Source organism: Triticum urartu, chromosome 4 (assembly GCF_003073215.2).
Source record: "Triticum urartu cultivar G1812 chromosome 4, Tu2.1, whole genome shotgun sequence".
Lineage (NCBI taxonomy): Eukaryota > Viridiplantae > Streptophyta > Magnoliopsida > Poales > Poaceae > Triticum > Triticum urartu.
This window is the reverse complement of record NC_053025.1, coordinates 11,274,517-11,346,004: the sequence shown is the minus strand read 5'-3', so window position 1 is coordinate 11,346,004 and position 71,488 is coordinate 11,274,517. Positions and strand designations below refer to the sequence as shown.

At 45.1% G+C, this 71,488-nt stretch overlaps 5 protein-coding genes across 6 annotated transcripts; all 5 read right to left on the bottom strand.

The window, feature by feature from the left end:
- Positions 1-9,224: 9,224 nt before the first annotated feature.
- Positions 9,225-15,603, bottom strand: LOC125554504 (ankyrin-1-like). Its single transcript, XM_048718043.1, has 10 exons — positions 15,441-15,603; positions 14,741-14,875; positions 14,342-14,481; positions 14,086-14,196; positions 13,850-13,975; positions 12,547-12,648; positions 11,965-12,066; positions 11,206-11,376; positions 11,057-11,125; positions 9,225-9,230 (listed from the first exon to the last, which is right to left on the bottom strand). The coding sequence occupies exons 1-10, from the start codon at positions 15,595-15,597 to the stop codon at positions 9,225-9,227; spliced, it is 1,119 nt and encodes a 372-aa protein (XP_048574000.1). The 5' UTR covers positions 15,598-15,603.
- Positions 15,604-18,076: 2,473 nt separating this feature from the next.
- LOC125553403 (poly [ADP-ribose] polymerase tankyrase-1-like) lies at positions 18,077-24,681 on the bottom strand. The gene is made up of 12 exons (XM_048717189.1): positions 23,907-24,681; positions 23,692-23,763; positions 23,226-23,387; positions 22,564-22,698; positions 22,127-22,266; positions 21,866-21,976; positions 21,628-21,753; positions 20,224-20,325; positions 19,205-19,306; positions 18,842-19,012; positions 18,679-18,758; positions 18,077-18,332 (listed from the first exon to the last, which is right to left on the bottom strand). The coding sequence occupies exons 1-12, from the start codon at positions 24,343-24,345 to the stop codon at positions 18,272-18,274; spliced, it is 1,701 nt and encodes a 566-aa protein (XP_048573146.1). The 5' UTR covers positions 24,346-24,681; the 3' UTR covers positions 18,077-18,271.
- Positions 24,682-30,083: 5,402 nt separating this feature from the next.
- On the bottom strand, positions 30,084-35,927 carry LOC125550248 (phosphomethylpyrimidine synthase, chloroplastic-like). Of its 2 annotated transcripts, none has more exons than XM_048713201.1 (6): positions 35,683-35,927; positions 34,248-34,552; positions 34,010-34,137; positions 32,353-33,179; positions 30,937-31,612; positions 30,084-30,325 (listed from the first exon to the last, which is right to left on the bottom strand). In XM_048713201.1, exons 2-5 carry the CDS (start codon positions 34,547-34,549, stop codon positions 30,938-30,940), a joined length of 1,932 nt encoding a protein of 643 aa, XP_048569158.1. In that variant the 5' UTR covers positions 34,550-34,552; positions 35,683-35,927; the 3' UTR covers positions 30,084-30,325; position 30,937. The 2 variants fall into 2 exon arrangements, with proteins under 2 accessions (XP_048569158.1, XP_048569157.1); XM_048713200.1 differs by having other exon boundaries at positions 30,084-30,306.
- A 7,819-nt stretch (positions 35,928-43,746) lies between these two features.
- Positions 43,747-45,039, bottom strand: LOC125550247 (probable galacturonosyltransferase-like 1). Its single transcript, XM_048713199.1, has one exon. The coding sequence runs from the start codon at positions 45,006-45,008 to the stop codon at positions 43,938-43,940; it is 1,071 nt and encodes a 356-aa protein (XP_048569156.1). The 5' UTR covers positions 45,009-45,039; the 3' UTR covers positions 43,747-43,937.
- Positions 45,040-57,907: 12,868 nt separating this feature from the next.
- On the bottom strand, positions 57,908-60,323 carry LOC125550246 (E3 ubiquitin-protein ligase RNF5-like). The gene is made up of 2 exons (XM_048713198.1): positions 60,068-60,323; positions 57,908-58,997 (listed from the first exon to the last, which is right to left on the bottom strand). The coding sequence occupies exon 2, from the start codon at positions 58,971-58,973 to the stop codon at positions 58,260-58,262; it is 714 nt and encodes a 237-aa protein (XP_048569155.1). The 5' UTR covers positions 58,974-58,997; positions 60,068-60,323; the 3' UTR covers positions 57,908-58,259.
- Positions 60,324-71,488: the final 11,165 nt, after the last annotated feature.

The following is a 71,488-nucleotide window of genomic DNA, read 5'->3' as shown; positions in this document are numbered from 1 at the left end:
CATAAAGATTGATATATTGGAAGCCTATGTTTGGATATCGTAAGAGTTCCGGGTGAAATTAGGATTTTACCGGAGTACTGGGAGGTTACCCGGAACCCCCGGGAAGCTAAATGGGCCATGATGGGCCTTAGTGGAAAAGATAAGAGGCGGCCCTACATGGGCCGCGCGCCCCTCCCCTCCCTTGGTCCGAATTGGACAAGGAGAGGGGGCCGGCCCCTCTCTCTCTTTTCCACCCTCCACAAGTCCTATTCCAACTAGGATTGGGGGGGGGATCCTACTCCCAGAGGGAGTAGGACTCTCCTGGCACGCCCTATGTGGCCGGCCAGCCTCCCCTCCTTGATCCTTTATATACTGAGGCAGAGGCACCCTAGAACACACAAGTTGATCCACATGATCTTATTCTTAGCCGTGTGCGGCGCCCCCAGCCACCATAATCCTCGATAATACTGTAGCGGAGTTTAGGCGAAGCCCTGCTGCTGTAGTGCATCAAGATCGTCACCACGCCGTCGTGCTGACGGAACTCTTCCCCGACACTTTGCTGGATCGGAGTCCGGGGATCGTCATCGAGCTGAACGTGTGCTAGAACTCGGAGGTGCCGTAGTTTCAGTGCTTGATCGGTCGGATCGTGAAGACGTACGACTACATCAACCAAACGCTTCCGTTGTCGATCTACTAGGTATGTAGATCACACTCCCCCCCCTCGTTCCTATGCATCACATGATCTTGCGTGTGCGTAGGAATTTTTTTGAAATTACTACGTTCCCCAACAGTGGCATCCGAGCCTAGGTTTTATATGTTGATGTTATATGCACGAGTAGAACACAAGTGAGTTGTGGGCGATATAAGTCATACTGCCTACCAGCATGTCATACTTTGGTTCGGCGGTATTGTTGGATGAAGCGGCCCAGACCGACATTACGCGTACGCTTACGCGAGACCGGTTCTCCCGACGTGCTTTGCACAGAGGTGGCTTGTGGGTGACAGTTTCTCCAAATTTAGTTGAACCAAGTGTGGCTACTCCCGGTCCTTGCGAAGGTTAAAACGGAGTCAAATTGACAAACTATCGTTGTGGTTTTGATGCGTAGGTGAGATTGGTTCTTACTTAAGCCCGTAGCACCCACGTAAAACTTGCAACAACAAAGTAGAGGACGTCTAACTTGTTTTTGCAAGGCATGTTGTGATGTGATATGGTCAAGACATGATGCCGAATTTTATTGTATGAGATGATCATGTTTTGTAACCGAGTTATCGGCAACCGGCAGGAGCCATATGGTTGTCGCTTTATTGTATGCAATGCAATCGCGATGTAATGCTTTACTTTATCACTAAACGGTAGCGATAGTCATAGAAGCACAAGCTTGGCGAGACGACAACGATGCTACGATGGAGATCAAGGTGTCACGCCGGTGACGATGGTGATCACGACGGTGCTTCGGAGATGGAGATCACAAGCACAAGATGATGATGGCCATATCATATCACTTATATTGATTGCATGTGATGTTTATCTTTTATGCATCTTATCTTGCTTTGATTGACGGTAGCATTATAAGATGATCTCTCACTAAATTATCAAGAAGTGTTCTCCCTGAGTATGCACCGTTGCGAAAGTTCTTCGTGCTGAGACACCACGTGATGATCGGGTGTGATAGGCTCTACGTTCAAATACAACGGGTGCAAAAAAGTTGCACACGCGGAATACTCAGGTTATACTTGACGAGCCAAGCATATACAGATATGGCCTCGGAACACGGAGACCGAAAGGTCGAGCGTGAATCATATAGTAGATATGATCAACATAATGATGTTCACCAATGAAACTACTCCATCTCACGTGATGATCGGACATGGTTTAGTTGATTTGGATCACGTGATCACTTAGAGGATTAGAGAGATGTCTATCTAAGTGGGAGTTCTTAAGTAATATGATTAATTGAACTTAAATTTATCATGAACTTAGTCCCTGATAGTATCCTGCTTGTTTATGATGATTGTAGATAGATGGCTCGTGCTGTTGTTCCGTTGAATTTTAATGCGTTCCTTGAGAAAGCAAAGTTGAAAGATGATGGTAGCAATTACACGGACTGGGTCCGTAACTTGAGGATTATCCTCATTGTTGCACAGAAGAATTACGTCCTGGAAGCACCGCTTGGTGCCAGGCCTGCTGCTGGAGCAACACCAAAAGTTATGAATGTCTGGCAGAGCAAAGCTGATGACTACTCGATAGTTCAGTGTGCCATGCTTTACGACTTAGAATCGGGACTTCAACGACGTTTTGAACGTCATGGAGCATATGAGATGTTCCAAGAGTTGAAGTTAATATTTCAAGAAAATGCCCGGATTGAGAGATATGAAGTCTTCAATAAGTTCTATAGCTGCAAGATGGAGGAGAACAGTTCTGTCAGTGAGCATATACTCAAAATGTCTGGGTATAATAATCACTTGATTCAATTGGGAGTTAATCTTCCAGATGATTGCATCATTGACAGAATTCTCCAATCACTGCCACCAAGCTACAAGAGCTTCGTGATGAACTATAATATGCAAGGGATGAACAAGACTATTCCTGAGCTCTTCGCGATGCTAAAAGCTGCGGAGGTAGAAATCAAGGAGCATCAAGTGTTGATGGTCAACAAGACCACTAGTTTCAAGAAAAAGGGCAAAGGGAAGAAGAAGGGGAACTTCAAAAAGAACAGCAAGCAAGTTGCTACTCAAGAGAAGAAACCCAAACCTGGACCTAAGCCTGAAACTGAGTGCTTCTATTGCAAGCAGACTGGTCACTGGAAGCGGAACTGCCCCAAGTATTTGGTGGATAAGAAGGATGGCGAGGTGAACAAAGGTATATGTGATATACATGTTATTGATGTGTACCTTACCAATGCTCGCAGTAGCACCTGGGTATTTGATACTGGTTCTGTTGCTAATATTTGCAACTCGAAACAGGGACTACGGATTAAGCGAAGATTGGCTAAGGACGAGGTGACGATGCGCGTGGGAAACGGTTCCAAAGTCGATGTGATCGTGGTCGGCACGCTACCTCTACATCTACCTTCGGGATTAGTATTAGACCTAAATAATTGTTATTTGGTGCCAGCGTTAAGCATGAACATTATATCTGGATCTTGTTTAATGCGAGACGGTTATTCATTTAAATCAGAGAATAATGGTTGTTCTATTTATATGAGTAATATCTTTTATGGTCATGCACCCTTGAAGAGTGGTCTATTCTTATTGAATCTCGAGAGTAGTGATACACATATTCATAATGTTGAAGCCAAAAGATGCAGAGTTGATAATGATAGTGCAACTTATTTGTGGCACTGCCGTTTAGGTCATATCGGTGTAAAGCGCATGAAGAAACTCCATACTGATGGGCTTTTGGAACCACTTGATTATGAATCGCTTGGTACTTGCGAACCGTGCCTCATGGGCAAGATGACTAAAACACCGTTCTCCGGTACTATGGAGAGAGCAACAGATTTGTTGGAAATCATACATACAGATGTATGTGGTCCGATGAATATTGAAGCTCGTGGCGGATATCGTTATTTTCTCACCTTCACAGATGATTTAAGCAGATACGGGTATATCTACTTAATGAAACATAAGTCTGAAACATTTGAAAAGTTCAAAGAATTTCAGAGTGAAGTGGAAAATCATCGTAACAAGAAAATAAAGTTTCTACGATCTGATCGTGGAGGAGAATATTTGAGTTACGAGTTTGGTGTACATTTGAAAAATTGTGGAATAGTTTCGCAACTCAACGCCACCCGGAACACCACAACGTAATGGTGTGCCCGAACGTCGTAATCGTACTTTACTAGATATGGTGCGATCTATGATGTCTCTTACTGATTTACCGCTATCGTTTTGGGGATACGCTCTAGAGACGGCCGCATTCACGTTAAATAGGGCACAATCAAAATCCGTTGAGACGACGCCTTATGAACTGTGGTTTGGCAAGAAACCAAAGTTGTCGTTTCTGAAAGTTTGGGGCTGCGATGCTTATGTGAAAAAGCTTCAACCTGATAAGCTCGAACCCAAATTGGAGAAATGTGTCTTCATAGATATCCAAAGGAAACTATTGGATACACCTTCTATCACAAATCCGAAGGCAAGACTTTTGTTGTTAAATTCGGAAACTTTCTGGAGAAGGAGTTTCTCTCGAAAGAAGTGAGTGGGAGGAAAGTAGAACTTGACAGGTAACTGTACCTGCTCCCTTATTGGAAAGTAGTAGCATCACAGAAAACTGTTTCAGTGACACCTACACCAGTTTAGTGAGGAAGCTAATGATGATGATCATGAAACTTCAGATCAAGATACTACTGAACCTCGTAGATCAACCAGAGTGAGATCCGCGCCAGAGTGGTACGGTAATCCTGTTCTGGAAGTCATGCTACTAGATCATGATGAACCTACGAACTATGAAGAAGCGATGGTGAGCCCAGATTCCGCAAAATGGCTTGAAGCCATGAAATCTGAGATGGGATCCATGTATGAGAACAAAGTATGGACTTTGGTTGACTTGCCCAATGATCGGCAAGCAATTGAGAATAAATGGATCTTCAAGAAGAAGACTGACGCTGACGTAATATTACTGTCTACAAAGCTCGACTTGTCGCAAAAGGTTTTCAGCAAGTTCAAGGGGATTGACTACGATGAGACCTTCTCACCCGTAGCGATGCTTAAGTCTGTCCGAATCATGTTAGCAATTGCCGCATTTTATGATTATGAAATTTGGCAGATGGATGTCAAAACTGCATTCCTGAATGGATTTCTGGAAGAAGAGTTGTATATGATGCAACCAGAAGGTTTTGTCGATCCAAAGGGAGCTAACAAAGTGTGCAAGCTCCAGCGATCCATTTATGGACTGGTGCAAGCCTCTCGGAGTTGGAATAAACGCTTTGATAGTGTGATCAAAGCATTTGGTTTTATACAGACTTTTGGAGAAGCCTGTATTTACAAGAAAGTGAGTGGGAGCTCTGTAGCATTTCTGATATTATATGTGGATGACATATTTAATTGGAAATGATATAGAATTTCTGGATAGCATAAAGGGATACTTGAATAAGAGTTTTTCAATGAAAGACCTCGGTGAAGCTGCTTACATATTAGGCATAAAGATCTATAGAGATAGATCAAGACGCTTAATTGGACTTTCACAAAGCACATACCTTGACAAGATTTTGAAGAAGTTCAAAATGGATCAAGCAAAGAAAGGGTTCTTGCCTGTGTTACAAGGTGTGAAGTTGAGTCAGACTCAATGCCCGACCACTTCAGAAGATAGAGAGAAAATGAAAGATGTTCCCTATGCTTCAGCCATAGGCTCTATCATGTATGCAATGCTGTGTACCAGACCTGATGTGTGCCTTGCTATAAGTCTAGCAGGGAGGTACCAAAGTGATCCAGGAGTGGATCACTGGACAGCGGGCAAGAACATCCTGAAATACCTGAAAAGGACTAAGGATATGTTTCTCATATATGGAGGTGACAAAGAGCTCATCGTAAAAGGTTACATTGATGCAAGCTTTGACACTGATCCGGACGATTCTAAATCGCAAACCGGATACGTGTTTACATTAAATGGTGGAGCTGTCAGTTGGTGCAGTTCTAAACAAAGCATTGTAACGGGATCTACATGTGAAGCGGAGTACATAGCTGCTTCGGAAGCAGCAAATGAAGGAGTCTGGATGAAGGAGTTCATATCCGATCTAGGTGTCATACCTAGTGCATCAGGTCCAATGAAAATCTTTTGTGACAATACTGGTGCAATTGCCTTGGCAAAGGAATCCAGATTTCACAAGAGAACCAAGCACATCAAAAGACGCTTCAATTCCATCCGGGATCTAGTCCAGGTGGGAGACATAGAGATTTGCAAGATACATACGGATCTGAATGTTGCAGACCTGTTGACTAAGCCTCTTCCACGAGCAAAACATGATCAGCACCAAGGCTCCATGGGTGTTAGAATCATTATAGTGTAATCTAGATTATTGACTCTAGTGCAAGTGGGAGACTGAAGGAAATATGCCCTAGAGGCAATAATAAAGTTATTATTTATTTCCTTATATCATGATAAATGTTTATTATTCATGCTAGAATTGTATTAACCGGAAACATAATACATGTGTGAATACATAGACAAACAGAGTGTCACTAGTATGCCTCTACTTGACTAGCTCGTTAATCAAAGATGGTTATGTTTCCTAGCCATAAACAAAGAGTTGTTATTTGATTAACGGGATCACATCATTAGATGAATGATCTGATTGACATGACCCATTCCATTAGCTTAGCACCCGATCGTTTAGTATGTTGCTATTGCTTTCTTCATGACTTATACATGTTCCTATGACTATGAGATTATGCAACTCCCGTTTGCCGGAGGAACACTTTGTGTGCTACCAAACGTCACAACGTAAATGGGTGATTATAAAGGTGCTCTACAGGTGTCTCCAAAGGTACATGTTGGGTTGGCGTTTTCGAGATTAGGATTTGTCACTCCGATTGTCGGAGAGGTATCTCTGGGCCCTCTCGGTAATACACATCACATAAGCCTTGCAAGCATTGCAACTAATGAGTTAGTTGTGAGATGATGTATTACGGAACGAGTAAAGAGACTTGCCGGTAACGAGATTGAACTAGGTATGGGATACCGACGATCGAATCTCGGGCAAGTAACATACCGATGACAAAGGGAACAACGTATGTTGTTATGCGGTCTGACCGATAAAGATCTTCGTAGAATATGTAGAAGCCAATATGAGCATCCAGGTTCCGCTATTGGTTATTGACCGGAGACGTGTCTCGGTCATGTCTACATTGTTCTCGAACCCGTAGGGTCCGCACACTTAAGGTTTTGATGATAGTTATATTATGAGTTTTGATGTACCGAAGTTAGTTCGGAGTCCCGGATGTGATCACGGACATGACGAGGAGTCTCAAAATGGTCGAGACATAAAGATTGATATATGAAGCCTATGTTTGGATATCGGAAGTGTTCCGGGTGAAATCGGGATTTTACCGGAGTACCGGGAAGGTTACCGGAACCCCCCGGGAGCTAAATGGGCCATGATGGGCCTTAGTGGAAAAGAGAAGAGGCAGCCCTACATGGGCTGCGCGCCTCCCCTTCCCCTAGTCCTATTAGGACTAGGAGAGGTGGCCGGCCCCCTCTCTCTCTTTTCCCCCTCCGCGAATCCTATTCCAACTAGGATTGGGGGGGGGGAATCCTACTCACAGAGGGAGTAGGACTCTCCTGGCGCGCCACACCTTGGCCGGCCAGCCTCCCCCCTTCTAGTCCTTTATATACTGAGGCAGAGGCACCCTAGAACACACAAGTTGATCCACGTGATCTATTCCTTAGCCGTGTGCGGTGCCCCCAGCCACCATAGTCCTCGATAATACTGTAGCAGAGTTTAGGCGAAGCCCTGCTGCTGTAGTACATCAAGATCGTCACCACGCCGTCGTGCTGACGGAACTCTTCCCCGACACTTTGCTGGATCGGAGTCCGGGGATCGTCATCGAGCTGAACGTGTGCTCGAACTCGGAGGTGTCGTAGTTTCGGTGCTTGATCGGTTGGATCGTGAAGAGGTACGACTACTTCCTCTACGTTGTGTCATCGCTTCCGCAGTCGGTCTGCGTGGGTACGTAGACAGCACTCTCCCCTCTCGTTGCTATGCATCACATGATCTTGCGTGTGCGTAGGAATTTTTTTGAAATTACTACGAAACCCTTCAAGAGCATCTCCAGTCGCGCCCCCAATAGGCCTCCCCAGGCCACTTTTTCGGCGCCGACGCCGAAAAAACGGCCCAGTCGCGCCCCCAGGACGCCGAAAATCGCCGGTTCGGCCCTTTTTCCGCCCGGCGGTCACATGCCGCACCCGGCACACTGGGGAGCAGTTGGGGGCTCCGACGCAAGGGAAAAGCGTGGCTGGCCCACACCGTCAGGGGAAAAGTCAAGGTTTTATTCCCCGACTCGCCTCCCACCCCCCGCGCCCTCGGCCACCAGTAGCTATATCCCGGCGCCGCCCACCGCCCTACACCGCTAGATAGCCATTCCCCGCCGGAAAAATAGCAGCGCTTCGCCGTGGCAGCCCCTCCAACAGCAGCTGGGCGTTTTCGGCCGCGGAGGCGCGGTTTAGCGGCGGGTACACGCTCACCGAGCGCAAGGTGTTTGGCGATTTGCCTGCCTCGGCGATGGACTCGGATGACGAGGAAGCGCTCGCCGCGCTGCTGGAGGAGGAAGCCGAGGCCGACGTCCAGGAAGAAGAGCATCTCATGGTGCTCGCCGCCCTCGCCCAGCTGCTGGCGAGCAATGAAAAGCCGCGGCGAGGTGGCTCGACGCCTGGGCGGGTGAAAGCAAAGAACCGGCATCGTCTCGAAGGCTACTCCATGCTCTACTCTGATTACTTCGCCGATGCTCCACTTCACGGCGAGAAAACATTTCGGCGCCGTTATCGGATGAGCCGAAAGCTCTTCCTCAGGATTGTGAATTCCATCCGGTAGTTCGATAACTACTTCAAGTGCAAGATGGATTGCACCGGCGCTCTTGGATTCACCTCCATCCAGAAGTGCACGACAGCTATGAGGATGCTTGCATATGGAGCTCCCGGTGATTCACTCGACGACTATGGGCGCATGGCCGAGTCCACCAGCATAGAGTGTTTCTACAAGTTATGTCGGGCAATGGTGACAGTGTTTGGACCACAATACTTGAGAACACCCAATGCGGAATACACTGCTCGAATCCTAGCACAGAATGCAGCAAGAGGATTTCCTGGGATGCTTGAAAGCATCGACTGCATGCATTGGAAATGGAAGAATTGCCCATTTTCTTGGCAGGGGATGTACAAAGGCGCCAAAGGCGGTTGCAGTGTGATGCTTGAGGCGGTGGCCACACAGGACCTCTGGATTTGGCACTCCTTTGGTATGCCAGGAACTCACAATGACATCAACGTGCTGCAGTGCTCTCTTATCTTTTGCCAAGCTTGTTGAAGGTCATTCTCCTCCGGTGAACTTCGAGATCAATGGGCGGCACTACAACAAGGGGTACTATCTAGCTGATGGCATCTATCCGAGATGGTCGACATTTGTGAAGACGATCTCAAACCCTGTGCCAGGAGGCAAGAACGCCTGGTTTGCGAAGGTTCAGGAGGCTTGCAGGAAGGATGTCGAGCGGGCATTTGGTGTGCTCCAATCTCGATTTGCTGTTGTTCGGTACCCCGCTCAGACCTGCACGAAAGATCAAATATGGAAGATTATGACTTGCTGTGTCATCTTGCACAACATGATCATCGAGAGCGAGCAAGAAGACCCAGTGTTTGACACTGAACCATACTACAGGCAGGGTCCTCTAACCGAAGTTGATCACTAGCTACCGGCAACCTGGACTGCCTATCTCAGTATGCGTCAGGAGATCCGAGACCCACATGTGCATCATCAACTGCAGCAAGATCTGATAGAGCATCTATGGAGGGTCAAGGGCGACGCCGGGTGCGACGTGTGATGAAATATGAGTTTTTATTTGTTGAACTATATAATTTGTATTAAACTATTTGTTGTTGTACTATTTTGTTGAAGTATTTGATATTTTTGTGATGAAATATGCGATAATTTTTTTTATGTGCATAATTGAACGCCGAACAACGGCGAACCACGTCGAATATGGGCCTATTGTCGCCCATATGGGCCCTTTATTCGCCGAAATGGGGCTGAAAAATGGGCCAATTTCGGCGCCTGGGGGCGACGACTGGGCGCGAAAACGCCCCCAGCGTCGATTGCATCGCCGGCTTGCCCCAGGGGGGCGTTTTTTATGCGTCCTAGGGGGCCGAACGGCTGAAGATGCTTTTAGTTGACATGACTATTGGCATATACATACGCTTAGTAGGCGCGACAATGCAGTCTAGTTAGACACATTGATATTTAATTGACAGGAAGACTAGTTCGTCGAAACATCCCCATGCGGGATCTATTTTCAAAGAGCACGTCGCGAGGATTACAACTGTGAAAACGGATCTTAATTCTGACGCGCGATTTAAAAATTATGACTTTTTAAAAATTTGAAAACTCAAATTAAATGTGTTCATATCTGTTCACATGTATACTTTTATAGTACTTTTCTAGTATGTGGTACTTTTTCTAATTAGAATTGTTTTATCAATTGAAAGGGACTAATTATTACCTTTTCGGATTAGGGACCAACATTGTTTATTTTAGACCGCCGTTCGGGACGATTAGCGAGCAGCTAGCCGCTCGCTAGATCGGTCTATCAAAATTTTGCAGGATCCGCTACAGCTGCTCTGCTCTTCGAAGCCCTGAGAGGAGGACCAATACAGCCTGATCGGGAAACCAATGAAAACATCCAAACGGCATGTCTGCAGCATCAAACAGGCGGTAAAAAGGAAAGCGAGCTGCCAACCAACAGACTTGCCGAGCAGCATTTGGTAAAAGTTTCAGGCATCGATGATAACTGCTTGGTTCCAGCAAAAGAGCATTCTGGATCGTGACATGCAAACCACCACTAACACACAAAGTACACTATTCTACCACCTTTTTACAGGTATATACACACAGAACGAACGAACATTCCGAAAAGAACTACTACCGTGGAAGCAGCACTGGCACTCCTGAAGAGCTAATCCAGTACGCGGAGACCCGGCTCGGACTGTTCCTTCCTCATCGCCCCAACCGCCCCCCTGAAAATGCCAACCAACAGGGACCGATTAGAAATGCCGGTCGTTTAAACGCGATGAAATGGGACTAGAAATGCTCCATCCGGTTTCGTTTCATAGTCCTCCTTTTGTTTGAACAGAAAGCTATAAACTATGTTTTTGTTGCCGCAATAGGAAATATGTGCTACAGTATAATATGTACTATACCAAACAGCGAGCAAGGTAACATCAACTTTCATAACGTGAAATCGTCATACAAGCACCAAGGTTCGTAGAAACACGGTCCATAACATTGCTACTGCTTAAAGGCAATTTAATTAAGCAATCGTTGAAGAACAGCTACAGAAGGAATGCAATGCAGGATTGTAATATATACCTATGCGCTACCTGCATCTCCTCGTTTTCAGGCTTCAGTTTCATTCCAGCCGAGAACGCAGCAGAGGCCTGTTTGTACTCCTAATGATGAAATTGTGGATCAAAGATTTTCTACAGAGCCGGAGGTGATGTATAAAGCAGCAAAAAGATTATAGTCTTACCAGAAGAGACATGAGGGCGGCTCCTTTCCGGTAGTAACCTTTAGGAAACTTAGGGTTCAGACTTATGCAAGCATTGGCATCAACCAAAGCGGCATGTGCTTCACCACACTTCAGATGGCACAGGCTCCTGTTCGAATACAACACCGCGTCAGCCGGATCCAGCTTGATTGCCTGCACCAAACCAAATGTTAAAAGACCACGAAGCGCAGCCTGTTTATTCCTGAATGAAACAAGAACCTAGTACGATAAGTGAAGCTAAACTAGCGTGTGATCGGAAACCTAAGTGGCACGGTTACAGTTTTAGAACTGAACCTAGTTCAGAAATCAAACGGAAACAGCTCACTAAACCAGTTAAAAGCGTCAGATAGAATGTGTTGCACAAAAGAAAGAGATTTTATCAGTTATAAATGTTATCCAAATTTATTTGAAGAAATAATGATTTACGCACTTACGAAAAATAAAAATTAAGTCAAAACAGATAAATCAACCATGACTGTTTCCCTTTGGTGGAGTATGAAATCCAATTCGGAGAATTTCAGTTATTTTCTGTTTGCGGGAAAAATCACTCCCAACTTCTGATTCCTAAATCCTAATTAAGCTGTAACCTAGCTGTGTGAAACTAGTCAGTACATGGCGCAGACATGTAAGTTAGGAAGGATGTTTAAAAATCAGTTCCCAGCTAATGTCAATTAGTTAATGATACATTAGCAATACAGAAATAGAAGTGTCTTCCGATGGTTTTTCAGTAACAGCACTTACCTCGGTATAGAATTTTGATGCCGCGGCATAGTCCTTGCCCTCAACTGCTTTTGCACCTTGTGATTTCAGCCGAGCCTTCCTATCTTTGTCACTTGACTTGTCCTACATTATTAAGAGAACTTGTACCAACATTAAATAAAAAAAATAAGGTGCCACAGGCTGTAAAATGTCGGAATAACGGATGTCTTATTCCCCAAACTAGTACAAAAAAACATGGTTTTCTTCAAATAGCAGGATACATGCATAGATATGCTCAAGGTGAAATATTGTAAAAAATTAATAACCTTCTTAAAAAGGGATAGAAATATTAGTCAAAAGACACAAATCAACAGTAGCTTGCGTTTGCTGGTATATTAACTCCTGACCCTACACAGCTATACCTGTCAATTATAGCAGCACAAAACATTCTTACATGTGGGAATAAGTAACCGGTAGAGTGTGAACACATACATTCGTAGGATGCCAAGTGTTATATTCTTAAGACTGCCACTTAGTGATGTCTTAGCAAATATGAAAATAACAGTGCTCTCCAACAGCTTGTTCAGTAAGAGGGCCATCGAAAATGAATGCACGACAATATACCTCGGAATAGAATTTTGATGCAGCGACATAGTTCTTCCCTTCAGCAGCTTTTGCACCGCTTGATTTCAGTGAAGCTTTGCTATCATTGTCACCTTTCTTAACCTAAATAATTAAACAAAACTTATGTTAAGATATGTTAAAAATTACAGATGCTGCAAAACTGTACTAAGGCAGGATAACCTGTCTTATTTCTTCTAGTAATAAGAATAGCTGATGACATATTAACTGTACAGAACTGAAGATGGCATTCTAACACAATGATATGGATTACTTTCATACATCACCCAACTATTAATATGCAGAGTAAGTTTCCCAGTTCTCAATGAAATGATTCCAAATATCCCCCGTTTACTACACTGTATACCTCTGATGGATCCATCAAATCTCCTATCTAGCTCCATCCTATAATCTTCACCCAAAAATGGATGGATCTAGGGAACTATCTATGTAGCTTTCAGACTATTATTCTTGAAAGCAGATCAAAGTGCTCTATCTATTCATCAAAGAGATGAGTAGAGTTTGATTATTGCATCATCTTCTTGCATGGACTTGCCAGAGGCACCTGATACCAGTTTATACCGACAAAAAGAAACACTGCATAAATGTCCCCATTTGTTTTCCATCACTTCAATATCCATGTGTGTGAGAGAGAGGGTTGCTTGGTTTCCCAAGCAGGCCAGGGTACGGAGGATACAAAAAAGGAAAATACAAGGGCTGTGAGTTAAAAAATGACGGGACAAGATTTTTGCAAAAACACGAAGATACATAATTGATGCAATCTCCTCTATAACATGATGTCATGAAAGGCAACCAGTGGGAGACAAAGCAAACAGTTCTTTGGCTTGTGACATGTCTGGATCCAAAATTTCTCATGGAACTAGTAAAAACGTAACATCATTGGGCGCCTACAAACACTGAGCTAAACATGAACTGCCGATATTGAAAAGTGAAATCATGAATGATACAAGGTCTCAGCAATAGGATCGTTCCGTCCAGATGACCTTTATGGTGGAATTAGTCAGCACCTAGTTTTTGGACAGGACGACTGGAGCTTCTAATCTGATTTTCACTCCATGATTTTGTCTCAACGTCACTGAACCTCACATATTGAATGCGGCGAGATGTACTAAAGGAGCAGTAAACAAAAATTATGGTTTGCATGCACTCGAGTTCCAAGAGACATCACATAATATTCATCACCCGGGACAGGTTTATCCAACAAGTGTCAGAGACAACAACAATGATGTTAAGAGCATCAAGTATCAAGGTTTAAGAACTAACATAAATTAGAAAAATAATTCACCTGCTTAGCTGGAACATTGATATTTGCGCCAACCTCCAACAAGTATTTAACGCATGTGGTTAAGCCATTGTTAGTTGCTACCGCCAATGGAGTTTCAGGAGTTGTACAATTGACGTCCGCACCAGCCTGTGGGTGAACAGATATAACATAAAACACATGGAGAATACAAAGGCATCTTCCACCATAAGATTCCCTCAAGCAATCATAATGTGCAGAATGTGAACAGCACACCATACCTTGACAAGAAGTTTCATGCACTCTAAGCAAGTGGATTCATTCATTCTTTCAGGAGTAACATAGAGTGCTGTGGTCAGGGGTGTACCAAGGTCCCATGAGACTTTGTTCGGCTGCAATTTTAGTTTGAAAAACAAAAGGGACCTCCCAGGTTCCACATATGTTGAAGAAATATGATTCTAGGGATTGTATATGCATAAAAACTTGAGCTATGAAGAAAAAATAGCTCAAATGGAAGAACATCAATTTACTAATTACATCTGCATGGTGCTCCAGCAAAATCTTCATAGCACTGAACTTCCCATGAGCTGCAGCGGCAACTAGAGGCGTCCCATGAGGAGAAGGTGCATCAACATTAGCTCCTTTCGATAGCAGCAGTCGTGCAATTTCATCACAGCCTAGCAAGAAAGGAGGCATCCACACAGTTTGAATAGTTATATACTATCAGTATAGACAACACGCTGGCAAAAAGAATTTCAATTGCGGGGCAAATTCATTTTGGGATATTTATTTAAAAAAATCATGTGGTGGAACCATCACTTGCGTATTATCACTCAGATGGTCAACCTCATAACCAGATCGGGCAGCAATTCAACAGAGAAATATGAAATCATATGCAACCATTTTTTACAGTGCAGAATGTGAAGAAATAGACACCTGTTGCTACTGCTTCATGCAGAGGAGTCGTGCCGTTGGAGGAATCTTTTATGTTGGGATCAGCACCTTTTTCAAGAAAATACCTTGTGGCATTCACTTCCCCATGCCCCACCGCAAAAGACAAAGGCGTCGCACCTGCCAACAAAGCATTACAATCAAGCAATTTAGTCAAACATTGACACCCTGCCATACCGTAATAACAAACGGTTGGGCCTAAGAAATCTACTGCCGTCTTCTTCACTTGCTCAGCATATGAAGGGATGCATATCACAAGCAATACTGAAGACTGAAATCTCAGAGATACGCACATTTGCAGGTGCACATAAACAAGTGGTGGTATAATTAATACTGCATAACAAAACATCATTCACAAGCATGTTTTTACTTTTTAGAAGGAAATTTTATAATCACCAGGTTTCACTAGCACAAGCTTATATTACGCGACAAAAATATGTTAAAACGAAGTAATAATCGGAATGGTAAGAATTTAATTGACTGGCCCGCATATGTGAGACGAAACAAATGAGGAAAGGAAATTCCTACAGATGGAATGCCAATAATTCACGTTATGTCTATGAATTGCGTTGTACCGTATGAAGTAGTATTTGCTTAGCTTGCTTCCCAGTCAGAAACAAGAACTCAACTGAAACACAGAAGCATTTGATTCAGTAGTAGTATTTGGGAGAGGCGCCGGCCGTACCAGAGCCAGGATTAGCAGCCTCGGAGTCGACATCAAATCGAAGCTCCTCCACCAAGTACTTGCAGATCCCCACATCACCCTTGGATGCTGCGGCATGCAATGCCCCAACGTCCCTGAGCCTCACGGAGGCAAGCGACTCCCTGTCATCCTCGCCCATGCCATCTACCACGGCTTCAAGACGATCGACCCAGATTTCAAAAGAACCACGTTAATTACGGCTAAGGTAAACCCTAATCCAGAACAATGCCATCACGGAGGAGGGTCTTACCCTTGAGGCGGTCGAGGTCGCCGTCCTCGCACGCGAAGAGGAACTGCTCCTGCGGCGGCCACCGCCAGCCGGTGCTACCCAGATCGCGCGCGCGACGAGCGGGAGGCCAGGAAGGAACACGTCAGGGGCCATGGTAGACCGAATGAAACTCGCCCGAAATGGTGAGGCGAGACAGAGCGGAGGGGGTCGCGTGCGCGCGCACGTGCCCACGTCGGTGACGGTGGCCTGGAGGCCGAGGCGGGCGGCGGCGTCGGCGAGGGCGCGAGCCGCCGCGGCTCTCTGGACGTCGCTCGCGCTCGCGCATCCTCCTCCGGCGCCGCTAGGGATCCTCCCGTTCTCCATGGCGGGAGAGAGCTCGAGAAGGCCCTGGAAGCGGGCGGGCAGATGGTCGGGCTTAGCGGTGGGGCGGTGGCTTCTATGGGAAGGAAAGGAGGCCTCTGTGTGGGAGAGAGAAGGCTGCGACGGATGGATGGGATGCGACGGGACGGGGTGCGGAGGCGCCAGTGGGAGGGCCGTTGACTGCGGATGACGACGGAGAATCCGGGGAGGCGTGACGATCTCCATAGTGGCATGTGTTGGTGCACTGGGTGAGCCGAGTGATGTCGAGCTGCTTCTGCTGCAGCTATCACTTCAACGCAGTGGGGTTGGGGTGCATCGAGTGTGTGCCCAAAATAAGTGTAGCAGAGACAGCTTGTGTGTGTATAGCCGGACTTGATAAATCTAAAACTAAGAGCATCTCCAGCCGTTCGGCCCCAGGGTGCTAAAAAATAACGGTCTGGGGATGAATCGGCGCTAATTCGGTCCCTGAGACGACCTAGCTTCCAGTCACGCCCTCAGGACGCGAAAAATTCGAACTTAGTCGTTCCAACGGAAGATGTTCGGAAACATAGGAACAATAATTGCTGCATGTGTGGTATGCAAGATTCATGGCGTCACAATCTCATCGAGTGCACGATGGCAAGATGTGCGTGGTCTCTGGTTGATCCAGTGCTATTGGAACATATGATAGCCACTTCGGAACCACTCGCATGAAATTGGTTGTTCTCCATGATGAAGCTTCTGCCGCATGAGGAGCTAACTCGTATGACGGTAACGTTGTGGATAATCTGGACGGCAAGAAAACTCATCCATGAGGGTATACATCAAAGCCCCCTTTCCACTCACCTTGTTGTGACGAGTTCTATTTCACAACTTGATCAAGTTATCCCTTTGCTGACGCCAAACATTGGCCCTGCAAATCAGGGGGAGAAGAGATGGAGGCCATATCCTGTTGGATGTGTTAAGATGAATGTTGACGCGGGAGTATTTGTGAACCATAATATTGGGGTGGCTGCAGCAATTTGCTGTGACAGAGATGGCACATATTTAGGCCCAGTTCTTTTCCAAAATCTAGAGATTCTTTCATAATCCACCCCCTACACAACTTCTCTCAGAATCTTTAAGTCCCATTTTTTTTACAATTCTATCTAGTTAGGATCTAATTAGATAGGATTGTAGAACAAATGGGGCTAAAAAATTCTGGAAAAAACTGGATAGGGGTCGAATTCTGGGAGAATCCTCAGATTCTGACAAAAACTGGGCTTTAGAGTCATCAGTCCTGGTCACTCATGGATCGGTGGATCCTACTTCACTAAGACGATTGCATGCTCTATCGTCGGCTGAAGACTTGGGATGCGCCATCTTCATATTGCATCAAATTGCAAGTGGTGAAAAATATCAATTGTGTGGCTAGAGGATCTTATGGTGTCGTCGTCAAGGAGATTAAGGAGATGGAGAAATCTTTTATTTCATGCTCTTTTGTTCATGAATTTCAAGCTTCTAATTTTGAAGCTCATAAGTTGTATAGGCTAGGTGTTTCCCTTCCACAGAGTAGACATTTGTGGTTAGGTCCTCCTCATGATCCATATGTAATACCTGTAAACATTACCTCGGTTTAATAAAGCCTAGCTGATTTTGCTCCCCCAAAAAATACAATTATAGCAGTACCGAAAGAAAATGTAGCACCAGAATTCTACCTTGTTAGCTGTGTTTGCCTTCAACCGTTTTAGCCTTCATAAATATTAACAAATGTCAGTTTTGCTAAAGCACATCTAGATGTGCCATAAGTATTGCACATCTAAGTCATATGTCATTGATCTTACATTGAGATTCGTGTGAATATTTTCTTTCTCTTTTTTCCTTTTCTCTTTATGCTTGATTCACTCATTTAGATGTGCAATAACTAGAGCCCATCTAGATGTGCCCTAGACACACCCAACAAATGTCCTTATGGCAATCGAAATTCTGCAGGATCCGCTAGAGTTGCTCTTACAAGCCCTGAGCGGAGGACCAATGAAAACATCCAAACTGCATCAAACACGCAGAAAAAAGAAGACATGCCGACTGCCGAGCGGCATTTGGTAACAGTTTCATGTGCTGATAAGAGCTCCCAGCATCCAAAGAGCGTTTTGGATCGTAACATGCAAAACCACTACACAAGTACGTTCTACCTTTTTACAGGTATATATACACAGAACGAACATTCAAAAAAGACTACTGTGGAAGCAGAAGCACTCCTGAAGAACTAATCCAGTGCGTAGAGACTCGGCTCAGACTGTTCCTTCCTCATTGCCTCAACTGCCTCCCTGAAATTGCCAACAGGAAACAAGTAGAAATCTCAATCATTACACACGACACGATGCCAATGGGATTATAAATGCTCCAGGTTGTTCCATCTTCACACAACCATTTCGTAGTCCCTTTGTTTGAAAATCAGACGGGAATGCTATTTTTTGTCGCAAAAGGAATGATATGCCACAGTACAGCATGCACAAACATACGGCCAGCAACGTAACACTTTCATAAAATGTGAAACCATCATACGAGCACCAAGGTTCATAAAACATGGTCCATAATATCACTACTGTTTAAAGGTAATTTAATTAATCAACCGTTGAAGAATAGCTATAGAAGGAATGAACTGGATTGTACCTATGCGCCTCCTGCATCTCCTTGTTGTTAGGCTCCAGTTTCATTCCAGCCGAGAACGCATCAGAGGCCTCTTTGTACTCCTAATAATGAAATCATCGTTCAAAGATTTTCTACAGGGCCGGAGGTGATGTATAAAGCAGCAAAAAAAAACATTTATTCTTACCAGAAGAGACATAAGGGCGGCTCCTTTCCGGTAGTAACCTTTATGCCACTTAGGGTCCAGACTTATGCAAGCATTGGCATCAATCAAAGCGTCATGTGCTTCACCACACTTCAGATAGCAAAGGCTCCTGTTCGAATACAACACCGCGTCAGCCGGATCCAGCTTGATTGCCTGCACCAAACCAAATGTTAAAAGACCACGAAGCACAACCTGTTTATTGCGGGGTAAAACAAGAACCATGATCTGCTCCATTTGTGTTAACTAGTTAATGATACAGTATTACATTAGCAATACAGAAATAAAAGTGTTTTCCAATGGGTTTTCAGTAACAGCGTTTTTGAATATAACTGCCTCAAAATATACCTCTGTGTAAAATTTTGATGCGGCGGCATAGTCCTTGCCCTCAACTGCTTTTGCACCTAGTGATTTCAGCCGAGCCTTCCTATCTTTGTCACTTGACTTGCCCTACATTATTAAGAGAACTTGTACCAAGATTAAATAGAAAAGTAAGATGCCACAGGCTGTAAAATGCCGGAATAACGGATGTCTTATTTCCCGAACTAGTTCAAAAAACATGGTTTTCTTCAAACAGCAGGATACATGCCAAGATATACTCGAATCCAAATGAATGGGCAGAGCTTTCACTATAAATGTAAACCTTGGATGGGAATTGTACCGTCCTTTCGTAAGGCCTTGCCTACTTCAGCAAAAAACATGCAAAATAGCCTTTCTATAGCACTGACCCTCCCCCCCCCCCCCCCCCCCCCCCACACACACACACACACAAAAAAAAACTCGAATGTCATTTTTTTATCACAAAAAAGGTACACAGCTATAACATGTTCTTCACACAAAAATTTAGATCTCCTCGTTTTTTTTCTATTTTTTTCAATTTACTTTCACCTGGGTGCATGTGAGCTAGCGAGCCAACCCAGCTCAATTTTATAACTTCAGAATGATCAAAGTTAATAGCTGAAACCCGGCCGAAAATAGGATAGAAGTAGTCAAGTGAACCAGTTAAAATAAATACATTCCTTTATTAGTAATGAAATATTGTTAAAAATTAATGATATACACTTAAAAAGTGGTTATAAAAATTAGTCAAAACACAAGACACAAATCAACAGTAACTTGGATTTGCTGGTATATTAACTCCCGACCCTATGCAGCTATACAGGTCAATTATTTAGAAGCACAACAAGGCGTTCTTAGATGTGGGAATCAGTAACCAGTAGTGGGAACATGTACATTCATAGGATGCCAAGTGCTATATTCTCATCTAATGTCCATGACTGTGATGTATTAGCAATATAAAATAACAGTTCTCTCCCAACAGCTTGTTCAGTAAGAGGGCCATTGAAAATGATTGCACAACAATATACCTCAGAACACAATCTTGATGCAGCAACATAGTTCTTCCCCCTAACAGCTTTTGCACCGCTTGATTTCAGTGGAGCTTTGCTATCACTGTCACTTTTCTTAACCTAAATCATTAAACAAAACTTATATTAAGATGCTGCAAAACTGTACCAAGGCAGAATAACCTGTCTTATTTCTCCTATTAATAGAAACAGCTGATGACATATTAACTGTACAGAACTAAGATGACATTCTAACACAAGGATACGAATTACTTCTGTACATTACCCACTCTTAATATGCAGAGTAAATTTCCCAGTTCTCGATGAAATGATTCCAAATGTCCCCCATTTATCAGAAAGGTGTGGCTACTCTGATGGATGGATCAAATCTCATATCTAGCTTTCCATCCTATAGTTATGTCCCAAAAATGGAAGGATCTAGGAAACTATCTATCTAGCTTTCTGACTATTATTTTTGAAAGCGGATCAAAGTGCTCTATCTATTCATCAAAGAGATGAGTAGAGTTTGATTATTGCGTCTTCTTGTATAGACTTGTCCCAACCATCCAAATTCTGGCAACCAGAGACACCTGATAGGCTGATACCAGTTTATACTTTATACCAAAAGAAAAACGAACACATAAATTAATGTCCCCATTTGTCACTCCTACATCGGAAACTCCCAGCTGACAGTTTCTTGTTTGCAATAACCCTTCACTATTGTTTTCCATCACTTCAATGTCCATATGTGTGTGTGAGAGGGGTTTCCCAAGCAGGTCAGTGTATGGAGGATACAAAAAAGGAAAATACAGGGGCTGTGAGTGCAAAAAAATGACACGAGAAGATTTTTGCAAAAATCAAAGATATATAATTTATGCAATCTCCTCTATAACATAATGTCATGACAGACAACTAGTGTGAGCAAAAGCAAACAGTTCTTGGGCTTGTGATATGTCTGGATCCAAAATTTCGCATGGAACTAGTAAAAACGTAACATCATTGGGCGCCTACAATTCTAACACTAAGCTAAACATGAAATTGCAAATATTAAAAAGTGAAGTCATGAATGATACAATGGAACAGCAACAGATCTAAGCAATAGGATCATTACGTCCAGATGACCTCCGTGCTGGAAATCGTGAGCACCTACTTTTTGGATAGGACTACTGGGGCTTCTAAACTGATTTTCTCTCCATGATTTTGTCTCAACGTCACTGAACCTCACATATTGAATACTACGATATGCACTGAAGGAGCAGTAAACAAGAAATATGATTTGAGTGCACTCCAAGATTTCCATGAGACATCACATAATATTCATCACCAGGACAAGTTTATGCAACAAGTGCCAGAGATAACAACAATGGTGTTAGAGCATCAAGTATCAAGGTTTAAGAACAAACATACATTAGAAAAATAATTCACCTGGTTAGCTGGAACATTGATATTGGCGCCAACCTCCAACAAGTATTTAAAGCATGTGGTTAAACCATTGTTAGTTGCTATTGCCAATGGAGTTTCAGGAATTGTACAATTGACATCCGCGCCAGCCTGTGGGTGAACAGATATAACATAAAACACGTGGAGATATGAAAAAGTATCTTCCGACATGAGATTCCATCAAGCAACCAAAATGTGCAGAATGTGAATTGCACACACACACCTTGACAAGAAGTTTCACGCACGCTAAGCAAGTGGACTCATTCATTCTGTCAGGAGTAGCATAGAGTGCTGTGGTCAGGGGTGTACCAAAGTCCCATGAGACTTTGTTCGGCTGCAATTTTATTTTGAAAAAATACAAGTCACTTCCCAGGTCCCATATATGTTGAACAAATAGGATTCTAGGGATTGTATACGCATCAAAACTTGAGCTATGCAGAAAAAGAAGTAAGCTCAAGTGGAAGAACATCAATTTACTAATTACATCTGCATGGTGCTCCAGCAAAATCTTCATAGCATTGAACTTCCCATGGGCTGCAGCGGCAACTAGAGGTGTCCCATGAGGAGAAGGTGCCTCAACATTAGCTCCTTTCGATAGCAGCAGTCGTGTAATTTCATCACAGCCTAGCAAGAAAGGAGGCGTCCACACCGTTTAAATAGTTATATCCTATCAGTATTCACAACATGTTGACAAGAAGGTTTTCAATTGCTGGACAAATTCATTTTGGGACTTTTTTTCTAAAGAAGTCATGTAGTGGAACCATCACTTCCGTATTATCACTCCCGGGCTGCATCCCAATCATAAACACAAAGTTGGGACGGTCAACCTCATAACACAATCGGACAGCAACTCAACAGAGAAATATGACATCATATATATGCAACAAACTTTTACAGAGCAGAATGTGAAGAAATAGACACCTGTTGCTACTGCTTCATGCAGAGGAGTCGTGCCGGTGGAGGAACTTTTTGTGTTGGGATTAGCACCTTTTTCAAGAAAATACCTTGCAGCAGTCATTTCCCCATGCGCCACCGCGAAAGACAAGGGTGTCGAACCTGCCAAGAGAATTACAATCAAGCAATTTTAGTCAAATAGCAACTGGTTGGGCCTAAGAAATCTACTGCCATTGTCTGCACTTCCTCAGCATCATATCACAAGCAATACTGAAGACTGAAATCTCACAGACACACACATTTGCAGGTGCATATAAACAAAATGGTATAATTAATACTGCATTCACAAGCATGTTTAGAAGGAAATCTTATAGTCATCAGGTCTCGCTATCATAATCTAATATTATGCAACAAAAATATATGAAGCGAAGTAATAAACTGAACAGTAAGATTTTTTTTTCTTCTGAATTTTGAACAGTAAGAATTTAATTAACTGGCCCTAGCACGAGCAGATGGACGGAGCATGAGAGATGAACAAATAAGGAAATTCCTAATGCCAATAATTCACATTCCATCTACGAATTGCATCGTATGGTATTAAGTAGCAGTAGCTTGGTTCCCAGAAACAAGAACTGGAAAGAAACATTGGAGCATTTGATTTAGTATTTCAGAGAGGCGTGCGTACGTACCAGAGCTAGCATCCGAGTCGACATCAAATCCAAGCTGCTCCACCAGGTACCTGCAGATGGCCATATCACCCGCGCCTGCTGCGGAATGCAACGCCCCACAGCCCTCGACCCTCACAGAGGCAAGCGACTCCCTGTCATCCTTGTCCATGCCATTTACCAAGGCTTCAGGGCGACCCAGATTTCAACAGAACCACGTTAACTAAGGCACATCCTCATACATGATCCAATTTCCGACAAGAATGTTGCATGAAACAAGATCAAGACGCTCAGTAAACGGATGGTGAAATGTACAGAAAACAACCCCCACAAGAGGAAAATCAATCAACTAAAGCGAGCAGACCATCACATAGCACATAGCAGCACCATCAACTATTCAACTTACATATCATATACTGCAACTGTAAGTAGCAACCAACCACGGCTAAAACCCTATCCAGAACAACGCCATCACGGAGGAGGATCGTACCCTTGGCCCGGCGCAGGTCGCCTTGCGAGCACGCGAGGAGGAACTGCATCTGCGGCGACCAGCCGCCGGTACCTGGGCGCGCGACGAGCAGGAAATTAAACCAGGAACGCACGCCGCCGTCAGGGAGATGGAGGATCGCGGAGCGGATGTCGCCCGAAATGGCGGCGCGAAACGGGACAGAGAGAGGGGGGTCGGTCGCGGCGCGCGGCACGTACCGACGTCGGTGACCTCGAACCCGTGGAGGGCGGCGGCTTCGGCGAGGGCGAGCGCCGCCGCGGCTCGCTGGACGTCGCTCGCGCTCGCCGCCGGCGCGGGCCCCCTCGCCCCTCCCCCTGCGCCGCGGCGGCTCTTCCCCATGGCGAGAGGCGGGAGCGAGCTCGAGAAGGGTCTGGAAGCGGGCGGAGGGTCGGGTTTAGGGGTGGGCGGTGGTGGCTTCGGTGGGAAGGAGCGGAAGAAGGGCGAGGGAAATGGGAGAGAGAAGCCCGCGACGCGGTGGATCGGTCGACGCGTGTCTCCACGGACGGTGGGGATGTGATGGGACGGGGTGCGGCACGTTTGGCCGTGCGGAATGAGGGGGTCGTGCGCGCCGTTGACTGCGGCCGACCTTTCTCCATCCATAGGAAAGGTGATGATACGGACCACCAAGCGTGCCATCACTGTACGTTAAGTCAACATCAACGCGCATTTGGGTCCACCACGTACGAAACGTTAAGCGGCGACTGAAGGGCGATCGCGAGGCGATCTCCCAGACGGCGCTAGGGTTAGGGTTTTGGTAACGGGGGTGGTGAGTTTACGGTGGTGCCTGGGGCGGCGACTGCGTCTCCCTCGGCGCGGACTGGTGTAGCCTTCCTCCTTCAAGGTGCGAGCCATGGCGGAGAAGGCGAAGGGGCGCCTTGCGGCGAGCCCGACGACAAAGGCAAACCCGGCGGCGACAGCGACCCCGGGCAAAGCTACGAGCGGGGGCTCTTCTAACTCCCCGATCACATGTAAAACGCCGGATCCGACCGCGAGCCTCTCAGCTAGGATGGGAGGGATGGTGTTGTTGGACAAGGAGGCGGAGGGTTTCGTCTTTGAGGAACCAGATCAGATCTTGCCCAAGAACATGAAGTGGTCTGCGGGGGGGAAGGCGTTCTCTCCGCGACCGCTTAACAGGACTGTGCTAGAGAAAACGATGCAGAGGGCTTGGGGTCTTCACCACGAGGCTCGGTTCTGGGACATGGGCGACAACGTCTTCGTCGTGCACTTTGGTAGTGAAGGGGATTGGAGGCATGCAATGAATAATGGCCCTTGGCAATATGATTTCAATGTCCTGGCCTTGAAGGAGTATGAGAGCAATGTCAGGCCATCGGAGATGGTCTTTGATCGGATAGATGTGTGGGTAAAAGTTGTTGATCTACCACCGGGCAAGAGGACAGAGGCGTTCGGCAAGGCTTTGGGCAATTGGCTAGGGGAAGTCGTGAAGGTGGATGTTGACAAGGACGGCATGGCTCGAGGAAACCAGCTGCGTGTCAGAGCACGGATCATGCTTCTGGAGCCTCTCGTGCGTGGCTTCCTCCTCAAAAAGTCTCAAGAGGACAAAGTGGGTACTTGGTACGATTTTCACTATGAAAAAATCCCCCACTTCTGCTTTGAGTGCGGGCGCATGAAAACGGGTGTTGTGTGCCTCTGGTTGACAAAGCAGCGCAATGGGGGGGCTGGTTAAGAGCATCACCGGGGAGGAGCACTGGCTCCAAGGTGGAGGCTAAAGGAGGAAAAAACAATAATGCCAGTACTAGCAATTTTATGAGTTCACAATCTGATGGCAACAATAGGGAGCAGGACAGCCATGCTCGCGCTCGTAATGTTCCAGTGAAGCGCAGTCTGAATGCGCAATTTGATCATCCCGGGGATGCCCGCACTGGTGGGCAGAACCGGCGAGAGAAGGGGGAAGTTATCTCCCCAAATAAGGAGAAGTTTAGGGGCGGCTGGCCAGAAGAGAGGGATCTGAGACATGAGATCGAGAGAAAGAAGGAAAGGGACCTCAGGGAACAACTCAAGGCACAACAATGGCAAAGGGAGTATGAGCGCAAGCAATATGAGGAGAGGAGCTATCGGGAGAGGGGGTCCTCGAGCAGAGGTGGCGAGAACAGACAGGGATACCATGTTGCGTACCCACACGAAAGGAAGACATTTTACATCTTTATGCCAATATTTTACATCTTTATATAAGTTTGAAAACATTTTATATTATTTTTGAGACTAACATATTGATCTAGCGCCCCGTGTTAGTTCCTGAGTGTTGCATTTTTTTTGTTTCGCAGAATATCCATATTAAGCGAAGTCCAAGCACGATAAAAATTTATGGATATTTATTTTGGAATATATGTGATTTGGGGGAAGTAGAATCAACGCAAGACGATGCCCAAGGTGGCCAAAAGCCAAAAGGATGCGGCCAGGGGGTATGGGCACGCTGTGGTGGCTTGTGAGCACCTCGTAAGTCGGTTGACCTCCTTCTTTTGCCGCAAGAAAGATAATATCAGGAAAAAACCATGTTAAAATTCCAGCCCCATCGGAGTTACAGATCTCCAGGAATTTAAGAAACGGTGAAGCGTCAGAAAACGAGAACGCGAAACAGAGAGAGATCCAATCTCGGAGGGCTCCTGCCCTCCGGGAGCCATGGAGGCCATGGACCGGAGGGGAAACTCTCCTCCCATCTAGGAGGGAGACTGGAGAAGAATAAGGAGGAGGGGGGCTCTCTTCCCCTCTCTCCCGGTGGTGCCGGAACGTCGCCGAGGCAATGTCGTGGCGGCGACGCCAGGAACCCTAGTCGCCCTCGGAGGACGACGCGAGGGCATGTTTCTTTTCACTCACTTTGCTTCGTTATATTTTTTTTCATATCTCAATTGTGTTAATATGTATGTCTATCAAACATGCAAGCTGGTATTTCTTTAGAAGTAAAATTCATTTTCAGTAGAAGCAAATTTTGATTGCGGAGTGCTTCCGTTTATTCTAGTATGCCCTAAGACTGCAGCATGGCCAAACATGCTTCATTATTTCTTGCATTTTTATTTCTAATGGTCATTCTTCCTTTGCTTCATACACATGATTCTTTCGTATAAATGGTTTATTGCACACAACAATATACATGCTTCCTTTACCCGCCATATTTCTATAGTCCTCGTTGTTTATATTGATATATATACTCCATGTGCTATCTGCGCTTCTTTTATTTTTCTTATGTGTTGCACATAGTCTCTGTGACAAGAGAGTGCCACAAAAGCTAAAAGGCAAATTCTACAGGACGGCGGTTCGACCCGCAATGTTGTATGGCGCTGAGTGTTGGCCGACTAAAAGGCGACATGTTCAACAGTTAGGTGTGGCGGAGATGCGTATGTTGAGATGGATGTGTGGCCACACGAGGAAGGATCGAGTTCGGAATGATGATATACGAGATAGAGTTGGGGTAGCACCAATTGAAGAGAAGCTTGTCCAACATCGTCTGAGATGGTTTGGGCATATTCAGCGCAGGCCTCCAGAAGCTCCGGTGCATAGTGGACGGCTAAAGCGTGTGGAGAATGTCAAGAGAGGGCGGGGTAGACCGAATTTGACATGGGAGGAGTCCGTTAAGAGAGACCTGAAGGATTGGAGTATCACCAAAGAGCTAGCTATGGAGAGGGGTGCGTGGAAGCTTGCTATCCATGTGCCAAAGCCATGAGTTGGTTGCGAGATCTTATGGGTTTCACCTCTAGCCTACCCCAACTTGTTTGGGACTAAAGGCTTTGGTGTTGTTGTTGTTGTTGTTGTTGTTATGTGTTGCACATAGTCTTGCGTTGTCATTATTTCAATATTTTCCACATAATGTCATCATTTCTCACATGTTTCCATGGTTTTCCAGTTGTATTCTGCCTCCGTTCTTGAGTACGAGCTTCCTCCATTTATCATGTATCCAATGTACTGACAATAATATGGTGGATATTGTCCACGTATTCATTATATGCAATTATGCTTCACTGTTTATTTACATGTGTGCCAATGGTGGTGGAATTTTGCAGCAAGCACTACCGATGTGTGATTCTTATTGTATACATATTTCCCTAAACCACACATGCCTCAACCACCGTGAGCATAATTTCTTCTAATGAACTTTTATTTTACTAACATTTTGCCAATACATTTCCATTGCAAGTGTGTGCTTCTCTGTTTCCATTTGTTTTGTTTATAGGCATTTTTCTGCACCCGACTTTAGCCATAATCACCCCATTTGGTATCATTGGGCGGAAGAGAAAGTTGCCTCGTTGTAGATATATATTTCCTTAAATAAAAGAGCTGAGAATTGTTGTTCATAGCAAGTGTTTCTTTTTTTTTGTGATGCATACCAAGTGGATTTGTTCCAATTCTTCGTGGTGATTGTTGCGCTCCCACGCCTGTTTTTTCACAAGTAATATGTTCAATCACACCAGAAATTGATGCTTCTAATGGACTTACAGTTGTTACTATTATGCGAACATTTTGTTTCAGAAAAAAAATGTTTATTATCATGCGAACAGTGTGTTCCAAGACATTAGAAAATTGTGCTTCAAGTACCCTCGGTCTTTTCACTAAGCTTGTAATAACACTTATGGCTCTGTGTTTAGTTAGGCTTGTCACACTGCGGCAAGCTAGCCAAATTATGCGAAAAAGGAAAGGTATCACCAGTCTTTGTTCAGGCATGTTTGGTTTGTGTGGTTTGACACGAGTTGCGCCATACTTCTATTAGCCCCATGGCCCATAAGTAAAATACACATCTTCCTCTTACAAAACAAAAATACTTTGGAGTTATGCAGCTATAAAATATTTTGGGCCAAGCATGAAGTTCTAAAATATGTTCCTGAATTCACATTTGAAGTTTGTCAAGGGGAAAACATTAATATACAAAGCAACACAAGGTAGATAATTTGGTGAAGCAACATTGCATTGTTCCATGCATCCAAAATAAATAGGAAGGGCACATATCAATATAGATTAAACAAGTACAAGTTAACACCTGAACTTGTGAAGAATCCCTTTGTATGGAACTTCAAAGGTGAAAAACAACAGTGAAAACTAGAGCTGCGTATCAGAAAAAAAATGTGCATAGCGCAGCCCTGTAGAATTCAAGACCTACACCCTACCAGCACAATCACATCGGAGGGCAGACCCGAAATCCACTATCAACTCAGAAAGACCCCAGCCACCAGCACCACCTTTGTGACGTGTTTTACCCACAATTCTCTCAACAATTGGCGTCAGTCATGGTATTTTGGTTGGGTCATGTAATTCACAGCCAAGAAGTGGAGTGGCAAGCAATAAATCGACTAAGAAATATGTGTCTCACACATCAGAAGGTAAAACTAAAATCATGTTCTTAGCCAATACAATGGCATCCAAGGATAAATATATGGGCCTTTATGGTTGATAATAGATACATCACAAACTTATGCGTGCTATTCACCATGCTTGCACAGCTGACAGGTGTGCGCCGATTTGGCATATTTCTCCAGTATGCCTAACTGCGGTCGTGAACTAAGCAGCAGATCAAACAAGTATGAAATGCCTTAACTTTTGGGAGGAGACTTGTTGTCATAAACTATGCAGGCCCAGCAGTCCAGCACTAAAGTGCTGCCAAGTTTTACAATGTAGATACACAGTTATGTATGCATGAATGTTTAAAGTTTATGATGTATTTGAAAATGTTTGACAATCACAATGGGAACAACCAAAGGAATAGTTCACGATAAGCAGTATCTCAGTCACTCTACAAAATAATTCTTAGTAGACACATTTCACATAATCAAGTCGGAAAGAGTTCTGCCGTTGATTTTGTTCTCAACTGACAAGTGGCATGTACATAACCATTCCAATCTGTCAGTCTAGTTGCATCTTTTATACTTCTACTATAGAAATATGTACATGAATAGGTGTAAAAAGTAAATTACACAGGACATTGTCAATGCTTTCCAAGATGTAATGGGATTCCTCAAAAAAAAAGTTGTGATGGGTAAATTTTATGTGTTCCATGATGACTAAATTTGATGTGTTCCATGATAACACTATGCCTGTAAATATCCTCTCCTCTTGGAGAAATGCCAATAAGTATGCTGGTTAAAGAAATCGTGTACATTACCATGTTGCGTCAGAGTAGGAAACATGCATATCCAGCGGGTGCGCTCCACACATTCAGGAAAACTTGGTCCCTCGATTTCCAGAATGTCGAGGGTTGAGTGTATCCTGGGAAACATGAAAATAGAAATGCACACTCCCTTCGCAGGCATTATCCTGTTCAGGTTCAAAGGGACTTTCTCAGCCCATATCGCAACAATCCAGGCCAAGGGGCCTTAAGATCGTTGGGAATACAAGCACCCCTGGTGCAACTTTCATCACTAGCAATCCCATAATGATATGCAAAGACAATTATAACATAAGTAACACAACATAGAGTTCACTTTTATTACAACCCATAATCCATAATGACATTAAGAACTGACGCTAAGCAGCAGTAGCTTTATTGAGGCATATATCCTGCTTACCACCTCCTAACAGAAGATGGTAGAAGTGCTGCTGACAAACGACCTAGCCACCAAATCTGCATCACTTGGATCAGACGGCTGCCAAGGACATCTGCACAAAGTTTGTATTTCTGAATTCAGAGATTACATTAGAGAGATACAAAACATTGTCTATTTCACACTGGTACATTATACAAGTCAACGATAATCATGGTTTGTTAACTGCCTTAAACTTATAATTGGAAAAGGTCACTTCAATAAAAGTTCATTATGATGTCAATGTAATTGGTTCGAATTTAATGAATGGATCATTCAACCACATTATCGTGCTACTAAATGTTTGCTTAATTCGACCATTCTAAAACACAGTTTGTTTAATTCGACACTGACTTTTTAAAAGAAGATAAAGTTTGCTCAGTGCTGGAAAAGTTTCACACTCTCTATGCAAATGGAACTAATCCATTGCATGACATCACAATGTAGAACTATGATCAAGCAGATCATGCAATGCAATTACGATATGTTCTAACTGATGGGATCATCGTTGGTTAGAATTATTACCTAGAGGATAAAAAACATATGTGGCTCCAAATTTAAATTGTGCTTTATTTTCTGAAATATTTCAGATGTAGGGGGAATAACAGTATTATTATCATGTATAGTCTCCCCAAAGGGGAAAATTTTTATGAGCGTCCTCTCCCTACTTGCAAGACAGTCGTTAAAAAATACACAACAAACTGACCTTATTTCTGAACTACGTAGCTTTCTGGCACATAGATTTCCCCTCCAGCTTCACCATGTTGTTCGCCACTAATTGTTTTTCTTGCTGCCAAAAATTCAGCACTCATCTCACTCATTCCTTGCCTCACAGCTTCCTCTACTGTCCCGTAACCATGTTCATCGGCATATTTCCTAATATCCTCCGTGATTTTCATCGAACAAAACTTGGGACCACACATAGAGCAGAAATGTGCTACTTTAGCACCATCAGATGGTAATGTTTCATCATGGAAAGACATTGCAGTAACTGGATCCAGGGATAAAGCAAATTGGTCCAACCATCTAAACTCAAACCTTGCCTTGCTTAGTGCATCATCCCATGCTTGTGCATAGGGGTGACGCTTTGCCAAATCAGCAGCATGAGCAGCGATTTTGTAGGATATCACACCTGTCTTAACATCATCCCTGTTAGGCAACCCAAGGTGCTCCTTTGGTGTTACATAACAAAGAAGTGCGGTGCCAAGAGCCCCAATGTTGGCAGCACCAATGGCTGAGGTGATGTGATCATAACCAGGTGCAATATCAGTTGTCAATGGACCCAGCGTATAGAAAGGTGCTTCGTTGCACCACTCGAGCTGTTTCTCCATATTTTCAGGAATTTTATGCATCGGAATATGCCCAGGACCTTCATTCATCACCTAGAAGTTAAGAAGTGTAAATATCAGAAAGACAGCTCCCAAGTTTTACTATTGAATGACATAGCAGGTAGAAACAATTCATCATGCAGAGCATAGTACAGTTCTAAGTTCAACTGTCAGTCACTAGAGCATAAAAAAATGATTCATCACTTAAAGCACTTTACAATCAAGAATTCGAATATTATGTCTTCAATATTTTCTCACGAGTTGGTTTCTGACGACTAATCTCTATACAAGCTTAGCCTATTCATTAAAGTAAGCTACGCCGCACTATAAATGAATATGGTTGTATATACAATGTTTCAAAAATAGTTGACCCATTAGGTACCGGTGCAGAAATCCTGTTTTAACTGAAAATGCAGAAATGTTGGATGATAAACAGCAAACATATATCCTAATAGAAGTGCTCTTTTACATTTAATATATAATCTGTCGATCTGGCAATCATATTCAACTGTACTGGAAAAAATATCTTGTTTATACTATTTACCTGTTACTCGAAATATCTACTTCAATCTTATGCACAAACCAAGCTACAGTTTTGAATGGATAACATAGTTAGCAATCCTGTGAGCAGAATTTATATCGAAGGTTGATTACTCAAAGCCTATTTAGAACGTCCTGTTATTGATTATTGCAATGAAAAACAAACATAAACCATGACTATACATATTAGAATATTGATATTGTAAAGGAAACAACTCTGTAAGTTCAACTTCACTCCTACTTATTATTCTGACCTGCACATCCTTCTCCCATGCTCGGCGAGTTAGTTCCCCTTGAGTCAGCAGCTCTGCAAACTGAGCGCTATCATTAGCATCATAAATGGAACCCGGCCTCAGGCCATCACCAATAGATAATGCCACATCATACTGGTTACAAATGTCAAGAATGTCATCCCAGTGCTCATAAGCAAAGTTCTCCTTGTGATACGTCAAGCACCATTTTGCATGGATTGATCCGCCACGTGAAACTATGCCGGTCATCCTCTTTGCTGTGAGAGGAATATAACGAAGCAGCACACCAGCGTGGATGGTGAAATAGTCAACACCCTGCTCGGCTTGTTCAATTAAAGTGTCCCTGAAGACTTCCCAGCTCAGATCTTCAGCAATACCATTAACTTTCTCAAGTGCTTGGTAAATCGGAACAGTTCCAATAGGAACGGAGGAGTTACGAATAATCCATTCCCGGGTCTCATGGATATGGCGCCCTGTTGAAAGGTCCATGACAGTATCTGCTCCCCACATTGTGGCCCACTGGAGCTTGTGGACTTCCTCCTCAATGGAGCTCACAACAGCTGAGTTCCCAATGTTTGCATTCACCTTTACAAGGAAGTTTCTTCCAACAATCATGGGTTCCAATTCCAGGTGCCTCTTGTTGGAAGGGATAATGGCTCGCCCACGGGCGACTTCTGACCGGACAAATTCAGGAGCAAGGTTCTCACGTTTGGCGCAGTACAACATCTCCTCTGTTATGACTCCCTGCTTAGCATAGTACATTTGGGTGTATCGAGGACTACCCAACTTCTCCCTCCTGTCAATCCATTCCTTTCTTATCTTTGGAAGTCCTGTAAAAGTTCAACGCATGCTTATTACAAACAAACTTAAATGTCTTGAATTTTAAACTTGACACAATCTATTCAAGAGTTTAAAACTTATTCAAAAAGCTTGACACAGAAAAACTATATCTATTCAATTGAATGGATAAAATAATTATATTGCTATTTTTATGCTATCTAACTTTCCGAGGGACCTAATACATTTCCCTGGATACTTCATCAGTTTTCTTCTACAACACTTTAACTGAGAATATACAGGAGGAAACTACTTTTTCCTGAAGGAGCAAGGGTAATCTCTCCGCAAAGCACAACCAATGTGCTTACTAGGGTAAACTTAAGAATGAAACAGTTTGAAATACTACAACTAAGAAAACATTAGAAGAATATCTGTAGAGATATCCGGTATATGATCATAAAAACTAATACGTCTACTTTGCCTTTTCAACTATTTTCCAAGTCCAAAACCAGGCATCTGATCAATACCATCCGACTGTTGAAACAATGAAACTGTCCATTATTTGACTATAAGATGAACTTATTAACACACAACAAGGGAAACATCAGAGCAATTCAAGGCACCAAAACAAATACTCCCTCCGTTCCAAATTACTTGTCGCAGGTATGGATGTATCTAGATGTATTTTAGTTCTAGATACATCCATTTCTGCGACGAGTGATTTGGAACGGAGGGAGTACGTGGTTGCATGAGAGCGATAATACAAACACGCCGTCTAATTTCATACTGAACAGCTGATCTAGATGTTATGGCTTATTAGTACAAACAGTCTACATAGTTCAGAACAGAGAATATGGCAAAAGAGATAAGGCTAGTGAGTTACCAAGCCTTGGGCTTATGTTTTGTGGGCCACTGGTGTCATATGTGTCGAAATGCCCGCTATCTCCGGTCAAATGGACTCTCCGAAATGGAACCTTCAGGGCATGGCCTGTTTCCTCATGAACGACTTCACTGCAGAGCATAACCATGGCAAATATAAGATAAAACTGATACATTAGAACACAACAATATTGGCACACTCCCAGTACAGTTGCTAGGCGAAGCAAAAGCAGGAAGCATGCCTGCATTCTTTGGTGCTCCGTGGGAAGCAATCTTCAAATGCCGGGAGCGGCAGAAATTCTGGAGCAGCAGGATCAACTGTGTGTTTGGTTTGCCTGGGTTTTGCTGGCTCTGCTACTGACTGGTCAGTCACTGAAACTGCCTTAGGCCTTGAACAGGTGAGGCTAGCACTCCTGTCCTGCACATCTTGAGGACGCGAAATGCCACCGAAACCAGGCAAAAGTGCAGTCTTGGGGAACTTCATGGTGTTGCAGCTATTGTTCATAGACATTAGTGACGAGAACGACGGTTGCAGCGCGGCCATTTCCTGTACAAGCTACAGATTAGTAGATGCAGGCAGGCAATATGTTGCGGCAGATTAGTAGATATTATGAACTAAATTAATACTAGTGACCACCGGGGAATCGATCAAAAAAGTTAATCCAGCAGACGGCGACGGGCAGTTGATCAGATATAGTAGCAGTCCAGCAGAAGATGGACGAGACGCAAGATTGAGACTTGCCTGCGAAATGGAGATGGACGGAGACAGGGAGACTTACGGCGAGACGCTGCGTCGCTGCCGGCGGCGCGGAGAGATCGGCGAGAGTTGTAAGTGAGGGTTTTTATGAGACGATGTAAGTGAGGGTTTGTTTTCGCGATCAGACGTTGATATAAGGCAGCCCGCTGATGGGCTTTGGATCAAGTGGTAACAGCCCATTACTATTTATTTCCTTTTTTAATTAAGAAAACAAGCATTGTCTAAAAAAAAGGATACATCAGAGGATACGCGTATCCCTGGCGTATCGGGGCGTATCCCCGTTCTGGCCGCGTATCTTGCACCGATTCAGCAAAGAGGTGCCGTTCGATGCAAAAAAAAAATGCCAAAGATTGCAGTCGTGCTCTCTCTGTTCAACTTCTTTTTTAGACAAATATCTACTCCCTCTGTTCCAAATTAGTCGTCGCAGAAATGGATGTATCTAGAATTAAAATATATCTAGATACATCCATACCTGCGACAAGTAATTCGGAACGGAGGGAGTATTCAACTTTGATGACACGTTTCCGTAATTCGTGTGAAAAGATGAATGTTGCCCCTCCTTACATTTTTAACGAAAAAAATATCGAAGGTAACTTCGTTATTACTGGAGGTGCTGTATCTGATACTATATCAAAAAAAAAAAAGGTTAGCTGTATCTGAACCACACGTTCCTACTGTCGACTTTGGGTCGTTTCTGCGACAACAGTCAGTACTAATCTCCACGTTTGGAGTTTGGTCAGGACGACATCATACTCTGCTCTGAGGTCCCAATTTCCTTCTTCGCCATGGATCAATCGAACCGATACGGAAAAGTACTCACAATTGGCTTAGAACAGTTGTGATCCCAACCCAGCAAAAACTGGAGCCGTTTCCCACAAATTCATTCAGACCCAATCAACCGGGGCAGGGAGGGGTCTCACCTGAGAAACGGCGGATCCGGCGAGAGGCGGGCGGAGGAGTTGCTAACAGGGAGAGAGGGGGGGGACGGATGCGATGGGATGGGAGTGCGCACCTGGCCAGTGGTGCGGAGAGTGAGATTTCTTATAGCGGATCCGGGGCGGCCGAAGAGGTGAGGAGAGGACGGGGCACGGGTGGCCACAGCTCGCCGCGGAGAGCGACAAGCCGCAACCGGACGTGGCGGGTGCCTGAGTGGGGGTGGCCACTGGCCACCCAAAATGATGGGAAAACGACGCCAGCAGTGGCGCCAGATATTTCCGCCCGCCGGAGATATTTTCTCCTCGCGCGCGCGACAAGCGCGTCCACCTCCACGGAAAAGCGAGCCATGACGCCTCAACGGACGCAGGATCGCGGGCGGATCGACGCAACAGCCTCGCTGACGGCGACTCGGCGAGGGGGTCGCCGGGTTGACGCAGCGTCACTGCTTCACAGCTGGAATGCCGGTAAGTCGGGCGATTGTGTGAAACGGGGGCGGCGACGGTCGAATGCGGGCGGCCTGGGATCCATGCCGGTGTGCCACGGCGCGGCAGCGGCGGTGGCGTGGTCGCGGGAGACGGCGAGGGTGGCAAGGCTTGTCTGGGCCGCTTGCGAGGCTGCTTTAGAGCGGGTGGGCTCGCAAAGTTTGTGTAGCCTACTGGGGGCTGGCTGGTGGAGCTAGTGAAGCTATTGGGCTGCCCAATATGCACGGGCTTGCATAAAAAACAAGGACGAGTATGTGTGTGTGTGTTTCTAAAAAAAAGAGTATGTGTGTGTGTGTGTTTCTGATTCTCAAAAAAAAAAGGTGTGTTTCTAAAAAAGGGCATGTGTGTGTGTGTGCGCGCTTCACCTAGCGTTCTAGCCAAAGGAAGCTCTGTTTTCTCGCGTGTGTTTCCGGCAGTTCCTATGGCCTATTTGGCACCGCGGAGGTAGGGGAACCACGTATCATCGTTCAAGTGAGTGTAAATTGTTTTCTCAATGTTAGTTTCCCATGTTCATGGTTTGCGCAAAAAAAAAAAAAGTTTCCCATGTTCATGGAGGCGACGTCTTGGTACTGTAACCGTGGCAGACACGGCACAAATTAGGAGGTCTATGGTGTTTTTGTGCCACGGATCTGATGGGTTATCGTCGTACGCACTTCGGCATGTCAAGGCGATGCAACAACAAGTTTGAGGCCGGTTTTGGTATGGTCAGTGTTTCTTCCGTTTTGCCCTTTTTCTAATCTAGCAAGGAATAAATGGTTCGCCGACCTTACTAGCAAGAGGTTTGTCCCCATTGACGATCTTAAGTTCACGTTTATTGGGGTGGACGACAAATCCAACTATGTACCTAGGCGGGAGGGGCGATCACCTAGGGCACAGGCTTGGGGGGGCACCCCTATTTCTCGCTTTAAGAGAGCACAAGGGGCAGCCTCGCGTCTCGAGGAGCCCAGATGGGCTGGCCCACGCGCGAGCGAGGCCAAGCTTGTTTTTCTGGTTTATTTTTACGCTTTCTAGTTTATTTTTTATTTTATTTTGTAATTCTGTTTATACTTTAATATATATATATATATTACAAAAAAACTCTAAAAAACATTTGAGAAAGTACTGGAAAAAAGGTTGAACAAGTATTTGAAAAATGTTGATCAAGCATTCGAAAAATGTTGAACAAGTATTTGAAAAATGTTAATCAAGAATTTTGAAAAATATTGAACAAGTATTTTAAAAATATTAAGCAAGCATTCGAAAAATGTTGAACATGTATTTGAAAAATGTTGACCAAGGATTTAAAAATAATGTTAATCAAGCATTCAAAAAAGTTGAACAATTATATGAAAATTGATAATGTATATAAAAATGTTGATAAGTGTTTGAAAAATGTTGAAAAAGTATTTGGAAAATTATTTTTAGGGAGTATTTGAAAAAATGTTGATCATGTATATAAGAATGTAGAATGAAAAACAAAAAACTAACAAATAAAAATCCAAAAAATAAAAACCAAAACTGGAGAAGAAAAAATAAAATAAAAAACAAAGTAACAAAATGAAAAATATAAAAAAGAACATGAAAAAAAACATTGCAAAACAAGAAAGAAAAAATCAGAGAAAAAAAGGAAAAATGTGTAAAAGCCGACTCTTTCCCTTCTAATTGGCCATGCAATGCCGCCGGGCAACCAGGAGGTCGCGGGATCGATCCCTCGTAATTATTTTACTGAAAAGTTGATGTGACGAGCTGAAGGATTTTGGAAAGGTGTTCGGTTTCTTATTTATTTCAGAAAAATTGAAGTCCTTGTATGATAGCAATCTAAGGAAATTTCTCATACTAACTCGTCTAATGTTGATCTAGATGATTTTTTTTCTCTAAAATAGAAGTATTGCAAGTAACTTTCCGGTCGATGAGGGAGGGTAATGACGGTGGCGCGCCTTCAGCACGCTCCAATGCTTGTAGTCGTCGCTAGGTGCAATGGCAGAGCTGCAACAAGGCCGGATGGGCCATGGCCCACCCAATATTTTAAAATTTGTACACAACTTTTTGTACTGTTGGGCCTTAGAACACCATCACAGGCTATTTCTTTCATTTTGGCCCACGCAGCCTGCCCATAGTTAAGCTTCAAGCTCCGCCAATGGCTAGGTCATCTACGAACCTTGATGTAATTCTTACTTCTAATGTTCTTTATAGTATCTCGACAGTTGATGAATAGATTGAAAGTTTTCTCGCAAAAAAACATTCCAGTTGATTTGAGACAACCCTTGAGATTCTTCAGTTCGCGACGGATGTACTTTCTCCGTTCCTTTTTTTTTAGGGAAGTACTTTCTCCGTTCCTAAATATAAGCTTTTTTAGATATTTCAATACAGACTACATACGAAGCAAAATGAGTGAATCTACACTGTAAAATATGTCTATATACATCTCTACGTAATACATATTAAAATCTTTAAGAGGGTTATAATTAAAAACGGAGGGAGCAGATTGCTATCCAAATGTTTGGCACGTATGACCATCTCTGTACTATCCATATATACTCTTGGTCGATGGTCATGCGTGACTTAGAGCTGGTACATAGATGGTGTTCGTCCAAGTCTGGCAAATGGGAAAAGATGAGGAGAAATGCGTAAGTGGAGTTGACACTGTAATTGGAAAAGGTGGCGCTACGCAGCTACCAAAAGTAAAAAGTGCAGGCCGAATGTCACCCGACACGGCCCGCTCGTCGTAGGATTCTTACCAACACTACACTATTTTGTATTACGCGTAGCGACCAACAATCAGGTGAGTGGGCAAGTTGCATACAGATACAGTATCCGGATCAGATTGAGCAACCTTTTTTAGATATAGTTTGGTGAAGGGAAAAAATATGAGTCATCCACTATAGAGAAACACCAACGCTAATTTAATGAACAACAAAGAAAGAAACCAATACAGTTATGGAATTTTCTAACTAGTCTTTCACTATGGAATTTTCCGTGCACCATAAGGACAGGGATAGAACGTGAGAGACATTATTCCTATTAAGGGACATCACTACCGCCACACAACCCCAGTCAAGACGCTGAACCTAACAAGAACGAGAACGAGTTCCCCCCCACTCTGGCGGGCGAGTTCCTCCGCACCTCCATGGCTCAGAGGCCATCGGAGATGGGGCGGACCGGTGGCGGCGCCGACAGGAGGAGAAGGGGCTTTTCTTGAACTAGTCTTTGACCTTGCTCGGATCATTGGGTCTCGGGTGCCAATGCATCTAAATTGAAAAAAAAGAACAAAAAATAAAAAAAATTCTTTAAACTTTTTGAAACTAAACATGATCTAGGGTTACACTTGTGTAAAAAGTTCCGTGACGGGATGACTTCCATGATATTCAGGGCGAAAGAAAACAAATGCAACAATATATATATATACTAGCAAACATGTCCGTGCGTTGCAACGGGAGTAAAAATCACACTGCTAGCACGATAAACACGACTCAAGACCCCTTTGCAGCTCCATGTTATTTATTTAAACACAGGGTTCATCCGTGTTTTCGCTTATCCCTCTTCCAACCTTTACCGACCATGTCATGGTCAATAGAAGGTGATGATTTCGGCCACCGCACTCATACATGTCATTAAACTACACCATCACAAGTGAATCTCTATTAGATTTAAAACTATTAGCATCGAGCTGGGCATGACGGTTGTCCTTCTCGAGCTACGGCCTATGCCTAGTTCATACGCCATCCCTCTTACACCCTCTCTGTTTAAAATTGTATATTTTCTTTCCAAATTGCATCAACATTCTTTTTAACACACAAACACTTTTTATATCACATAATTTTTAAAGAGCATGAATATTTTTTAAATTGTGAATATATTTGTAAGCACATGAACACTTTTTGGAGTTACATGTTTTTTCATTTTGAGAAAAGGGTGAGTATTTATTAGATTAGAAAACATTATTTTAATACATGAACACTTTTCTTAGGACTACACAAATATTTTAAGATGCATGAATGATTTTAAAATTTTACATATTATTTTTCAAAATGCAAAAGACATATTAAATGACACAAAAAAATTAAATGACTTAAAGCCCAACACCATATTTCTCTGATTTTGCCGTATTACAGGGGAGTCAAAAACCAAGCCAACACCATCGGCCCAACCTACCCCCCGTTAACCCTAGAAGGCAGGGAAGATCGATCCCCAGTTTCCCACACCCCCTCACCACCCCTCTTCTCGTTACCTTCCCTTTTCCCGCTTTGGCTCCACCGGTCTGGATCCGTCTGCCCTCGACCGGGCCCCTACCAAAGTCTAGCCCGTCGTATCTGGATCCACCGCCCTCCTACCAAGTCCAGCCGCCGCCGGATCTGCCTCAACCGGACGGGATCCACCCGTCTGGATCCGGCTGCCGTCAACCCTCCACCGGCCTGTGATATTTTTTATCTTTGATTTTGAATCCCGATTCGTGGCGTTGTCATCCGCTCTTGATCGAGCTTTTCCTTCCCCTTGTGATTATCCTCGCCTCTGTTTCTGGTCGCTTGTTCCCCTTGTGATTATTCTCATTTCTGTTTCTGGTCACTTGTTGAATAATCAAGATGTGCCTATATGAACCGGTTAGATTAGGCGTAAAGTGGCGATGTGGTATTATTATTAAGCCGAATCATATATATTTTGCCATGATCCTACGACGGCAAGGAAAAACCATCAGCACATGAGGCCCGGTACGGGCGGCGTGGAGTAAAAATGGGCGATCCGCCACAGCGAGGGCGATCCATGTGCTGAGGCCCAGCCAGTTGTGGGGCGCACCGGGAGCAGGCCTAGGTGGGCGATGCGAACGTGTCCCAAGCGGAAGTCTGGAAGCGTTTATTTTCTTTAGCCGTACGTCAGACCCCAAATTAGTACCACCTCGTATATATTACGATTTTGTCTATACAAATCGTAAAAGCGTATTATGACATGAGAAGAAAGTGCATTGTGACGGTGAACCCGGAGACTCAATCCGTGCTTTATTATTACTAGCAAAAGTGCCCGTGCGTTGCAACGGGAGAAATAAATTATCACCCCTAGCGCCCCATCTTTGTTACCACTTCTTTTTTTTGTCATCATTGTTGGTAACGATGTCCACTACACGGCGAACATTCCACCTAAGCTTGGAACCAATAAGGAATTGCATCACCTGCATGGACAGACTAGCGAACAGTCGCGTTTGAGATCCCGGCCACATGACCCTCATCTGCGCAATCAAATACTTGTGCCTTGTGTTTATGTTATCTGAATTTTACATCATAATAGTTTAGTACCAATCTGTGTAGGACACAAACAAAAACTAAATTCATTTTTATTTTAAAATGATCAACACTTTTTTTAGGGTAACACGATCAACGCCAAAAACACTGAAGGTTGTGAGTTTGATTCCAGTAACGGTCAACTATTTTTTGCCTCATCTTCTAAAAGGGGTGGTGGGTTTGATTTGTTGGGCCAGGTCGCACGGACATGTTGGGAGGGCACCGGTTCTTTTTACTGGTGAAACATTACGCGGGCGAACGTGGCAGAGGCCAACTGGCCCAAGACAAACGATTGGTAGAATAGCCTAGGTCCGTATGAGGAAACACCATGGACATACGAAATGGGAGGATCAATAATATTATACCTCCATTTATATATATTAAAAGTACTATATATGCCTGTGGGTTAGAACGGTTGAAACAATTGACATAAATTTAGTGAGGATTGTATGTGCAAACATAATGTTCAATGTGCTACAAATTTGGCGCAAATTTAGTAAAGATTATAATAGCAAGGAAAACATAATGGAAGAAAAAATGACATGAATTTAGTGAGGATTAAAAAATGCCACATCATTTTTACTCATAAGATGGCATGCCAACCTGCCATTGATTCCCGCACCTCCTGTTAATTAGTTTTTCTTTCTCTTTCTTTCCTTATATCATGATGCCCACATAATTACCGCCCATTTCCTTCCTCTCTCTTTCTCCTTCCTTCTTTATTTCTCATGCAATTTTTTTCCTTTTTTGCTAGGCTTGCTAATTACTCCTGGGATTAATATGGCGCCCACATAATTACCATCAATTTCCTTCTTTCCTTCCTTCTTTATTTCTTATTCAATACATATTACCTTTCTTGCCGGCTCCACATAATTACCATCTTTCTTCTTTATTTCTCATGCAAAGAATGTCTATTTCCTTTCTTTATTTCTTTGCTTAATTTCCAATGCAGCTTCTTGATGCCTGAAAACCTAAAAATTGTATATAAACTGGTAAAAATTAATGTAAAATAGCAAGGTGAGACTATCTGATAAGTAAACAAATATGAAAAACAACTTCCAGCCTGGTCCCTTGTACGCAGCAAAGGATCCGATGCAGGCAACATATATATGTACGGGTGACGGAGTAGAGGAGGCAAACGAATAGTAACGCATCCGCACTACCATGGACGTTACTGGAGGACGGCCAAGCGTCTCCCCATTATTGCATTGTGTCGCCACCGCCGGGTGCACCGAGTAGACCGATTAAAACGAGCAAAAACAGAAGAAAAGATCAGCAGGCGTGACGCTAAATGCGGGCCTCGTGGCCGTTCAGGCCGTGTACAGCACGTTGGCCCGGTTCACCAGAAAGCCCGCAGACCGTTCTAAGGAGCAGCGGCCCTTTTGATGTTGGCCCAGCCGGCTCATGTAGATCGCGCAGCACATGAGGGCAACGGCGTTGTGCGGCATGCTAAAACGATCTGGTTCGTTCATGAGCCTGATCGGATGGTTAAGGGCGTCAAAACGATGTGGGAGGCCGTAGCTAGCTGAGTTATACTATCGTAATAAGCCTTGATTTTTTTGAATATTTTATTTTCTTCGTACACCCGGCATATAGTAGATGACATCACACTATACCGTTAACACAAACCACAGAGAAAGAAAGAAAAACACGCCCATCACGACAGTGGGCCGCAGCACTCGTACATGCCCATCACGACCGTGGCCATTGATCTCGGCCCGAGTACGCCTGCCCTTTATTCTTAAGGTTCAGACGCCCAAAAAAGCAAACTTAGGAGCCTAGTCCGAGTGGTTTGCTGTGCTGCGATCAACATGGCAGACCAGGGATCTAATCCCAACGGTGCCGATCATATTTTTGCCCAGCGAAATAGATAGAGCAAAAATTTAGTACCACCTCGAATATGTTTTAAAATCAAATTAAAAGCGTAAAATTATGGGAATAAGCGTATTGTGACGGTGAACCCATCGAGTCAATCCGTGCTTTATTATTAGGAAAAGATATATATGAAAGTTACTGTTCATGTTTATTTTACTAATATTTTGTTTTCTTACCTTGAAGTCGTTCATTCGTGGAAATTTTTAAATTTTATACGGATATAACACTAAATTATACTCCATTTGTTTTCAAAAAGTTTCAGAAAACACTTGCCTTTTTTGCAAAATAAATAAATAATAATTTAGGTGCGCTATGACCCGAGACCGACCGGGCATTTCCGGTCTTCGACCCGATTATACTTCTCTCTACTGGATTTGTTTCGAGTTGTCTTTGTGTGATTTTGATCACAGTCCAACTGTTTCGGAGTACTTGCTTGTCAAAATAAAAGAAAGTAATTAACTAGTGATCCATTTCTGTTTAATTGTTCGTCTAAACAGTACTATGTACACTTGCAGCTTGCACAAACACTCTAATCAAAGTTGCAACATCAATCAACAAAAGAAGGAGCTGCTCATCTAGTATCTCCTAATTAAGCCAAACCGATCAAAAAAGAGAATGGCGCGCACTCCATCATCACAAGACGGCGTCAATCCCGGTGTCCGGGCGAAGGAGGTCGTACTTGGCCCAGACGGCGTCGAGCGGGCAGGGCCGGCCGGCGTCGAGCCGGTCCCACGGCTTGCCCTTGCCGCTCCAGTGCAGCAGGGAGACGGGGCCGGCGTGCAGGCCGCGGCAGAGGCCTTGGTAGTTGTCGCCGCCGAGGCCGTGCTGGTTCCAGCGGTGGTCGACGGCGGCGATGCGGCCGGCGAACACGAGGAGGAAGGGCGGCAGGGAGCCGAGCTCGTAGATGCGCACCCGCCGCTGCAGCTCCATCCACCCCTCGATCTGCGCCGTGTACCCGGCCGCCCGCCACCGGGGCAGGTCGAGCACCATGACGCCCGTGTTGAAGTAGCACGCGCGGCGCCCGCGGAAGGTCCGGGCGAGCGCCGGGCTCGCCCAGAACCCCGGCGTGAAGTAGGCGGTGAAGTTGGCCCCGCAGTACTCGGGCGCCGCCACGGCCGCGCCCTCCGGGAGCGCCGTGGCGGCGAGCGCGGCGACGTCGTCGGTGAGCACGACGTCGGAGTCGAGGTAGACGACCCGGCGCACGCAGGCGGGGAGCGTAGTGGCCAGGTAGGAGCGCGCGTAGTTGAGCGGCCGGTCGAGCGCGCCCCGGACGGACGCCGAGATGCGGCCCGCCACCCGCGACTCGTCGAACGGGTACGCCCGGAACGCCAGCGACGGGAACGACGCGCGCACGGCGGCCACCAGCTCCGCCGTCCGGGTGGGTGACCCGGCCGCGGTGAGGAAGTGGAAGTAGACGGACTCCGGGCAGGAGGCGTGGCGCAGGACGGAGAGCACCGCGGCCATGGTGCCCCGCAGGTAGGACGCGTCCAGCGTCATCGCCACGTGCACGGCCGCGCGCGGCGAGCAGGCCGCGCCGTCCTTGCCGGACGCGGGCGGGAGCGGCGCCGGGCAGCGCGCGGAGGCCGAGTTGGTGAAGTGCGGCGCCTCCCTGAACCTGGGCAGGGGCGCGGCCGCGGCCTCCGCGCCGGCGGCGCAGAGGAGGAGCAGGGCGAGGAGGAGCGGGGCGCGCGACATGCTAAGCATTGGTGTGTGCGGTTGCGCGTTGTTTGTGTGCGGGGCGTGAGCATGAGCGGCCGGCCGTGTTTTTATACGGGGCGCGTGGCCGCGTGCCGCGTGCGGAAAAGGGGAGGCGTCAAATTTGGGTCAAAGGCTTGGAGAGGGTAGTAGGACCGGAGGAAAGCGTGTTTGAATGTGTAACACGCGCGCGCGTAACTTGGTAAAGAAAACTGGGTGAAAAATAATGCCGGCAGGTCAAACATACATGTCTACGTGTTCGACTATGGTCTACGATGGCATTGGGCAGAAAAATGGATATACTACATCTACATGACTGCAAATGTGGTGCATCTTCCATTTTACTTGTAATGAGCTATTGAAATCATGCGTTTTCAGTGTACGTGGATATCAAAGGCCTACCACATGGTGAATTGTGTTGGTGGGCGAGGCGATAATTTTCATTCTTAGAGAGGCTTCCCAAATCCGCCTCAAACTCCCGGACAGACGACCCGATCACTGACCGACCAAAAAAATGCAATTCAGATGGGCTTTTTAAACGGGACTCAAACATCCGGCTGACCGGCATCCCTCATATCCAACCCAAATATGAACAGATATGGAGCGCTCGGACGCGTCATTCACGCCGGACAGACGACGGGGTCTCACAGGAAAACAGTTCAAAACCCGGCGGCCCGAAACTCGTCTTCTAGTGATGCATCCACGCCGCCGGGTAAGGAGTTACCCATATCTAACGCCGGAGCGCTGACTGCAACTCCTTGAGCAGCTCCAAGCAAGGCGTGAAGCCCGGAGTGGATCCAGAGGAGGACTTGAAGGAGGAGGAGGAGGAGGTTGAGGAGGAGGAGGAGGAGGAGGAGGAGGATCTGGAGGAGGATGTGGGGGACGTTGGGGACGCAGATCTGCAGGCGGAGCAGCAAGTCATCCTCGATTCACTTCGTTCGGAGTCGGATGCGGAGGCAGATGCTGTCGTCGACATGATATGGAGGCGGAGTACAACGCAGAGGAGAAGGAGGAGGAGTGCTCGCGTGCATGGATGGATGAGGTCGAGGAGGAATAGGAGGAGCCGGAGCCCTCCTACGCGCCCGTCCACCCGGCGCCGGACACCGATGTCATGGACATTTTCGACGACGAATCATAGCTAGGGTGTCGTAGTATATAGGTTTATCTTGCATAGTTTGTGTGGATTTAGGGGATGAAATATGAAAGACTCAAATGCACAAAAGCAAACCCATCTACAACCGGACTTAGCAAATCCGATCCCTAGATTCGAATGCAAAGAAGCAAATTTAAGATGTGACCGGTCACTGTTCGTCGACGCGCCCGGTCGCGTCCGCGAGTTTCTGGAGTAATTCTGGCTGTAGATGCCCTGCCCAAATGGATCACCTGATTATGACGACGCTTCCTCTTTTCCTAGCCAAAAAATTGAAGTAAAAGTGGATTCAGCAATCGATGAAATAGTAGTAATACCGCCGGTGTGGCGCGGCGTAGAAATGATTGCACTCCTGCATCAATGCTGTGTCGGTGAGAACCATGCAAGAGAGGTGTTCAAAATAAAATAAAATAAAATAAAGAAGCATGCAAGAGAGCAAGCGTTGGGTGACACGTCGTCGTCCGGCCTGTGGCTGCGGGACCCGCGCAAGTACGTGGCACGTGGTGGCATGCTGCCCGATGCCAGATCTGTCTACGCGAGCGAATCCTCTGGTACGCACAATGTCCAGGTCCGCGTGTGTCCAAGGCGCCGGCGCGGCGGCGGTGGAGAGCTCTGCCCAAGACGCAGCGTGTGCTCACTGCCCAGCCAGCTCAGCTCAGCTGCGACATGGTGAACGGCGATCTTGAGAAATCTGCCTTGGATCCTGAGGCGCTACAGTCGAAAGATTTATGCTGCGTGTCGGCGCGCGCATTTCTTTCTTCGGCAGCACTGGAGCGAACCCGCAAGGATTTATTAGGAGAAAAAGCACGCATATTAAGCATTTACTTTAGTTTTGGTGAATGGCGATCTATATATATATATATATATATATATATATATATATATAATATATATAGGCAAAATGTTTGGGGCACCTAGGTACATGGGCACCTAGGCCGTTAATGGCAAGCCATTTTTATTAGTACATGGCGTGCAATCAATGAAATAGTAGCTTTCCATTTTTCATTGCATGCACTGCTGTCAAGAATTGCTTTCCAAAAATATATTATGTTGATTTCCTAGCAACAATCCATTTCCAAATATTATGTTGATGTATTATACCTAATGAAAATATACACATACGCGGGCTATTATATCTAATAAAAATATAAACGTACCATAAGTATTGTTTAATGAAATATATACGTATACCCGTGGTATTATATATAACTAAGAGTATACACATACCCGTTGTATTATACCAAATAAAAATTATGGATATACCTCGGGTATCTCAAATACCTACTAACAAGACACAATGAATATATTCAGGGATATCATGAGTATGTAGATACCTCGAAAATATCATGAGTATGTATGTAATCTGATATGTATGTACTTAAATGGTGTACGTACTTCAAATCATTGACACATGCCCGAGGTATCAAATACATGCTAATAAGACGCAATGTATATACCCATATATTTTTGTTAACATATGAGTTTTTGTGTTTCTCACATTTTCGCAATACCTAGATACTGAGATGCCCAAGGGTATGTATGTACCGAATGAAATGAAAAGTGTATGCATATATGCTCTGATTTTTTAAGACATCAGTTACAATCAAATAATACAAAACATTGTCCAAACATTTGTATCTATAATGTTTTACGACATACTCACAAATCTCCTTGTATATACCCAGCAAACTTAAAAATAAAACAGTATACCTAACATGTATGCGCGTGTATATACCTATGTGAAAAAGGATATGGAAATATTGTAGGTATCCCATCAACCTGTAGACTATAAAAATCTGGTTCCGTATATACCTCGGTACGTGAAATATGGCATCCATAGGTATCTAATACTATCTTAATTTGGAATAATAAAAATGTTTTATGTGTCCAACCAACCATGCAACATACGTCAGATCATACAAATATGAAAAAAATGTACGTATACCCAATGGCATTTTCTGTCTCCAATTTGTATTACTAATGTCTCTCAACAAGGAACGATGCCATGCATGGGTATTTTTTGCTTGCTAAAAAAGTGTTAATATGCATGGCGTGTTGGACCATATTTAATGGTATCCATTTATGATTATCTTTATAACTGTTTCCAAACTATGTAATTATTTCCAAATCAGTAATCTGTGATGGATTGACATCTAATGCAATCGAATGGTGCAAAGGCAAGGAGCCTGGACACCTAGGTGTCCCAAACTGTCGTCCTATTAGATCGTCTATATATATTGGCGCGGAAGAAAATCGAATTTGAAAACTTACGGGGAGATATTGTCGCGCCGACGCGAGTACGACGAGACAACGCCGGCCGCTAATTAGATCATCTTATTAGTTATGGCGCGGTACAGAAAATCAACCGGTACCATTGGTTGAAACCCGTGACGAGCAAAGTCCTCTAAATAAAACGCACCGTGAAAGCAAGAAGATGGCGTCTGTCTTGCATGGTTTAAACTTTTTTCATGGCAACCGTAGTATAAGCGGTGAATCGGGGGAGGGTGGCGAGGGGTAGAAAAGGGACGTTATTGGGGAAGGATGGGTTGAACAATGGAACCTTGTTAGATGTTTGGTACGAGAGCCATACGGTGTCATGCTATGACGTAAACATGGGCAAACAAAAAATTTGGACACGACATGCAAAAAAAATATCCCGAGCGTCATAAATAAGGTGTACCCACAATAAAAGTAACACATTAATTTGAAACAACTCCTTATTCCGGATGGGCAAAAAAAATGCAAATATTTATAATCAATCGAGATGTACTAAAGTACTTGTTTTATTTTATTTTACAAATGATGACTTATGAATGTCAACTAGACCAACTATACACGTCTGACTCCTTTGGTTTTATTTTAACTAGGAAGATGCCCGTGCTTTGCACGGACTATCAAGATCTTGTGGGAGAAAGGGATGAACGAGGGAAGACCTTATCTGCAAATATGGAGAGGAGTGCGGGTAAATTGTCATAGTTTTCTTTCTATCCGTTAGATATAGATCGAACGGCCTATATTGCAGGATGGCAGGCACACCATCATCACCAACTATGCTTTTTATAAGAGTAGTGATAGGGAAATGAAAGGACACCTCGACATTGTAGCAACTAATGTCAACCACCTTTATAAACCACTTCTACTTTGATTTTATTTTGAAAAGAAAGGGCAGTCCGGCCTTTTTAACGGCTGATGCCTGCAACACATTTTGATGCAATGTATTATTGCTTTTGTAGAACGAAGAATGTATTATTGTAAATCATAATGTCTTGATGCTACAGCAATATGCAAATCATGGTATAAATTATACATCACATGTTCTTTTACCAGGTCATAATCCAAATCAGATGAATAAAGTACAAAGCATGGGCATCACAAATATATAATTGTTAAATAGGTTATAAGCTAGGTCTTACTCAATATGCTATAGCAAACTAGAATTCCTCCGATGCTTAATACCACTGGGAGCCTTAGGGTGGAGCCCACATGTCACCATTTCCTCTTCTAGTTTTGACCCCTCAAATCACGCGAGAGAAGAGATAAATACATTTTAATTCTTTATGGCTTGGTACATAACTCGGTGTTAGTTTTTATTTTTATTTTTTGCAAAGACCCCTTCTGACAATGTTTGAGAAATATGTTTTAAGTGTTTTTTTGGCTTAAGACCCATGTTTTTGCAACATTGGAGATGACCTTCCATGTAGTAATAAGAACCAAATCTGGATCAAGTGGGTAGCCGTATGGATGATAAATATAACAAAAAAACCTCTCATTTCGCTATAAGCATGTAAGAATTCCATATATCTTATCATTAGCCACACAATTTGACAAAGACCTGAGCCTTACTTTGTTTGTTTGTCCTGAAAATCCCTTTGGCAAAAATATTGTCTCGAGTTGATGGAAGTTTATTTCCAAAAACACATGTCAAGTCTTTTTTTTACAGGGGAACACTATGTCAAGTCCTGGTGCCGCTACTAACAACAGATGGTCTCTTTTGTTTTTTTTGCGAAGAAACAGATGATCTCTTTCACTTGACTCTCAGGAGCCCTATCTAAAACCTAGAGGCCAGCCGTTCACCGAGTGCGGTTGTGTCGGCTCGACATAAAGATTGAATGAAAATGCGCTTTCTCAAAAAAATACACAGAGTTGTCGAGTTGCATCACGATTTGACATTGAGTTCTCTAGTAAAGATGCCCGTTATTCATAAATTCTTACTGCAATCCTTTTATTCTGTCCAAGGTGAACTTATTAGGTGAAACCAAAGCCAATGTGCCGATGGTCCATGGATTTAATAAAAAAGAGTTTCTACCATACACGTACCCATTTGTCTCACAAAAGGCAACACGCCAACAAGTCTAAGGTGACTTCGGCGAGCAGGTCAGACGGGTAAATGGTTGGTCAACTTTTAGGCGACTGTTAGGCACGTACACCTGGAGTCCACATCTCATCTCTGTTTTTTACCTTTTAATAGAGACCACGTCGATCCATTCAAATCGGAGTGTGCGTCCCTCACAGAATCTCTGGTAAAATATCTCGGCGCGTACACGTACGCCGACTTGCGGCTCGCTCTCTCACGCTAGTTATAATGGGGAGTATGATACTACCTCCTTAATGCATTGTATTATATATTAATATCATATGATGCTTTATTTATTGTCATGCATGATATAAAATAGCATAATATTTATTATGATATAATATCGTGATATGATATTCCATCTTCTCTTTTTCATTTAATGCTATGACACTTCATCAAAATTGTCTAGTTGGCATGAATGATATTAATTATGATACTAGCATTACAACCAACCTGATGATGTGGCGCGAACGGCCAGAATATATTTCGAGGCCTACCTTACCATAGCGTGCGACTACGAACTATGAAGTACCCAGTAGATAGTTAGTTACGCATACACTGATCGATCCAGGAGCAGCACACGGATAATATCTCGGATACATTCTCAGTTTCTTTGTTTGCAAAAAACTTCTGATTTATTCATTCTCAATCATGACAGTACAAAAAACATCAGAGATTACTTGCAAAAAAAACATCAGAGGTAATAAAAATTACAACCAGATCCGTGGACCACCTAGCGATGACTACAAGCACTGGATTGAGCCGAATGCGCACCGCCGTCATTGCCCCCTCCCTCGCCAGAGCTGAGCAAACCTTGTTGTAGTAGACAATAGAAAATTCGTCGGTCTAAGACCCCATAGGACCAACGCACCAGAGCAACAACAATATTCGATGAAGAAAGTCATAGATTGGAAGGTTCAAACTTGTAAACACTCAAACAAAGACCGGATCCAAACAGATCCACTGAAGACCAGCATCGAAAGAATAAAATTTGAAAACTTACGGGGAGATACTTCCGTGCCGACGCAAGTACGACGAGACAACACCGGACATTCATTAGATCATCTTATTAATTATGGCGTGGTAGAGAAAATCAAATGGTACCATTGGTTTAAACTCGTGACGACCAAAATTCTCCGAATAAAACACACCATGAAAGCACGAAGATGGCATCTGCCTTGCATGGTTGAATTTTTTTCATGAAAACCGAAGTATAAACGGTGAATCTGGGGGATGGTGGTCAGGGGTAGTAAAGGGACGTCATGGGGAAGGACGGTTTGAATAATGGAACCTTGTTAGATGTTTCGTAAGAGAGCCACACGTCAAAAGGATTAATACTATTGTTAAACCCGAGTGAGAAAGGAAAAAACTATGTTTTCATGCTATGACGCAACCATGAGCAAATCAAAACTTTTGGCCATGACATGCAAAGTAGTATCTCGGGTGTCAAAAAAAAGGTGTACCCTCAATGAAAGAACACATTAATTTGGAAACCACTCCTTATTCCGAACGGGCAAAAAAATAGAAATGTTTATAATCAATCGAGATGTACTATAGTACTTGATTTATTTTGTTTTGTTTTACAAATGATGATGACTTATCAATGGCAACTCTACCATACACGTCTGACTCCTTTGGTTTTATTTTAAAAAGAAAGGACACCTCGACATTTGCAGCAACTAATGTCAACGGCCTCTATAAACCACCTCTAGCTTCTTTGTTTTTATTTTGAAAAGGAAGGACAGTCCGACCTTTTCAACGACTGATGCATGCAACATACTTTGATGAAATCTATTATTGCTTTTGTAGAACGAAAAGTGTATTATTGTAAAGCATAATGTCTTCATGCTACAGCAATATGCAGCAAATGGTATAACTTATACATCACATATTCTTGTACCAGGTCATAAACCAAATCAGATGAATAAAGTACAAAGCATGGGCATCACATCGGTTATAAGCTGGGTCTCACTCAATATGCTATAGCAAACCAGAATTCATCCAATGCTTAATACCGCCATGGGCCTTAGGGCAGTAGTAGTTTTGACCCCTCAAATCATTTTTATTCATTATGGCTTTGTTTTAGCACTATGACCCAGTCTTAAGATTTTACAGCTACCCCTTCTCACAAAGTTCAGGGTGGGTCTTAAGTTACTTTTTTTGGCTTAAGATCCATGTTTTTTCATTGTTGGAGATGGCCCTCCACACGCCGTAATAAGAACTAAATCCGGATAAAATGGGTAGTCGTATGGATGAGTAATAATTACAAAAATCTCTCATTTTGTTATAAGCATGTGAGAATTCCATAAGCTAGTACACATATACGTGCCTTTTCTTCTTTCCGAGTGGAGGACAGGCTACGATTTCCCTACCCTAGCCGCCGCCACGCCTGGCGACTAGGGAGGCGATTTTCTTTCTTCGATCTCAGTCGGCCAGGGCGTTGGCCCCCTCTCCCTCCGGCTGCTCCGGCGGCAGGAGGGAGGGGGGCCCTGTTCCTCTGCTCTGTAGTTAGGTTTTGGATTTGTAGGTCGTGGTGCGCCGTTGGGGTGGTGGGAGCAGCGCCCGGACGAATAAATCTGCCTCAGCTTCACTCCCACACCGGCGGTGTCCTTCATGGCGGCGTCTCGGAGTTGATGGCATCGTGTGTTTGCCGATCCTTCAGATCGGCTGTGTTAGGGTTCATGGATGGTGTCGGCGAGGCGGCGGCGGCGACTCCATCAGGTGTGTCTCTCCTTCTGCTCTGTCCCCGTTGCTGTGGCGTTGTCTCCGACGTCATGGTGGAGCAGGAAGGTTTTATCGTCCAGAAGTACGCGCAGACGGTTGTCTGCGCAAGTGATAGCTAGAAGATGGTGCATCCCGTGCTGGGTTTGTGGTTGGTGGCTGACAGTTCTGGTTTCCTCCTTCGACGTCGTTGTCGTGCGGGGGTGTCAGATCTAGAGTTCGATGGCGTGTCCGGGGACATGTTGCCCCGGTCTGATTCTTTTAACGACAATGGTTTTGCTTCTGGCAAACTACTTTTGAGGTCCGTAAAGCTGCTGATCAGCCATGGAGCCGCGTCGAGCTCGGGTGAGGAGGTGATATATTTTCTTTCTCTTTGGTGGCCGCTTCGGTGGTATCGGAGGAGAGGAACATGCGCTGGTATTTTGCATAGAATTATCCTATCTTTTTAGTCTTGTAATGTTGGTGCTTACGTGCCTTATAATCAGACCTTTATTTTATAAATGAGACACGTATTATCATGCAAAAAAATGTGAGAATTCCATACATCTCGGCATAAGCCACACATTTTGACAAGGACTTGAGGCTTACTTTGTGGGTTTGCCCCCCAAAAGCCCTGTCACGGACATATTGTAAGTAGTCGAGTTGATCTAAATTTATTGCCAAAAATAATTCAAGTCTTCGTGCCATTGCTGACTGCAAATGCTCTCCTCAATTGGACTCTCGTAAGGCCTTACTGGAACGTAGGGGCCAGTCATTTGCTCAGCGCGGTTGTCGAGTTGCACCATAGATTTGACATTGACTTTTCTAAGTGAAGGTGTTCCAGTTATTACTTGTTCCGCCCGGATTTATAACGCCCCTTGTATTTTTTGTGAAATTTTGAGTTAACAAAATATAAGTTACGCACCACAAACTTTATATACTAGTTGGATTCCTATCCAAGAGAAGTTTTGAATGGAATTATTTCTAATAAATGAAACATATATTTTATTGGTTAAATTTACAGCCAAAAATTGACACAAAATACGAGGGAGACTAATGAACCGAGACAGAGGGAATATGAAGAAGTTTTGTTTTCTTAACTAGTATGAAGAAGTTCTTATCGCAATCCTATTGTTCTGTTCAAGATGAACTTGAGTGAAACCAAAGCCAATGTGCTCACCGACAATAAGCCGAGCTTCACCATGGGATTAAAAAAAGAGAGAGAGTTTCTACCATACACGCACTCATGTCTCGCAAAAGGCAACACGCCGCAAGTCCAAGGTGACTTCCGCGAGCATGTCAAACGGGTAAACCGCTGGTCAACTTTTAGGCCACTGTTAGGCACGTACAGCTGCCCGCACGCGAGTCCATATTTTGTCTCTCCTTTTTTTACCTTTTGATCGAGACCACGTCCGTCCATTCAAACGGCTTACCATGTCCCCCGGCCCCTCGAAAGCGCTAGAACAGTCGTGGAAAAGCGCGGGAAGGAAACCCAGCGGAGTCTTTGTTGTGCGTCCCTCACAGAATCTCGGGTAAAATATCCCGGCGGCGCGTACACGTACTCGAGCAACTCGACTGCGCGCTCATGATGGGGCGAACGGCCGGAATATATTTCCAGGTCTACGTACCATAGCTCATGATGGTTAGTTACGCACACACTGATCGATCCAGGAGCAGCACACGGACAACATCTAGGGTAAATTCGAAATATGCAGCGTGGTACAGATGATGCATTGCATTGGCAACATTGCATTTACACTGATCATCTCCATATTAATTATCCGGCAGATGAGAAGTATGAGAATGTATAACGGATAGGCGCGAGTGGTACAAATGATGCATGGCATTGGCATTGGCAACGTTGCATTATGTCGCTTGCTATTCGGTTTTCGCTATGCATCGCCTTTTGGAGGCTACGTCTTGTGATGGACAAAAGTGCAAGTGTTTTGACAAGCGGCATGTATACCTTTTACTAGTTGGTGCAGTGCTCCGGTCGCTAGTCTACAGGGTCCGTCGCTAGGCAGTGGCCATTCCACTCATCGTAGATCGGCTTACCCAACCCACTCCCCGGCACGACTCAGTCGATCATCCTTGCCCGTATAGTGCCGGCAACTTGCATCATCTTCCGTGAAGCTTCCCCTCGCCGCGCCCGCGCGCAGCATGCATGGCAGTATTGAGTAGTGCTCCCTATGTTTCATAAGAGCAGCCGGAGCTCTCAAACTCGCCTCAAACGCCCGAACAAACCGCCCGATCACTTATCAGTCATAAAAAACAGAACCAGACGGACTTCTTAAACGGGTCTTAAACATCCGCACTGACCGACACTCCTCATATTTAGTCTAAATATAAGGCAGATCACGTCCTCCACGTCGGCTTGGCCCAGCCTGGCCCATCCGAACCCTACAAATATCCCCATCCAGAAAACCCTAGACATTGGTCAAACCGAACCCCACTTCACTCCCGTGCCCGTTCACTCCACTTCCAATCCCCTCCCCTTCGATCCGATGGCCGACGGAGGAAGCAGCGACGGCTCTGACGGAGAACCCGACGCCTCGACCATGGATGTGGAGGAGGTCGCCCTCCGCATCGCCTTGAGGCATTCACTGCTTGACCAAGGCGGCAGCGGCAGATCTTCTTCCTCGGCGCCCGTCGACGAGCGCCGGCGACATCGCCGGTCTGTCCCGCTCGGCGCGCAGCTCTAGCCGCTCCGCTCCCGTCGTTTAAGTACGCCGACAACCTCCCTTTGTTCTGGAAGTGGTGCTCGACCACCGTTGGGTCCTTGTGCCCGCGCAGGCGCCAACGCACACGAGGACGCCCAAGTCCGAGGCACGAGCGGCAACAGGCAAGGGAGAGGGAGGCGACGGGGGAGGCACTGACCGCACGGCAGTCACGCGCGACCGCGCTGGTTGATCCCGATGATGCGCTCCTCGTGTCGGTCCTCCACCGCTCTCTCACAACGGCGGAGACGGTCCACCGCTCTCTCACGGCGGCGAAGAAGGATGCGCCGCTCTCTCACAACGGCGGAGACGGATGCGCGGTGCCTCTGCCGCAAGAATGCCAAAGCACTCTGACTCGCCATCGAGTTCTCGAAGAAAGCATGGAGACTGCGGCGAAGGCGACCTGCCATGCCAAGGAGCAAGACCGCCTGCTCCGCAGTCTGTCGAGCCGAAGCTGCTGCTCGGACTCCGACTTGACGAGCGGCTCCACCTCTATCTCTGACGGCGGCGGACCACCACACGCCAACGCCTACACGAAGGAGGGGCATAGCCGCATCGACGACCGGAAGGGGAAGGGGCCGGCGAGGAAATGGTGATTTCCTCCGCCCTTCGCCCTTGTGTTTAAATTTAAATTATGTTTTAATTAGTTTGTAGTATAGATTTGCATTGCTCCGATGAACTATGCTCCTTTTTGTCCGGCGATGAAATGGCGATCTGATGAACTGCGTGTGACGATCATTTTACGTAGTGTTGCATGCTTTTGTATGGTTTTGAGGTTTCAGATACGAGGGATGCGAGTGTACAAGCCAACAAATAAGACGTGTCCGGTCAGTGCCAACGGACGCGATCGGGCGTGTCCGCGGGCGTTTGAGGTCCCGGACTTGCCTATCGCGGCCGTAGATGCTCTAATATATATCGTTTTAGCAGCTCAAATTGAATTGCTAAAACAATATATATTATGGTACGGAAGGAGCAGTCACCACTCTTTTCTCATTGTTTTTGTGTGCAAACCATCCATGGAAATGGAGAGCTTTTCAACGTAAAAGTGAGCAAGCCTTTTCTTTTTGCGAAAATAAAAATGAGCAAGCTAAAGCATTGCATCGGCGGTCCATGTACAGCTACGTCCATGAAGGAAAAAGTTTGGATAGATACGAATCGGCGTTCCATGTACAGCCAAGTTCGGACAGCTACGTCCATGAAGGAAAAGGTTTGGATAGATGCGAATCGGTGGTGCCCAAAATACAAGTAAAAGATAATCGAAAATTCAAAGTTGCCGTAACAGTGCAATCATACATGGCGACGACTCTACATTTCGATGATGATATACCCGCGTCGACTAAACTAGCCAAGTATATTGATGTTTTTTTTTCTTTCTTCTAAACACAGTACAGAGTTAATGACACTCATAACACGCGCGCACACTCATCCCTATGAATACAGGAACGCAAACTCTATTTCTATGAGCACCTTCGAGAGAATGTACCGGCAGATCTTGCATAATGTAGGTCTAAAATTTGAATCTGGGTAGTCTAGTTCCACAAAAAGAACTTGGCCATCTAAGTTAGGCTTAGTTCGCATGTGGATGATTTGTGTAACCACGCAATCTTGAAGGAAAATAGTGCGATCTGTGAACATGGGGAATCACACAGAATGTGCCATGACTGTTCAGGGAATCTGGGTTTCAGGCTTGTTTTGCTTTGTCTTCGTTCAGTTCATCTGCGTGGTCGGCACAAGAGGCTGCTGGTGATTCAGCAGAATAGCCTGGGTGCAGACAAATTCACAGGTCTCGTTGCACATGCCACAGGGGATTCTGCTTGTGTGTGGAGCAGGTTCGCCGTTACAGTAGAAGATTCAGTCAAGTGGTGAGAGTTTCTGAGATAGCCAACAAAGATGAAATATCCCATCTGCAACCTTCACAAACAAGCATAGACATAGATCCTACATTCAAATTTAACGATATTTTCCGAAGAATGGCAACACCTTGAACTTGCTGTCAAAAGGTACATGAACTGTCACTTTGTGCAAACATGAGGATTATTACATGTAAATGTACTCATCTACACTGTCCAATCTAGATTGATACAGGTTACAGACACGGGGAGATGACCTCCCAACAATTGTACACCACGTTTATCAAATCAAAGGAGTCAAAACTACAAAACACAGGATGATGTATCACCATCCAAATCTAGATACAGAAACTCCATGGACACTTCATACAAACATGAACGAACAGAATTAACTCGTCTCCCACTTGGTAGAGATAAGCCTACACCAAAGGTATGCTCTGGCAACTCCTACCAAACACCACCACAATTTTGATGATAGCAGTAACAACTTTAAGCTGCGAGGAGGCTTGCGATCACAAGAACTCCAACCATGATGAGAAGGGCCTTCAGGTAGACATCTGCCTGCTGCTGCTGCTGCCCTAGCGGTCCTTGGCGGGGGACGCCGTGGGCGTGCCCCATATGCCCGCCATGGAACCCATGGCCGTGACCAAACCCATAGTGAAACCCGGCAGGCTGAGCATATGCAGCTGGATCTGGGAACCCATGCATTTGGAAGCTAAGCATAGGGAACAGGCCCCCAAACGCAGCCGAGAACGCATAGTTGCCCCACCGTCCATTCGCCAGTGGAACTCCCGCCCCCGCCCCCGCGCCCCCCATGCCCATGAACCATGGATTTGCATGGGCGTTGCCAAAATTGTTGTTCGGATCAGCCTGTTGGGCTGTAGCAGGCCTCTGGCCAGCTGGGCGCTGAGGAATGTCGCCTCCAGGCGTGTTCTTTGACCTTGGGTCGACGCGGTCCTTGCCACGGCCATAAAGGGGGACAAGCTTGTCTTCTTCAACAATGGCCTTGCACACAGGGCACTCTGGTGTGTTGGCGTGCATGTGCAGCCATCTGTAGAGGCACGGCCAGCAGAATAGGTGGCCACAGAGAGTTACTATTGGCTCTTGCGGCAACTCAAAGCAAATATTGCACTCGAAGCTCCCTCCAGCTGCATCGCTGCTGCTGCCACCAACTGCCTCTGATTCCCCAACATTGGCAGCCATCTTGAGCTTCTTAAGGGTTGAAACCTGCGATTTCAAGTGAGAACGATTACCAACACTGCTAGAAAGAAGAGAATGTAGTCCTCAACACTACAAGTTATAACAAACAGTGCAGAGTTACACAACACACAGAACCTATTCTTTGCACCAGCCTCAGTCAGAACTATGAAACCTCCCAAAACCAAAAGGGTCATCATTTTGAGCCAATGTGAAAATACATCATCCATGTCTATAAATAAATATAGAAAACAACTTAATCTAACAAGATATTTTTTCGAAACGGAAATCTAACAAAAAGATCACCTATAAAGATTGCTCATGGTTACAACTGTGCTAAAATACAGCTGCGTTGTAGTATAATACTTCCTCCATCCGGAATTACTTGAGGCACTAGATGTAGACGCTCAAACAGATGTATCTAGACGTATTTTAGTGTTAGATACATCCATTTGAGCGTCAAGTAATTCCGGACATACGGAATAAGAAATACTAATACATCTCTAATCATAAACATTTCAGTATTTAGCCTAATCCACAGGGCATTCAGCTAAACAAGGCACCTGATGATCAGGGATTCCCAGAAACGTTGATTTTGCTACTTACTTACAAAATAATCTGAGTACCGACAGCAATAGGATCACTAATAATCTACACGGTTCAGCCTGCTCAAACAAAAAAAATTGTCGATTATCCACCGAAGAATATTCATCAGACCCTCTAGAAACCAGAAACGGCTACACCAGATCGATTTGAGTTCACAGTTCACGCTCTAGAAGAAGATTAATTTCTGATAAACTACTCAGGAATATTGAATTGCTGAATCAATTCAATCAATCTCTTAACAAACGGGAGGAAAAATCCCAATTTACCCCAAATTACCAAGCCGCGCCCACGGATCCAATTCCGAGCGCAGATCAGCACCCCGAAGCCTACCACTCAAGGCTCGCCCGGATCACCGGGACGCCGACAGAATACCGAATGAATCGGCCCAGACCCCATCGAACGAATCACATCCGCCCCCACAGGATGCTCGTAAATCCTAAATCACGACGAAATTTCACGCGGAGCGAGAGGGAGGGAGGGCAGGCGCCATTTACCTCGGGGGAGCGGCGAGCGGCGAGCGGAGGCCTGCCTGCAAGGCGAATCGACGGCGATGGCCGGGACGGGACCACGACGGCCCTTATAAAATCGGGGAGGGCGCGCGGCACGCCTCGAAGATTCCAGCAGAATCTGGACGCCTTCGCGGCGGGTCCGCGGATTTGGCCCGCTGAATTCCGGGGCGGGAGGCGTTTTCCGTGAAAGAATGCGGAAACTTCCCTTTTCTTTTCTTTTTCTTTGCCTTTTTTAGTGAAATGACACGGAAACTTCTTAGAAACAGCAGGCGCAGGGCACGCAATAAAGGCCCGGTTTTGGGGCCAGGAAAGATCTTCTTCCTCCGCGGCCGTCCCATCATGAGGCGCCTGACCGTCGAATTAGGTCAACAACATTCACAAAAAAAGGGGTCAACGCATGATCCTCCCATATATCACACAGTGGCACCCGTGTGTTGCCGCGGATGCTCCCTTTTGCAGCAACGCCACCCATTCTTATAGCAACACTCCCCTTCTGCTCACCGCGGTAGGATCTCCGGCTTGCGACAGAGGTTCTCGGGCCTGCAGCACCCCGAAGCAGGCCTGCCACTCCTCACAACAACTTCGGCGGCCAAAGCAGCATCCAAACACTCCCGGCGAGCGCCCTCGCAACATGCGCGAGTTACCTTGTTGCATCGACAACCCCTTGCAGCATCTCCATGTCATTGGAAATGTGGTTTCCCTCGTCACCAATCCGACGGGCAGCACAACGGTACCCCTCGTAGCTCTAGATTGCGACAACGATGGGCCTTGCAACATATGGCTTGGAGCAAGGCGGCGTCCCTCGCATCTCTGGTCCACAATAATGACGAGCCTTGCATCATCTGGCTCGAAGTACGACAACACTCATTGCGGGCTCTGGTTCGTAGCAACTACGGGCCTTGCAACATCTGCCTCGAAGTGCTATGTCGCCCCTTGCAGCTATGGTAAGCGGCATCGTCTTACAACATTAGCAGCGGGCCTTGTAGCAGCGTCGACTGCTTCTGAAGTGCCGATGCCTCCCCCCTCTACAACAACTCGTGGCGCGGCTTTGGCCCCCAGAAGCACCGGGTGGCCGTCTCCCTCCCCTTGCAGCAGCGCGTGTTGGGATTTATAACATCGCGATCATGTGACTAAAGTAGCCAATAGTTTTGGCTATCATCTTCATGGCTTCGGGTAACCGCGGTGCCCCCCCCAACCATGGATTGCAATAGCGGCACTAGCAGCACGGGTGACCTACACGCGTGGTGGTCCAAGAGCGACGACAGTGGTGGTGCAAGGCCTTGTGTGTGGTGGTAGAGAAGGAGAAAGGATGAGGGCGGTGGGGAGAGGAGAGCATTGAGAGGATTGGATCGATATAGAAAGACAACAGAGTGAACCATAGGCTTCGGTAGAGGGTGGAAGTGGTGTGTGGGTTCCATGGGACATGTATCCTGCATACAAGACGGTCAATATCATCGAAAATCTGTCAGTTGAAAAGAAGTAAATTCCCACAATGAACTGGTGTTTTGGCGGGATATGGTTTGTCATGATGGCACAAGGTTCCAAGAGCCATCGTTGGACAACACCCATCACAGCTACATCCCAGGTGCAAGCCTGTCGAGATAGAAACCAGCTCCTCTAACATATGCAAGGAAAGGCCGGGAAGCTACAAGCTACAATGTAAAGGGACACCCATTGCAATAGTTCTACAGTCAGGACCAAACCTGTCGCTCCCTCCCGCTAGGGTTCCCCCTGCCGCCGTCGGCGCCCTAGCCTCCTCCTGCCACCGTCGGCCACCCCCGCACGCCTCGGTGTTGGGGAACGTAGTAATTTCAAAAAAATTTCTACGCACACGCAAGATCATGTGATGCATAGCAACGAGGGGGGGGAGTGTGATCTACATACCTAGTAGATCGACAACGGAAGCGTTTGGTTGATGTAGTCGTACGTCTTCACGATCCGACCGATCAAGCACCGAAACTACGGCACCTCCAAGTTCTAGCACACGTTCAGCTCGATGACGATCCCCGGACTCCGATCCAGCAAAGTGTCGGGGAAGAGTTCCGTCAGCACGACGGCGTGGTGACGATCTTGATGCACTACAGCAGCAGGGTTTCGCCTAAACTCCGCTACAGTATTATCGAGGATTATGGTGGCTGGGGGCGCCGCACACGGCTAAGGAATAGATCACGTGGATCAACTTGTGTGTTCTAGGGTGCCTTTGCCTCAGTATATAAAGGACCAAAGGGGGGAGGCTGGCCGGCCACATAGGGCGCGCCAGGAGAGTCCTACTCCCTCTGGGAGTAGGATTCCCCCGCCCCCAATCCTAGTTGGAATAGGACTTGTGGAGGGGGGAAAAGAGAGAGAGGGGCCGGCCCCCTCTCCTTGTCCAATTCGGACCAAGGGAGGGGAGGGGCGCGCGGCCCATGTAGGGCTGCCTCTTCCCTTTTCCACTAAGGCCCATCATGGCCCATTCAGCTCCCGGGGGTTCCGGTAACCTCCCGGTACTCCGGTAAAATCCCAATTTCACCCGGAACACTTCCGATATCCAAACATAGGCTTCCAATATATCAATCTTTATTTCTCGACCATTTCGAGACTCCTCGTCATGTCCGTGATCACATCCGGGACTCTGAACAACCTTCGGTACATCAAAATGCATAAACTCATAATAAAACTGTCATCGTAACCTTAAGCGTGCGGACCCTACGGGTTCGAGAACAATGTAGACATGACCGAGACATGTCTCCAGTCAATAACCAATAGCGGGACCTGGATGCCCATATTGGCTCCTACATATTCTACGAAGATCTTTATCGGTCAGACCGCATAACAACATACGTCGTTCCTTTTGTCATCGGTATGTTACTTGTCCGAGATTCGATCGTCGGTATTCCAATACCTAGTTCAATCTCGTTGCCGGCAAGTCTCTTTACTCGTTCTGTAATACATCATCCCGCAACTAACTCATTTAGTTGCAATGCTTGCAAGGCTTAAGTGATGTGCATTACCGAGAGGGCCCAGAGATACCTCTCCGACAATCGGAGTGACAAAACCTAATCTCGAAATACGCCAACCCAACATGTACCTTTGGAGACACCTGTAGTACTCCTTTATAATCACCCAGTTACGTTGTGACGTTTGGTAGTACCCAAAGTGTTCCTCCGGTAAACGGGAGTTGCATAATCTCATAGTTATAGGAACATTGTATAAGTCATGAAGAAAGCAATAGCAACATACTAAACGATCGGGTGCTAAGCTAATGGAATGGGTCATGTCAATCAGATCATTCTCTTAATGATGTGATCCCGTTAATCAAATAACAACTCATTGTTCATGGTTAGGAAACATAACCATCTTTGATTAACGAGCTAGTCAAGTAGAGGCATACTAGTGACACTTTGTTTGTCTATGTATTCACACATGTATTATGTTTCCGGTTAATACAATTCTAGCATGAATAATAAACATTTATCATGATTATAAGGAAATAAATAATAACTTTATTATTGCCTCTAGGGCATATTTCCTTCAGTCTCCCACTTTGTCAATAATCTAGATTACACAGTAATGATTCTAACACCCATGGAGCCTTGGTGCTGATCATGTTTAGCTCGTGGAAGAGGCTTAGTCAAGGGTCTGCAATATTCAGATCCGTATGTATCTTGCAAATCTCTATGTCTCCCACCTGGACTAGATCCCGGATGGAATTGAAGCGTCTCTTGATGTGCTTGGTTCTCTTGTGAAATCTGGATTCCTTTGCCAAGGCAATTGCACCAGTATTGTCACAAAAGATTTTCATTGGACCCGATGCACTAGGTATGACACCTAGATCGGATATGAACTCCTTCATCCAGACTCCTTCGTTCGCTGCTTCCGAAGCAGCTATGTACTCCGCTTCACATGTAGATCCTGCTACGACGCTTTGTTTAGAACTGCACCAACTGACAGCTCCACCGTTTAATGTAAACACGTATCCGGTTTGCGATTTAGAATCGTCCGGATCAGTGTCAAAGCTTGCATCAACGTAACCATTTACGACGAGCTCTTTGTCACCTCCATATACGAGAAACATATCCTTAGTCCTTTTCAGGTATTTCAGGATGTTCTTGACCGCTGTCCAGTGATCCACTCCTGGATTACTTTGGTACCTCCCTGCTAGACTTATGGCTGATGCATAGGCACACATCAGGTCTGGTACACAGCATTGCATACATGATAGATCCTATGGCTGATGCATAGGGAACATCTTTCATATTCTCTCTATCTTATGCAGTGGTCGGGCATTGAGTCTTACTCAACTTCACACCTTGTAACACAGGCAAGAATCCTTTCTTTGCTTGATCCATTTTGAACTTCTTCAAAATCTTGTCAAGGTATGTGCTTTGTGAAAGTCCAATTAAGCGTCTTGATCTATCTCTATAGATCTTTATGCCTAATATGTAAGCAGCTTCACCGAGGTCTTTCATTGAAAAACTCTTATTCAAGTATCCCTTTATGCTATCCAGAAATTCTATATCATTTCCAATTAACAATATGTCATCCACATATAATATCAGAAATGCTACAGGCTTCTCCAAAAGTCTGTATATACAGGCTTCTCCAAAAGTCTGTATAAAACCAAATGCTTTGATCACACTATCAAAGCGTTTATTCCAACTCCGAGAGGCTTGCACCAGTCCATAAATGGATCGCTGGAGCTTGCACACTTTGTTAGCTCCCTTTGGATCGACAAAACCTTCTGGTTGCATCATATACAACTCTTCTTCTAGAAATCCATTCAGGAATGCAGTTTTGACATCCATCTGCCAAATTTCATAATCATAAAATGCGGCAATTGCTAACATGATTCGGACAGACTTAAGCATCGCCACGGGGTGAGAAGGTCTCATCGTAGTCAATCCCTTGAACTTGCCGAAAACCTTTTGCGACAAGTCGAGCTTTGTAGACAGTAATATTACCGTCAGCGTCAGTCTTCTTCTTGAAGATCCATTTATTCTCAATTGCTTGCCGATCATCGGGCAAGTCAACCAAAGTCCATACTTTGTTCTCATACATGGATCCCATCTCAGATTTCATGGCTTCAAGCCACTTTGCGGAATCTGGGCTCACCATCGCTTCTTCATAGTTCGTAGGTTCATCATGATCTAGTAGCATGACTTCCAGAACAGGATTACCGTACCACTCTGGCGTGGATCTTACTCTGGTTGATCTACGAGGTTCAGTAGTATCTTGTTCTGAAGTTTCATGATCATCATCATTAGCTTCCTCGCTAACTGGTGTAGGTGTCGCAGAAACAGTTTTCTGTGATGTACTATTTTCCAATAAGGGAGTAGGTACAGTTACCTCGTCAAGTTCTACTTTCCTCCCACTCACTTCTTTCGAGAGAAACTCCTTCTCCAGAAAGTTTCCGAATTTAGCAACAAAAGTCTTGCCTTCAGATCTGTGATAGAAGGTGTATCCAATAGTTTCCTTTGGATATCCTATGAAGACACATTTCTCTGATTTGGGTTCGAGCTTATCAGGTTGAAGCTTTTTCACATAAGCATCGCAGCCCCAAACTTTTAGAAACGACAACTTTGGTTTCTTGCCAAACCACAGTTCATAAGGCGTCGTCTCATCGGATTTTGATGGTGCCCTATTTAACATGAATGCAGCTGTCTCTAGAGCGTATCCCCAAAACGATAGCGGTAAATCAGTAAGAGACATCATAGATCGCACCATATCTAGTAAAGTACGATTACGACGTTCGGACACACCATTACGCTGTGGTGTTCCGGGTGGCGTGAGTTGCGAAACTATTCCACAATTTTTCAAATGTACACCAAACTCGTAACTCAAATATTCTCCTCCACGATCAGATCGTAGAAACTTTATTTTCTTGTTACGATGATTTTCCACTTCACTCTGAAATTCTTTGAACTTTTCAAATGTTTCAGACTTATGTTTCATTAAGTAGATATACCCATATCTGCTTAAATCATCTGTGAAGGTGAGAAAATAACGATATCCGCCACGAGCTTCAATATTCATCGGACCACATACATCTGTATGTATGATTTCCAACGAATCTGTTGCTCTCTCCATAGTACCGGAGAACGGTGTTTTAGTCATCTTGCCCATGAGGCACGGTTCGCAAGTACCAAGCGATTCATAATCAAGTGGTTCCAAAAGCCCATCAGTATGGAGTTTCTTCATGCGCTTTACACCGATATGACCTAAACGGCAGTGCCACAAATAAGTTGCACTATCATTATCAACTCTGCATCTTTTGGCTTCAACATTATGAATATGTGTATCACTACTCTCGAGATTCAATAAGAATAGACCACTCTTCAAGGGTGCATGACCATAAAAGATATTACTCATATAAACAGAATCAACCATTATTCTCTGATTTAAATGAATAACCGTCTCGCATCAAACAAGATCCAGATATAATGTTCATGCTTAACGCTGGCACCAAATAACAATTATTTAGGTCTAATACTAATCCCGAAGGTAGATGTAGAGGTAGCGTGCCGACTGCGATCACATCGACTTTGGAACCGTTTCCCACGCGCATCGTCACCTCGTCCTTAACCAATCTTCGCTTGATCCGTAGTCCCTGTTTCGAGTTGCAAATATTAGCAACAGAACCAGTATCAAATACCCAGGTGCTACTGCGAGCATTAGTAAGGTACACATCAATAACATGTATATCACATATACCTTTGTTCACCTTGCCATCCTTCTTATCCGCCAAATACTTGGGGCAGTTCCGCTTCCAGTGACCAGTCTGCTTGCAATAGAAGCACTCAGTTTCAGGCTTAGGTCCAGGTTTGGGTTTCTTCTCTTGAGTAGCAACTTGCTTGCCGTTCTTTTTGAAGTTCCCCTTCTTCTTCCCTTTGCCCTTTTTCTTGAAACTAGTGGTCTTGTTGACCATCAACACTTGATGCTCCTTCTTGATTTCTACCTCCGCAGTTTTCAGCATCGCGAAGAGCTCGGGAATAGTCTTGTTCATCCCTTGCATATTATAGTTCATCACGAAGCTCTTGTAGCTTGGTGGCAGTGATTGAAGAATTTTGTCAATGACGCAATCATCTAGAAGATTAACTCCCAATTGAATCAAGTGATTATTATACCCAGACATTTTGAGTATATGCTCACTGACAGAACTGTTCTCCTCCATCTTGCAGCTATAGAACTTATTGGAGACTTCATATCTCTCAATCCGGGCATTTGCTTGAAATATTAACTTCAACTCCTGGAACATCTCATATGCTCCATGACGTTCAAAACGTCGTTGAAGTCCCGATTCTAAGCCGTAAAGCATGGCACACTGAACTATCGAGTAGTCATCAGCTTTGCTCTGCCAGACGTTCATAACATCCGGCGTTGCTCCTGCAGCAGGCCTGGCACCCAGCGGTGCTTCCAGGACGTAATTCTTCTGTGCAGCAATGAGGATAATCCTCAAGTTACGGACCCAGTCCGTGTAATTGCTACCATCATCTTTCAACTTTGCTTTCTCAAGGAACGCATTAAAATTCAACGGAACAACAGCACGAGCCATCTATCTACAATCAAACATAAACAAGCAAGATACTAATCAGGTACTAAGTTTCATGATAAATTTAAGTTCAGTTAATCAAATTAATTAAAGAACTCCCACTTAGATAGACATCCCTCTAATCCTCTAAGTGATTACGTGATCCAAATCAACTAAACCATAACCGATCATCACGTGAGATGGAGTAGTTTTCAATGGTGAACATCGTTATGTTGATCATATCTACTATATGATTCACGCTCGACCTTTCGGTCTTCGTGTTCCGAGGCCATATCTGTATATGCTTGGCTCGTCAAGTATAACCTGAGTATTCCGCGTGCGCAACTATTTTGCACCCGTTGTATTTGAACGTAGAACCTATCACACCCGATCATCACGTGGTGTCTCAGCACGAAGAACTTTCGCAACGGTGCATACTCAGGGAGAACACTTCTTGATAATTTAGTGAGAGATCATCTTATAATGCTACCGTCAATCAAAGCAAGATAAGATGCATAAAAGGATAAACATCACATGCAATCAATATAAGTGATATGATATGGCCATCATCATCTTGTGCTTGTGATCTCCATCTCCGAAGCACCGTCGTGATCACCATCGTCACCGGCGTGACACCTTGATCTCCATCGTAGCATCGTTGTCGTCTCGCCAAGCTTGTGCTTCCACGACTATCACTACCGCTTAGTAATAAAGTAAAGCATTACATCGCGATTTCATTGCATACAATAAAACGACAACCATAAGGCTCCTGCCAGTTGCCGATAACTCGGTTACAAAACATGATCATCTCATACAATAAAATTCAGCATCATGTCTTGACCATATCACATCACAACATGCCCTGCAAAAACAAGTTAGACGTCCTCTACTTTGTTGTTGCAAGTTTTACGTGGCTGCTACGGGCTTAAGCAAGAACCAATCTCACCTACGCATCAAAACCACAACGATAGTTTGTCAAATAGACTCCGTTTTAACCTTCGCAAGGACCGGGCGTAGCCATACTTGGTTCAACTAAAGTTGGAGAGACAGTCGCCCGCAAGCCACCTATGTGCAAAGCATGTTGGGGGAACCGGTCTCGCGTAAGCGCACGCGTAATGTTGGTCCGGGTCGTCTCGTCCAACAATGCCGCCGAACCAAAGTATGACATGCTGGTAGGCAGTATGACTTATATCACCCACAACTCACTTGTGTTCTACTCGTGCATATAACATCAACATAAATAACCTAGGCTCGGATGCCACTGTTGGGTTTCGTAGTAATTTCAAAAAAATTCCTACGCACACGCAAGATCATGTGATGCACAGCAACGAGAGGAGAGAGTGCTGTCTACGTAACCACGCAGACCGACTGCGGAAGCGTTGACACAACATAGAGGAAGTAGTCGTACCTCTTCACGATCCAACCGATCAAGCACCGAAACTACGGCACCTCCGAGTTCGAGCACACGTTCAGCTCGATGACGATCCCCGGACTCCGATCCAGCAAAGTGTCGGGGAAGAGTTCCGTCAGCACGACGGCGTGGTGACGATCTTGATGTACTACAGCAGCAGGGCTTCGCCTAAACTCTGCTACAGTATTATCGAGGACTATGGTGGCTGGGGGCACCGCACACGGCTAAGGAATAAATCACGTGGATCAACTTGTGTGTTCTAGGGTGCCTCTGCCTCAGTATATAAAGGACTAGAAGGGGGGAGGCTGGCCGGCCAAGGTGTGGCGCGCCAGGAGAGTCCTACTCCCTCTGTGAGTAGGATTCCCCCCCCCCCAATCCTAGTTGGAATAGGATTCGCGGAGGGGGAAAAGAGAGAGAGGGGGCCGGCCACCTCTCCTAGTCCTGATAGGACTAGGGGAAGGGGAGGCGCGCAGCCCATGTAGGGCTGCCTCTTCTTTTTTCCACTAAGGCCCATCATGGCCCATTTAGCTCCCGGGGGGTTCCGGTAACCTTCCCGGTACTCCGGTAAAATCCCGATTTCACCCGGAACACTTCCGATATCCAAACATAGGCTTCCAATATATCAATCTTTACGTCTCGACCATTTCGAGACTCCTCGTCATGTCCGTGATCACATCCGGGACTCCGAACAACCTTCGGTACATCAAAATGCATAAACTCATAATATAACTGTCATCGTAACCTTAAGCGTGCGGACCCTACGGGTTCGAGAACAATGTAGACATGACCGAGACACGTCTCCGGTCAATAACCAATAGCGGGACCTGGATGCCCATATTGGCTCCTACATATTCTACGAAGATCTTTATCGGTCAGACCGCATAACAACATACGTTTGTCATCGGTATGTTACTTGCCCGAGATTCGATCGTCGGTATCCAATACCTAGTTCAATCTCATTACCGGCAAGTCTCTTTACTCGTTCTGTAATACATCATCCCGCAACTAACTCATTAGTTGCAATGCTTGCAAGGCTTATGTGATGTGCATTACCGAGAGGGCCCAGAGATACCTCTCCGACAATCGGAGTGACAAAACCTAATCTCGAAATACGCCAACCCAACATGTACCTTTGGAGACACCTGTAGTACTCCTTTATAATCACCCAGTTACGTTGTGACGTTTGGTAGTACCCAAAGTGTTCCTCCGGTAAACGGGAGTTGCATAATCTCATAGTTATAGGAACATGTATAAGTCATGAAGAAAGCAATATCAACATACTAAACGATCGGGTGCTAAGCTAATGGAATGGGTCATGTCAATCAGATCATTCTCTTAATGATGTGATCCCGTTAATCAAATAACAACTCATTGTTCATGGTTAGGAAACATAACCATCTTTGATTAACGAGCTAGTCAAGTAGAGGCATACTAGTGACACTTTGTTTGTCTATGTATTCACACATGTATTATGTTTCCGGTTAATATAATTCTAGCATGAATAATAAACATTTATCATGATTATAAGGAAATAAATAATAACTTTATTATTGCCTCTAGGGCATATTTCCTTCAGCAACTAACATAATCATGCATGAGCTATTATGTCGACAAGAGTGCGCAACTCCTTCACCATCTCTCATTACAGCAGGTCATGAGCAGAAGATATTCTAATCGGTAATCATGAGGGTTGAGACTTGAGAGCAAAGTTTATGTTCATCCAAAGAATTCATGCACGGAACACCGTACAATAAAATCAATTCCAAAATGCACGAACTGGGGTTGCAAGACTTGTTCCTCATTGGGCCGATCACCGTCAGACGCTATTGTCATCTGGTCTAGAGCCAGGAGCCCAGGACCCAGTAGGGTGTCGAGGAGGAGGCCCTCATCGAATCCCCAAGGAATGAACCACAGGATGTTCGGCTGTCGTGCCGTCACTTCTGGACTTGTGGCCGGTGACAGATGGACGTATTCCGGGAAAACCTCACATGGCGCCCCGACGGCTTGCCGAAAACCTCACGGCCAAGGCTAGTGTGCTGAAAAGGTAAATAACGCGGGCAAGAAGGCGGGTGCTGACGAGAGGAGAAGACGGCGGCGCCGCTGCTCAGGTTCTCAACCGGCCTGCTTGCATGGATCCTCTGGTCCGCCACCTCCCCCTTGACCTCCTGGGATTAGACATGGCGAGGACCGGCGGCTCGATTCGAAGGAGAAGGCGAGTTGCCAGACGGGAGGTCAGCGGGATACGGCGGCACGGAGGCGGGGCGGGCTGCATCGGCCGATGTGTGGTGTGGCGGCGGCGGCGGCCGACGCGAGGGGATGGAAACGGAAGACGCTGGAGGATAGCGATAGTTCTATGTGCTCTTTTGTCTTGTAGCGTGAGCGCTCGACCGTGCCCGCGTAGACGCTTCGAATCGAGCGGCTCGTGTTTCGGCCGCTCCGGAACGGCAAATAGTGCGCGTGCACTTTCTAGCTTTTAGGAATTTTGATT

Excerpts from the sequence above, each read along its gene's own strand:
- LOC125550247 (XM_048713199.1), bottom strand. The coding sequence starts at position 45,008 with ATGCTTAGCATGTCGCGCGCCCCGCTCCTCCTCGCCCTGCTCCTCCTC.
- LOC125550248 (XM_048713201.1), bottom strand. The coding sequence starts at position 34,549 with ATGGCCGCGCTGCAACCGTCGTTCTCGTCACTAATGTCTATGAACAAT. Across the intron at positions 33,180-34,009 it reads AAACATAAGCCCAAGGCTTG|GACTTCCAAAGATAAGAAAG; the intron begins GTAACTCACTAG and ends GAACTTTTACAG. Across the intron at positions 31,613-32,352 it reads CATGGGAGAAGGATGTGCAG|GTGATGAATGAAGGTCCTGG; the intron begins GTCAGAATAATA and ends CTTAACTTCTAG.
- LOC125553403 (XM_048717189.1), bottom strand. The coding sequence starts at position 24,345 with ATGGCACGCTTGGTGGTCCGTATCATCACCTTTCCTATGGATGGAGAA. Across the intron at positions 23,388-23,691 it reads CGACCTGCGCCGGGCCAAGG|CCTTGGTAAATGGCATGGAC; the intron begins GTACGATCCTCC and ends GTCGCCCTGAAG. Across the intron at positions 22,267-22,563 it reads GCATGAAGCAGTAGCAACAG|GCTGTGATGAAATTACACGA; the intron begins GTGTCTATTTCT and ends CTTTCTTGCTAG.
- LOC125554504 (XM_048718043.1), bottom strand. The coding sequence starts at position 15,597 with ATGGGCGAGGATGACAGGGAGTCGCTTGCCTCCGTGAGGCTCAGGGAC. Across the intron at positions 14,482-14,740 it reads GCATGAAGCAGTAGCAACAG|GCTGTGATGAAATTGCACGA; the intron begins GTGTCTATTTCT and ends CTTTCTTGCTAG. Across the intron at positions 11,126-11,205 it reads CCGCCCTCATGTCTCTTCTG|GAGTACAAACAGGCCTCTGC; the intron begins GTAAGACTATAA and ends TTTCATCATTAG.
- LOC125550246 (XM_048713198.1), bottom strand. The coding sequence starts at position 58,973 with ATGGCTGCCAATGTTGGGGAATCAGAGGCAGTTGGTGGCAGCAGCAGC.